The sequence below is a fragment of the Sarcophilus harrisii genome, chromosome 3 (assembly GCF_902635505.1).
Source record: "Sarcophilus harrisii chromosome 3, mSarHar1.11, whole genome shotgun sequence".
In the NCBI taxonomy this organism is placed as follows: Eukaryota; Metazoa; Chordata; class Mammalia; order Dasyuromorphia; family Dasyuridae; genus Sarcophilus; species Sarcophilus harrisii.
Window position 1 is genome coordinate 600,326,451 of NC_045428.1, and position 72,089 is coordinate 600,398,539.

General features: G+C 38.0%; 1 protein-coding gene across 5 annotated transcripts; it reads right to left on the reverse strand.

Annotated features, from left to right (window-relative positions):
* Nucleotides 1-14,480: 14,480 nt before the first annotated feature.
* PLA2G4C (phospholipase A2 group IVC) lies at nucleotides 14,481-51,323 on the reverse strand. Of its 5 annotated transcripts, none has more exons than XM_031963384.1 (18): nucleotides 51,218-51,323; nucleotides 38,219-38,316; nucleotides 34,316-34,482; nucleotides 32,481-32,534; nucleotides 32,197-32,243; nucleotides 31,843-31,954; nucleotides 31,275-31,411; nucleotides 30,842-31,040; nucleotides 30,238-30,355; nucleotides 27,315-27,467; nucleotides 26,854-26,907; nucleotides 26,663-26,728; nucleotides 24,883-24,990; nucleotides 24,304-24,441; nucleotides 23,670-23,765; nucleotides 22,171-22,325; nucleotides 21,735-21,912; nucleotides 14,481-16,083 (listed from the first exon to the last, which is right to left on the reverse strand). In XM_031963384.1, exons 4-18 carry the CDS (start codon nucleotides 32,493-32,495, stop codon nucleotides 15,923-15,925), a joined length of 1,737 nt encoding a protein of 578 aa, XP_031819244.1. In that variant the 5' UTR covers nucleotides 32,496-32,534; nucleotides 34,316-34,482; nucleotides 38,219-38,316; nucleotides 51,218-51,323; the 3' UTR covers nucleotides 14,481-15,922. The 5 variants fall into 5 exon arrangements, with proteins under 5 accessions (XP_031819244.1, XP_031819243.1, XP_031819245.1 ...); XM_031963383.1 differs by lacking the exon at nucleotides 51,218-51,323 and adding an exon at nucleotides 40,162-40,522; XM_031963385.1 differs by lacking the exons at nucleotides 32,197-32,243; nucleotides 51,218-51,323 and adding an exon at nucleotides 40,162-40,519.
* Nucleotides 51,324-72,089: the final 20,766 nt, after the last annotated feature.

Sequence of the window (72,089 nt, forward strand, 5' to 3'; positions counted from 1 at the left end):
ATCAGATCCTTTGTATTTAACATTTCTTATCCATCTTATCCATCTGCTTCTCTCCACTTACAGCCATCACTGCTATTCACCCTCATCACCTCTCTCTTGAGCTACTATGGCAGTCTTCTAATTGGAATAGTTGACTTCTGTCAAATCCAGCCTTCATCCAACCATCAAAGCAGTATTCCTAAAGTACAGCTCTTGACTTCCTATTCACTTGGATTAGCAGCTTCAATGGCTCAATTTCTTCCAGTGGATTAATTCCTTCCAATATGATCTTCTCTGCATTCATAAACTTTCGAAATATGACTCTTTTCTACCTTTCCAGAGTGATTTCTCATTACTATTTCCATGCTCTCTGGGTCTTGATCAATAATTAAATTTAATCAAATCACTCTAGTTATTAGGAGTTTTTTTTTCCACAAATCAAATTTAGATTTGTCTCTATCCAATTCTTCCACCTTTTGCTCCTAGAACCAAAAAACCCAAGTCTCTTCCTTCTTCCATTTCACAGACTTCCAAAGGTTTAAATAATATTTGCTCATCCCTTTAGATTACTTCTTCTTCAGACTTAGAATGCCCAGTTCTTTCAACTAATCCTCCTGTGACATGAACTGAGGCCCTTCCTTCTCTTGGTTGCCCACCTGTAGGCAATCCAGCTTCCCAGTGTCCATTTTAAGCCATGATACCCAAAGTGAACACCATTTTCCCAATGGACGCTGACTTCAGCAAAATAAATATCACCCCCTGATTCCAGAAGTTGTTCGATGCCTTTTTTAGGAATGCCCCAAATTAAATTAAATTTCTTAGGTGAAATACCATGCTGTTGACTTATAGTCACTTTTTGATGGTCTAGAACTGTCCAGTCTTTTGCGGATAAATTGATGTGTAGCTGCCACAACCTCCATTTGTTCTTACAGAGTTAACTTTTTTCACCTTAGGTATAAGACTTTCCATTTGTTCCTTAATCATATTTTAGATTCAGCTTAATACTCTACCCTAACAATAGTCTTTTCAGACATGAGTCTCATTAATTATATTTTCCCTGACATCCCAGGAAAAGAGACTTTGCAGCTTCCTTTGCTGCTCTAAATCATTCATCCTGTGAGGAAATCCTGTGACTCTACCCTCAATCTAATTGATTAGGATTAAGCACAGTATGGAAGAAATAATCATGACCTGGGAATAAGGGGATGGAGCTCCCATTCTTGTTAGTTTTGTGATATTGGCCAATGTCATTCTTTTCTATAGACCTTCAATTCACCCAATGAAACACTGAACTAAATGTTCTCTAAAGTCCCTTCAGTTTCCAGTCCTAACTCTGATATCTCCTACCTGTATGAGTTGAAAAAAGTTATACCCTAGAAGCAGCTAAGTGACACAACAGCTAGAACATTAGACCTGATGTCAAGAAAACCTGAGTCAAACCCAGCCTTACACACTATCTGGGTACCTTCAGACAAGTCACTTTCTTTATACCTCAATCCCTTCTTCTGTAAAATGGGGATATTTCCTATCTTACAGGATCATTGTAAAGATAAAATGAGATAATATTTCTAAAGTGTTTGGCAAACTTTAAGTGCTACGTGAATGTCAGCTATAATCATCAGCAATATTGTTGTGACCACTAATATTTGCTTAACCTCTCAGAGCCTCAATTTCTTCATCTGTAAATGGAAAAAATAAAAATTATGATACCTTCATTCCTACATACTTAATGAGAAAGATACTCACAAGCTTAGAGCATTAATGACAATGGCAACAACAACATGGATAATGATGTGATGGTGATAATGATGATGGCAAGAAAGGTTGCAAACCATAAAGTTATTATTATCAAAAACCACAAATAATTCTATGATTCATGGGCTTTTTGAAAGCATATGTCTGTTATATCCTGAGCTAACCAATTATCCTCAAGGTCCCTATTCACTGAATACAATGGAAAGAACAATGGATTTGGAATCAGAGAACCTGGATCCAAATCTTGACTTTCACTTACTATATGATCTTGGGTGGATCACTTCATTATTTTTCCTTCAGTTTCCTATAAAATAAAGGAGTTGGACTAGATGACTTCAAAGATCCCTTCAAGCTCTGGATCTTAAGACCCTCAAAAGCCCCTTTCCTTTTAGCTATTTTTAAATTATGAATATAAGAGTCATTAATAAGCAATCACTTGAATGTTCACAGAACAAGAAAATGGCCATATATGCCATGAACTTCATCTGTTTAAAAAAGTGAGAGCTCAGCAAAGGGAATTCCCAATGAAAAATTCCTAATGCAGGTTGATATTTGCTTCATAAATTGTATTTTAGATAAAATTGTTTAGGGCATCAAGAAATGATTTTCTTGGGCTCAGATAACCAGGATATGTCAGGATTGAGTTCTTCCTGACATTGAGGCTACTTTTAATCTACTATTTCATGTTTCCTCACTTTAAATTATATTCCAAAATCGTTGGAATACAGGAGAGCTGTTAGAATACACGGAAGTCAGAGAATTGATCTGCCCCTTAACACAAAATCCCCATCTGTAGAGAACTCCCAGGAAGCTAGAGATTTCAATAACTGGAATGTCCCCCTCCTCCTAAGATAAATTAAGGGTGCATTTAAGTTTGAAAGCATGAGAAAACATAAAGTCATAGCAGATTTATTGGGGCATTGTGAACTTCCCACCAGATTGAGTCTCTAGAAAACCACAATATGTTTCAGGAACTAAGACCTGAGGAAAAACAGGGATCAGGGTTGGTCACAGAACAATGCTTCAAATAATAACCTGTGGTTTTAAGGTATATAAATAGCACGAATTCTCTCAATAATTGGCTCTGATGAATTATCAGCAACCCTGTCTCCTTATTTTCAATGCCACTAGCTCGTTTATGCTGTGCTAGTCCCAATACCCATCCTCCTTTCATGTAATCAATTTACAATCAAGGAGATGGGACCCAGTGATCTCAAAAGTCTAATTGCATTCTGGATTCTATGTCTCTGTAGGTGACAGATGAAGTACAGTGTGGAAATATATCTTCCACTGAGCTCGAGGTTATGGGTGTCAGACACAATGATTCAGCCAAGAATTCAGTTCCACGTAGTCCATCCCATTAAAGTAATCAGCCAGGTAGATGTTTTAAGCAGAAAAGAAACATTTAGGAAGGACAGAATTAAGATCACAGGAAACTTTAGACTCTATCTAAAGTTATTATTATCAAAAACCACAAATAATTCTATCATTCATGGGCTTTTTGAAAGCATATGTCTGTTATATCCTGAGCTAACCAATTATCCTCAAGGTCCCTATTCACTGAATACAATGGAAAGAACAATGGATTTGGAATCAGAGAACCCGGATCCAAATCTTGACTTTCTTGCCCATCACACTTTCTTGAAACAAAGACCTAGATGAGATTATGTTTGATCTTGTATCATTTTCTTATTGATTCTATTTACAACTAACTAATTTTGATCCACAATTGCTTAAATCATGGTTCTTTGTCTCTAAATTAAGTTCAGAGTTCAACTGGCCTGTAATGGGTTAGGTTTAAAAATTCAACTCTCCCGCTCAAGAAAGTTAATTGACTTTGGAGAATGTCTTCAAGACAAAGATCTGGAGAATATACCAGACTGAATTCTGATGAAAAAAGCCAAGAAGAAAACACAGTGAGAGAGTCCAAAGAGGCTTAAGTGGATGCCTAGAGAGATCTGCAGACACTGAGAAAAGGATCTTACCAGGAGAGTGTATGCAGTGGTGGTGAGTGACAGGAAATTTTGCAGTACTAAGGGATGGGGAAAAGGATAAATCAAGACATCAAAGTAAAAAGCACCAGGACAAAAAAGAAAAGATCCCAGATGATCTCTGAGCAAGCAAGGGATGCAGGAATGTTTCCCATCTGGCTGCCCTGTTATTCAATATCCAGTCTGAGGTCACAGATATAGGATTGACAAGAACAGTTGAGATCACTGGCTCAAGCTCTGTGCTGAGCAAGTAACAAGTTCTGGGAAGCAAATGGTAGCTGTGTGGCTCTAATTCCAAGAGCAGAGCACAGTGTCCCAGACCAAAAGGGAATCAGGTCAGTTCTTATGAACCTTCAAAGACTTCAAAGTCAAAGCTAATAGTAGCTATATCAAACAATTTACTTAAACCAAGTGTAATTCAGACTAGGAGGACAGTAAACAGAGCTCTTTCTGAATCAAACCATTTGGGGAATACTAAAGCCTTGCAGACCCCTATCCAGAGTTACAAAAGCAACAGCAGAGAGATGTAAGAGGACAGAAGCTCAGGCTTCTCTCGTAGAAGTATGCAGAATGCAGCACTAACAAAGTTGTAGAGGGCTGAAACTCTGTATGATTGATTTAAACAAGGCACTAACTCAGTGGAATTGATAAGACAATGGCTATCTAGCTTAGCATGGTGATTAATAGTTCTCTAGTTCAGTATGATTGATTTAATCTTACAACAAACAATGGTTTCCTAGTGATATAATGATTGGTTTATACTCAGTATGATGAATGGATTTAATTGGAATAGAGTATTTAAGAAGGTCAGAGTCAGACCTAGAGGGGGATCGAATAGGATCAGAACAAACTCGGGGAAGACAGAGGATTAGAGGTTGGAGCACAAGCTCTCGGACTGAGACAGACTTCAAGACAGAGACCGTGGTGGTGGTCCTCCTGCCTCCCCCACAGAAACCAAGACACATTCCGGAGGACCTCCAGAAAGCTATCCCAGGCCCCAGGCAAGGAAAAAGACTGTAAAGGAAAAAATAAAGAATTTGGATTTTATCCCTGGCTATTCTCATGGTGATTACTCTTGCTGAAATGAAGGCTGGTCTAGAGACCTCCAGAAAATCAACCAGAACACTATATGAAGTCAAGAACTAGGATAAAAGAATGAGAAAAAAAAAATCCCATCACAAAGAGATTCTTTGGGAAAAGGAGAGTTCAAAATACAAATCCAAAAAAGAAAAGAAAAAAAAAGGAATTACTTCAAAACATCTACAAAGAAAGCTTCAAAGAACAATATGGCTGGGACACAAATCCAAAATTAGAGTTAAATCTGTAGGCTTTTTTAATCTTTTAAATTATTTTAAAACTTAATTTTGAGTAAAGTGAACAGAACTAAGAGAACATTGTTCACAGTAGCCGCAACATTGTGCAATGGTCAATTTTGATAGAATCAGCTCTTCTCAGCAATACAGTGACCCAAGACAATTCTAATACATTTGTTATGGAAAATGCCATTCACATTCTAAGAAATAACAATGGAGATTGAATGCAGATCAAATCATACTATTTTCACCTTTTTTTTTGCTTTGTTTTTTTTCTTTCTTATATTTTTCCCATTTGTTCTAATTTTTCTTTCACAACATGGTTAATATGAAAATAAATTTAAGATGATTGTACATGTATAATCTATTTAAAAACTAATTCTGGACTTGTAGAAAGAAGATGTGATGATATACTTAGAAAATCCCAAAGATTCAAGTAAAAAGTTATTTGAAACAATTAATTATTTTCACCAAGTAGCAAGCTATAAAGTAAATCTACATAAATCATCAGCATTCTTTTACATCACAAAGAAAGCCCTTCAAGAAAAAATGGCAAAAGATACCCTATTTAAAATAACTCTAGACAGTATAAAATACCTTGAAAGGCACTTGCCAAAATAACCCCAGGAATTATGTAAGCAGATTAATAAATTTTTAAAATATATACAAATAAAATCAGATTTAAATAATCATTGAGGAGACAGTGGTTAAATCTAGTTTAGCACTGATTTAATCCTACAACAAATAATGGTTTCCTAGTAATATAATGATGGGTGTATATTCAGTGTGAAGCATATAAAGAGGAGCTGTCAGGGCCAGAAAGGACAAGTACACTAGAAGCTCTCAGAGGCTGAGACAGATTCATTCCATCATCCACCTTTGTGGTGACTAGAGGCTGAAGCACAAACTTTTGCAGATTCGGAGAGATTCAGAAGGAAGAGAAGGAGGCAGGAGCTCAAGCCCGCGGAACCAAAGAAAGAGAGAGACTATAAGAAAGCTAATTGGGTCCCAGGAAAGGAGACAAGACTTTGAAAGAGATAATAAAGGATTTAGACTTTAACACCTGGCTGTACTTGTGGTGATTACTGAACTGAAAGGAAGGCTGCCTCCAGAGATCCCAAGAAAACCTCAATAGAGAACATTACATTTTAGAGAGAACATTACAATTAGAAAAATGTAAATTAAAACAACTCTGAGGTGCCAACTCATCTATCAGATTGGCTAAAATGACAGGAAAAAAATGATAAATGTTGGAGGGGATGTAAGAAAAATAGGACATTAATGTATTGTTGGTGGAATTGCAAAATGATTCAACCATTCTGGAGAGCAATTTGGAATGATGCCTAAAGGGCTATAAAACTATTCATGCCCTTTGATCCAGAAGTGCTACTATTGGGTCTATATCCAAAAAAGGTCATAAAAGAGGGAAAAGGACCCACATATTAGGATTCTTACAAGGTGCTAAGTAAGTGGAATTGATGAGATAATGATTCTCTAATTTACATGTATTTAGTACTTACTATAATTCCACAAGATTCACAACTTTAAAAGATCATATATAAGGAAGAGCTCTCAGGGCCAAAAAACAGAATCCCACTAGAAACTCTGATCCTCAGCCAGGATTCAGTCGAGGAGATTCACAAGCTAGAGAAGGCAGTTTAAGCTCTCGGAACCAAGGAGAGAGATAGACCTCTAAGAAAGCTAACCTGGCCCCAGGAAAAGAGATAAGACTTGGAAAGAGACAATAAAGGATTTGGACTTTAACTCCTGGCTGCATTTGGGGTGATTACACTGAACTGAAACAAAGGCTGCCTCCAAAAGCCCCCCAAGAAACCTGCTCCCAGAAAAAAATTACATTTTAGAGAAGAATATTACACCCAAATGTGCAAAAAAAAAAAAAAAAAAAAAGTCTGTAGCAGTTCTTTTTATGGTGGCAAAGTATTGGAAAATGAATGGATGCCCATCAGTTGTGCAGTGGTTGATTAAGTTACGGTATTTGAATGTAATGAAATATTGTTCTTTTATAGGAAATAATGACCAGGCTGATTTCAGAAAAGCCTGGAAAGACTTACATGGAATCATGCTGAGTGAAGTGAATAGAACTAGAAGAACATTGTGCACAGCAACAGCAAAATTATGTGATGATCAACTGATAGACTTAACGCTTCTCAGCAATTCAGTGATCCAAAGCAATTTCAATAAACTTGTGATGAAAAATGCCATCCATATCCAGAGAGAAGAGAGAGCTATAGAGACTGTATGAAATAGGAAAGCACAATTTTCTGAATAAAGGCAAGAGAGTTTTCCTTGGAAATTTAACTATACAATGATGACAAGGAGACTAAGACATAAACTCAGAAGAATACAATAATGTAGAAAAACCTCCATGCAAAGCCTCAAGGGAAAATGTTAATTGGGCCTAAGACAATAAGAATTCCTGGAAGAACTAAAGAAAGAGATGAGTGGTAGAGGAAAATTGGAAAAAAGAAATGAGAATGAGGTGATAAAATTATTAAAAGAGAATAGCTTAGTAATAAAGAGACACAAAAAATCTTCTGAAGGGAAGTAGAAAAAAAATCAGAATTGGTCAAATGGAAAAAGACATACAAAAATTCACTGAAGAAAAGAATTCTTTTAAACATTTGAGGTTTTCTCATTGGTTGTGGTAGTGGTGGTGGTAGTGTTATTCAGTTGCTTCAGTAATGTCCAACTCTTCATAACCCCATTTGAAGTTTTCTTGATAAAGATAGTAGAGTAGTTTGTCACTTCTTCTCTAGGTGCTCATTACACAGAGGAGAAAAACCGAGGCAAAATTGAAGGTTGAACAGCTAGTAAATGTCAGCAGCCAGATTTAAACATAGTTCTTCCTGATGTTTTCCCTGGGACTCTATCCACTGCGCACTCAGCCATGAAGTTGCCCTTAAAAAGTAGATTTGGCCAGATGGGAAAGGAGGTACAAAATTTCACTGAAGAAAATAAGTCCCTAAAAATTAGAATTGGGCAAACAAAAGCTAATGACCCATGAAACATCAAGAAAAATAGAAGATTATGTGAAATATCTCATTGGAAAAACAACTTATCTGAAAAATAGATTGAGGAGAATTCTTTTAAGAATGATTAGACTCCCTGGGGTCAGGAGGACCTGAGTATAAATCTGGCCTCAGATATTTGACACTTACTAGCTGTGTGACCCTGGGCAAGTTACTTAACCCCAATTGTATCTCAAAAAAAGAATTATTAGACTACCTGAAAGCCATGATCAAAAAAAGAACCATCATCTTTCAAGAAACTATAAAGGAAAAGTGTCCCTTTATCATAGATCCAGAAGGTAAAATAGAAATTGAAAGAATTCATCAATCCTTTCCTAAAAGAGATTCCAAAATGAAAACTTCCAAGAATAACAAGGTCCAGAGATCCCAAGTCAGGGAGAAAATATTGCAAGATATCAGAGAAAAACTATTCAAATATCATGAAGACATAGTAAGGATAATACAAGATTTAGTGGACAACGAGGAGAGAACCTGGAATATTATATTCCAGACAGCAAAGGAGCTAGTATTATAAGCTAAAAATAATCTACCCAGTAAGATTGAGTATAAATTTTTAGGAGAAAAAAAATGGATAGTTAATAAAATAGAAGAGTTTCAAGTATTTCTGATGAAAAGATCAGAGCCGAAAAAAATTTTTTAAATTGAAATACAAGATTCAAGAGCACAAAAACATAGATATGAACTAATATAGAAATATGTTAACATAATTATGCATGTATCATCTATATAAGATTACTTGCTATCTTGGGGAGGGGGAAAATAAGAAAAGGAGGGAGAAAAAAATTGAAATTCAATACAAAAATGAATGTTGAAAATGATCTTTTTGTGCAATTGAAAAAATAAAATTCTATTAGAAAAAAAAAGGATAGATATGAAAGAATACCATAAGGGTCTCAATAAAGTTAAAGTATTTACATTTCTATATGGAAAGATGATACATGTATACTCCTAAGACCTTTATCATTGTTAGGATACTTAAAAGTTTACATAGTCAGAGAGCACAGTTATGAGTTGACCATGTTGGAACAATCTCCAAAAAATGAATGGGTGAGAAAGAAATGCAATGGGAGAACGGGGACTGGAGAAGGAGAATGGGGACATTTTCTCACATATAGGAGGAATGCAAGGAAAAATTTTACAGTGAAGGGAAGAACAGGGGATGAAGGATGGCAGGCAATGCTTGAACCTTACTCTTAGCAGAACTGATTTGAAAATTCAAAAGAACAAATATACACACTCAATTATATATAGCAATCGATCTTGTCCCAAAGGAAAATAGGAGAAGGAGGGAATAAGAGAAAAGAGAAAGGTAATAAAAGTGATGCCAGATTAAGGGAGGCTATAGTTAAAAGAAAAATAAACTTTTTGAAGAGAGATGGGACAAAAAAAAAAAAAAGGAAGGAAGAAACAAAAGACAGCGAGAAAGAGGAAAATACATAGTAATCATGAATGTGAATGGGATGAGCTCACTCAGAAAACAGAAGCAAATAACAAAATGAATTAGAAAAAAAGAATGCAACATTATCTTGTTACAAGAGACACATTTGAAACAAAGACACACATAGAATTAAAAAAGGGGACTGGAGCAGAATCTAATATGCTTCAGCTAAAGTAAAAAGACTAGGGGTATCAATCATGATCTCAAACAAAGCATAAGAAAAAATATACCTAATTAATTAGGGAAACTACATTTTGCCAAAAGGTACCTTAGATAATAAATAGCAAACATTTATTTATTTAAGTTTCTCTAATAAAGGCCTCATTTTTCAAATACATAGAGAACTGATTCAAATTTATTTTTAAAAAGTCATTCTCCAATTAATAAATTTCCAAAGGATATGAAAAAGTAGTTTTCAGAAGCTAAAGAAGAAGAAATCAAAACTATCAATAATTACATGAAAATGCTCTAAATCACTATTGATTTTGGTTGTTCAATCATTTTAGTCATGTCCAACTCACCAAGAGTCCATTTGGGTTTTCTTGGTAAAGGCCCTGGAGGGATTTAACATTTCCTTATCCAGGATCCTAATTTTACAGATGAGGAAACTGAGGTGGGTTAAATGACTTATTTAGGGTCATATAACTAACAGATTTGAATTCAGGTTTTTCTGACTCCAGACCTGACCCTCTATACATTATGCACCTTTCCACCTCATTATTGATTGCAAATTAAAATAACTCTGGGATACCATCTCACATCTATTAGAAATGCCATATGCTAGAAGGGATGAAAGAAAATAGATACCCTAATGATCTATTGATGGAGTGATGAACTGCTCCAACATTCTGGAGAGCAATTTGGAATTATGCCCAAAAGGCTATTTTTTAAACATGACAAGATCAATATGAAATAATGCAAAGTACAGTGAGAAGAACTGAGAGATTGTTATTCACAGTAATTGCAATATTGTAATGACGATCAACTGTGAAAGCTACTGTGACTACTCTGAGCAACATAATTATACAAGACAAAAACTCATAATGAAAAATTGGTCTCCATTTCCTGAGAGAGAATGTGGAACTCTGAGCACAAATTAGAAGCATCAATATCTCATTTTTTTTTCTTACTTTTATTGGCAATGTGGTTTCTAGGGAAATATGTTTTGCATGATTTCACATAAATATAAATGATATCAAATTGTTTGCCTTTCCAGTGGGTGAATATGTGACCCCAGTGGTAGAAGGAAATGAGAGAATTTGGTCATTAAAATACTAAAAATTTATAAATAAGTTTTTGAAAAATGTAAAAATATGAGGCAGGGTTCTCAGCTGAGAGAATGGAAGGAGGGCAACCTAGGAAGTTTGAGGAGGGATGAAAAAGTTTGAAGGAGCTGTCGTGAAGAGTGGGATAGTCAGTTTATAAAGAAACTACAGTAAGATTGTCTAATAGCGGTGAGGATTTAGTTGAGGTTGTGTAATATAAATTTGTACTGGACCCAGTTAGAACAGTTGCATGATTTTGTCCATTTTCATTCAGTAGTATATGTGTAGGAACAAAGAAGGCAAATAATGGGAATGATCCACGACTGAGGTTTAACTGAGTGTAATCAGAAGTATGGTAAGAAAGCTAGAGATTCAAGAAAACAGAACAGTGTACGGTTGAATTGGGTCATCATGGGGTCAAATGGGGAGAAAACCAAGGTGGTTACTGCAGGGGAGATGGCCTGGGAAACAATTGAAGAGCCAAGAGTTTTATTATGGTAGGGAGAGAGAAAAAGGTGAAATGCCAATAGTTTATGGTCAGATAAGAGGAGTTTAGAATTCTTGAACATGGAGGTTCATTTGAGAGTGATGGCAAGATCAAAAGTTTGACCATCTTTGTATGTGATTGAGGTTTCAAATGTCAATCAGATGTTGGTTTAGCAACCACAACTTGCTAGCAAGTTACTAGAATTCATCAAGTATATCTAAATGCTCTCTTACTATCGCCTTACTTATCAACTAAGTCCCTGTGAGTCATTTTTGTTCAGTCCCTCCTTTGCAGAAGAAACAGAAGCCAAAGTAGAATTAGACACCTTTGCCTTATCTGTTATCACCTGTCATTGCCCCATCTGCCCCAGTCAAAGATCCCATCCCTTCTTTGATGCTTCTTTCAATATACCTTTTGTTTAAAGAGAGAGACAGACCGAGAAAGAGAGAGAGAGAGAGAGAGAAAGAGAGAGAGAGAGAAAGAGAAGGATGGGAGGGTGAGAAAGAGGGAGGGAGAGAAAGTCTTGCTTATTCTGAGCCCTGGCATTCCTGACACTGTTTTACAGAATTATACCACATTTGTATTTATGTTCTGTTACCTGGCCTTGCTTCCATCTACTATATGTGTCTTTTAAAAATCTAAATTGGTTGGTGAATTCTGTGTGCATATTCACTGGTCTCTTCAGATAGATTCCCACTTTTCCTCCTCAACAGAGGTGATTCTCCTTGGGTCTTGAGAACTTCTAGAGCAACTCATATCTCTCCTGGGCTGACCTCCCTTGAGGCACATTATTTCATGGGGGTCATAATTGTCTGTCCCCTGAACTCATTGAAATCAGCTTTCATAAAACTGAGAGTATTTGTCAAACCGTATCCAGGTTTCATCTCCTCTTATCGTAAACACTATAATGAAATGGTCACTTCTACCCTTAAAATCAAATCCTCCCTGGTAGTGGAAAATCAAATCCAGAAGAGAATTTCCCTTTTGCTATCTTCTCAAAGGATGGGATTTCCACTAAGACAAGTCAAGAAGTTCTTCGCTGCTCTGCTTTTAGCAGAAAGAAAGAGAAATCAAGAAGAGGAGACACAGAAACAAAGATAGAGGGAGAAAGAAGGAGAATGAGTATACCAGACAAATATCAAGATAATGGCAGTACTCCATCACTACTATACCAATTCTTCTATGCCAGGCTTGTAGTCTGTTTTCCAAAGTCCCCATCTAGTTCTTTTCATACAGATGATCTGTAGTATAGTTCAATAACAATCACTTCTATCTTTTCTTCCTCTGATTGTCATCCAAATATTCTACATCATGCTTCTCCCTCTAATTCCTAGATTTCCTCACATGAATATGCCTTCCTAACATACAACACTACCCCTTCACATCTATCTTGTTTCTTATTAATATTATGGCCATTCAGAACCATGGTCCAAGAATGTGTCTCTTCCTACAAACTCCATTTTATCTTTAAGGTAAAATTTGCCCTCTTTGAATTAGATCTAAATCTAATCTAGATTAGATTTGTTTTCTGAACCCTGGGGTTCTGGGTAAAGGCACTTAGAGCCACATCTTTGGTGTCTCATGAACTGCACATCTCAGGTACTATTCCTTTTTCTTCTTTGTGGCTAGTCCCTATACTACATAACAGAGAGAATATAAACAAGAAGTCTCCCCTCTCTCCTCTAGTTTAAAGCCTTTTGATTAGATTTACAAGCTATCTGGCCAATACATTATTACCAGCCTTCAAGAGATATTCTCCATTTCTTTTGAGGGAGCTATCGATCCCATATCATAAACTGTGATCCAGAAACCCCAGTCCTGTCACCAGATACCCCATTCTTACCCAGATGTTCACTTCCCAAATGTTAGGATTCTTACAAGGTGCTAAGTCAGTTATCTAATTTAGCATGATACTTAACAGTTCTCTAGTTCACTAATGTACTTAGTAGAGTTCTACAAGATTCACACCTTTAAGAGAGCATATATAAGCTAGGAGCCTCAACCAGGATCGAGTTGGGGACATTCAGGGCCAGAAGGACAAGGCCACTCTCAGAGGAGGAGACAGATTCATTCCATCTTCCACCTTTGTGCTGGCTGGAGACATTCGGAGGGAGCTAGAAGCTGAAACTGGCAAACGAAGGACTAGCAGCAAGAGCTCTCAGAACCAAGGAGAGAGATAGGCCTCTAAGAAAATTAACCAGGCCCAAGGAAGGAAACAATAAAAGAACTGGACTTTAACTCCTGGCTGCATTTGGGGTGATTAAACTGAACTGAAAGTAAGGCTGCCTCCAAAACCCTCTAAGAAACCTGTTCCCAGAGAACATTATGCTTTGAGAAGAACATTACACCCAAATCCACTTCTCTCTTCTGCATCCCTTTTTTTAATAGGTAGCAATGAAGAAAACACAACCCGTGCCCTGAAATATTCAATTTCTTACCAAAGACTTGGTAGTCACTGACAGCATTTCTTAGGTTCCTTCTAGTCCTACCAACTATGCCCATGTGAATCACCAAAAATGGATGTTTTTGGTCCTCCATTCCTTAAAGGTTCATCTTAAAGGACCATGCCCTGTAAGAAGCTTCTCAATCAACTTCCAGATGAGGGTATCTCCCCATACATTTTAACAAGTGGAGGTTCTTCAAATTATCTTATATACATGTCCCAGAAATATAATAGGTCAGATCAACTAACAACTCTCAGCATCCTTTTGGCAAAGAATCACCCACTGCTCTTACTCTTTTATTCTTCCTCTTCTCTTTAGTGGATCTTTACATCTTAGTAGATTTATTGCTATGCTTTTTAATGTCTTGAATACAAAAGGACATGAATCTTGAAAGTTTTTTGTGCCTATATAATCTTGTGATTTTGTTTTTATTAAGATCATCTAATATGCTTATAGTTTCCTAATATTGGACCAATCCCACATTCCTAGATAAATCCAACCTGGTCATTGTCTAATCCTTAAGCTATATACTTATATGCCCTTTGCTAAAATCTTATTCAATAATTTTACAATAATATCTATTAGAGATAGTAGTCATTTCCTTTCTCTACTTTCTCTCTCCATAACTTAAGTATCAAGACCATGTTTGTCTCACAGAAAGAGTTTGGTAAGAGTTCTTCTTTCTCTGTTTCCACAATATATAACATATTGGAATTAATTACTTATTGTTTGATAGAATTCTCTTATAAATTCATCTGTTCCCATAATTATTTTCTTTAGGATTTTTTTTTATTTTCAGCTGAAATTACTTTCTATTATGTTAATACTCAATTATTAAATTCAGATTAAAGTTGTTTTTCATCTTTATTTCCTTGTTCAAGAACCAGCCCCTCTGTAGATCAGCCAGTTTCTGAAGAACATCCTCCTTGATCTTGGACAGGACCCCACCCAACCAGAAGACTTTTTTTTCCCCAGAGTATAAACAGAATCTAATATAGGTGAATTTCAGCCCTAAAATAATAAACCCATGTGCTGGCAGCTACCCTACCCAAAGGGAGTTTAGGGTAAACCAGCTCATGAAGGAGAAAAACAGAACCCTCTGGGGAGATTCCTTTGTCCAGATTGGTGCAGATGACAATTTCATGATCAAGCCACATTCTCAGCAGGAGGGGCTGAGGGCTTACAGCACATATCTCACTTGAAAGTCTATATCTTCATTAATTATTCACCAAACGTGGTTGATTTTCTACCTGTCAGGAGCACCTCCTTTTTTAAAAGTATTTTTAGTCATTCAGTATCTCCATTAAGTGTCTGGTTACTGAGAGAAACCACTGACCAACCATTTATCATCAGGGAGGCTAACTAACACAGGTTTATTTTTAATTACTCAGACATACTTTCTCTCAAGCTTTTCATTCATTTCACAGCTTTATTTCCTCCTACTAATTCCCCTTCTTAATCTCTTTCCTCTCCCTGCTCCATGTTATCTATATTCCTGGAATAAACTCTCCAGTTCAGTCTCTTGAAAGTCTTCCATTCCGTAAAGGTCCATCATAAAGGACCATGCCCTGTAAGAAGCTTCTCAGTCAACTTTCAGATAAGAGTGTATCTCCCCATAAAATTTCCCATAATCCTTTTTAATACCTTTCCTTTTCCTCATTAAATTATTCTACTTCTTGACAAAATAGTTTGTATTATGTCTAAACACTGTATCAGTGCTGAGTCCAGTATCTAGCATACAGTAAATACTTAATAAATGGTTGTTGGTTATGTTACATTCCCAACTTCTCTTAACAAACATGTGAACTAGACATTGCATACATTATCATTTTATAGATAAAGAAATATAAGCTCAGAGGAATCAGGGAAATGACCCAGGGTCACAATTCCAGTGTCTGAGACATGAGTCAAACTCATGTGTCCTGACCCTGGGATCAGCACTCCTGCCAATTCTAAGCTTCTGCAAATAGAACTGAGTAAAGCAAGAGGATGAAACAACAGACTCCTGGGAGCCAAGCCAATATTTTAATTGGATCTGGGAAAGCCTAAGCAGAATGTTCCATGAAGTTCCATGAAGCATGAGGGTTGAGAAAGTGAATAAGTGTCTCTCCCAAAGGAGGGAATGGCAGCAGGAATGGCAGCTGTTCCCAGGTAACAGAAGCCAGTCCCAGTACGAGAGCAGAAGTTGGGAGGCTGCTTCCTAGAAGACTGTCAGTGCCATTTCACAGATCTTTGACAAGATACGATCCTTGTTGTTTCTCACATTTGCCTTTGAGTCCTCCAGGAGTTGACTCACCTCAGCATCAGAATAGTTTGTAAGGTGGAATGTCTCATATGTCTTTCGCCTCTGGTCAATGATTTCTAAGGCAGAGAAAGACAGAGAAAACATGACATTAGCGCAAGTAGCCCTTTCTGGACTGTGCGTGCTTCATCAGAAGAGTAACTCTAGAAGCCTGTCATCAAAGCAATTCTAAGAAGAGGCAGCCACACCAGATTAATTTATTTGTGAATTCTACCAAACATTTAAAGAATAATTAATTTCAATACTAGACAAACTATTTGAAAAAATAGGGTAAGAAGGAGTCCTACCAAATTCCTTTTATGATACAGATATGGTACTGATACCAAAACCAGGTAGGGTTAAAAGAGAGAAAGAAAATTATAGGCTAATTTACCTAATGAATATTGATGCAAAAATTTTAAATAAAATATTAGCAGAGATTACAGTAAATCATCTCCAGAATAATACACTATGACCAAGTAGGATTTACACCCGGAATACACCAGGATTTACACGCCGGTTCAATATCAGGAAAACCATTTTTATAATTGATCATATCAATAAGCAAACTAACAAAAATCATATGATATCTCAGTAGATGCATTTGACAAAATCCAACACCCATTCCTATTAGAAACATTAGAGAGTATAGGAATAATTGGGGTTTTCCTTAAAATGATCAGTAGCATCTATTTAAAACCATCATCAAACATCATATGTAATGGGGACAAACTAGAGACCATTTCCAATAAGATCAGGGGTGCAACAATGTTGCCTATTATCACCATTACTATTCAGTACTGTATTAGAAATGTTAGATTTGGCAATAAGAGAAGAAAAAGAAATTAAAGAAATTAGAATAGGTGATGAGGAAACCAAATTATCACATTTTACAGATGATATGATGGTATACTTAGAGAACCCCAGAGAATCAACTAAAAAAACTATTAAGAGTAATCCACAAACTATGCTCAAAAAGTTATCAAACTGTGCATACCCTTTGATCCAGCAGTGTTACTACTGGGCTTATATCCCAAAGAGATTATAAAGAACGGAAAGGGACCTGTATGTGCACGAATGTTTGTGGCAGCCCTTTTTGTAGTGGCTAGAAACTGGAAACTGAATGGATGCCCATCAGTTGGAGAATGGCTGAATAAATTGTGGTATATGAATATTATGGAATATGATTGTTCTGTAAGAAATGACCAACAGGATGATTTCAGAAAGGCCTGGAGAGACTTACACGAACTGATGCTGAGTGAAATGAGCAGGACTAGGAGATCATTATATACTTCAACAACAATACTATATGATGACCAGTTCTGATGGACCTGGCCATCCTCAGCAACGAGATCAACCAAATCATTTCCAATGGAGCAGTAATGAACTGAACCAGCTATGCCCAGAGAAAGAACTCTGGGTCATGACTAAAAACCATTACATTGAACTCCCAATCCCTATATTTATGCCCACCTGCATTTTTGATTTCCTTCACAAGCTAATTGTACAATATTTCAGAGTCTGATTCTTTTTGTACAGCAAAATAATGTTTTGGTCATGTATACTTATTGTGTATCTAATTTATATTTTAATATATTTAACACCTACTGGTCATCCTGCCATCTGGGGAGGGGATGGGGGGGTAAGAGGTGAAAAATTGGAACAAGAGGTTTGGCAATTGTTAATGCTGTAAAGTTACCCATGCATATAACCTGTAAATAAAAGGCTATTAAATAATAAAAAAAAGAGTAATCTACAACTTTAGCAAAGTTGCAGGATACAAAATAAATCCACAGAAATCATCAGCATTTTTATATATTACCAACAAAGTCCAGCAACAAGAGATACAAAGATAAATTCCATTTAAAATAACTGTAGATAATGTAAAATATTTGGGAATCTACCCAAATCAAATTATATCCCAAAGCAAAATCAGGAACTATATGAACACAATTACAAAAAAAAAAATTATACTTTTCCATACTAATAAGCTCTAATCAATTGGGAAAATATCATGTTTATGGGTAAGTCAAGTGAATAAAATAAAAATGACAATAATACCTAAATTAATCTACTTATTCCACCCCAATCAAACTCTCAAGAAATTATTTTACAGATCTAGAAAAAATAACAAAGTTCATCTGTAAATACAAAAGGTCAAAAATTTCAAGGGAATTGATGAAAAATCAAATGAAGGTGGCCTAATACTGAAAACTATATTATAATGCAGCAGGCATCAAAGCCATTTGGTACTGGCTAAGAAATAGAATAGTCGATCAGTGGAATAGATTAGGATCACAGGACAAAATAATCAATGACTATAATAATCTAGTGTTTGATAAATGCAAAGATCCCAGCTTTTGAGATAAGAACTCAATATTTGACAAAAACTGCTAGGAAAAATGGAAGTTAGTATGCCAAAAACTAGGCATTAACCCACACCCAACACCATATGCCAAGATAAGGTCAAAATGGGTTCATGATTTAGATATAAAGTGATATTATAAGCAAATTAGAAAAACACAGGATAGTTTATCTCTCAGTTCTGTGGAGAAGGAAGGAATCTGTGGCCAAAGAAGAACTGGAGATCAAATAGATAATTTTGATTATATTAAGTTAAAAAGTTTCTGTACAAACAAAACCAGTACAGACAAGATTAGAAGGGAAGCAATAAACTGAGAAAAAAAATTTACACTCAAAGGTTTTGATAAATGTCTCATTTCTAAAATATATAGAGAACTGACTCAAATGTATAAGAATTCAAGCCATTCTTCAATTGATAAGTGATCAAAGGATGTGAACAATTTTCAGATGAAGAAATTGAAACCATTTCTAGTCATATGAAAAGACAACTCTGAGGTACCACTACACTCATCTCAGATTGGCTAAGATGACAGGAAAAGATAATGATGAATGTTAGAGGAGCTGTGGGAAAACTGGGACACTAATATATTGCTGGTGGAATTATGAACTGATCCAACCATTCTGGAGAGCAATCTGGAACTATGCCCAAAGGGCTATCAAAATGTGTATACCCTTTGATCCAACAGTGTCACTATTGGATCTGTATCCCAAAGAGATCATAAAGGAGGGAAAGGGACCTACATGTGCAAAAATGTTTGTGGCAGCCCTTATTGTAGTGGCAAGAAACTGAGTGGATGCCCATAAGTTGGAGAATGGCTGAATAAATTACGGTATTTACCAAATAAAATATGGTATTGTTATGGAATATTATTGTTCTATAAGAAACAATCAGGAGGATGATTTTAGGGAGGCCTGGAGAGACTTACATGAACTGATGCTAAGTGAAATGAGCAGAGAGAGATCATTGTACATGGCAACAGCAAGATTATAGAATGATCAATTCTAATGGGCATGGCTCTTTTCGACAATGAGAAGATTGAGGCCAGTTCCAATGATCTTATGATGAAAAGAGCTATCTACACCCAGAGAGAGGACTGTGAGAACCGAGTGTGGACCACAACATAGTATTTTCACTCTTTGCTTGCATTTTGTTTTCTTTCTCATTTTTTTCCTTTTTGATTTGATTTTTTTGTGCAGCAAGATAACTGTATAAACATGTTTACATATATTGTGTTTAACATATATTTTAACAAGTTTAACATATATAGGATTACTTGCCATCTAGGGGAGGGCATGGAGGGGAGGGAGCAAATTTTGGAACACAATGTTTTGTAAGGATCAATGTTGAAAAAATTATCTAATCCTAAATGTGTGTGCCTCTCGACTAACCCTAAATGCATATGTTTTGAAAATAAAAAAGCTTTAATAAAAAATTAAAATAAAATAAATAAAAAAGAAGAGACAGCGACAGAATCTCAGAAGGGCTCTCCTTTCATAGAATCTGTCCTCTGACAGCTTTAACAAGTAATCATCCAACCTCAAATCAAAGACGCCTAGTGACATAAGAAAATTAATATCTTCATATCTACTCCCCTTCACATATTTGATGACAGTGATGATTCCTCCCATAGTCTTTTTACTTGTAAATACTTAAATCCTTCAATCATCCCTCATAGGATTTAGCCTCCAAGCACCTTCCCATCTTGCCTCTCCTCTGATATAGAATTAAGCTTCTCTCTCTCTCTCTTCCTCTTGCTTTCTTCCTTTCTCCCTCTCTCTTTCTCTTTCCCTTCTTTCTCTCCCTCTCTTTTTCTCCCCCCCCTCTCCTCCTCTCTCTTTTTCTCCCTCTCTCTTCCTCTCTTTCTATCCCTCTCTCCTTCTTCCTCTTTCTCTTTTCTTCTCTCTTTTTTCCTCTGTCCCCTCTCTACTTCTCTCTCCCCTTTCTCTTTCTCTTCCTTCTCTCCCTCTCTCTCTGCCTTGGTCACTGTTTCTGTGACCATCTCCCCATTTCTCATTTCTGTCTCCCTCCCTCCTTCCCTTCTTTCTTCTCTTCCCCCTTCTCCTCCCCCCTCTGTGTCTCTTTCTGTCTGTCTCTCTGTCCCTGTGTCTCTGTCTCTCTGTGTGTTTCTCTCTGTTTCTGTTTCTCTATCTCTCCTCCCTTTATTGCTTAGCTCTTTTCAAAGTTATTAATCATCTCTTAATTGCCTTTTCCCAATAAGAGTCCTCCTTGATCTCTCTGAAGCCTTTGATCCTGTCAATCATCCTCTTCTGATATACTCTTCTTTAGGCTTTTTGATTCTACTTTCTCCTCACTCACCTCCTCCTCATCTGACTGCTTATTCTCATTATCCTTTGCTGGATCTTCAGACAAGTCAGGACTGCTCATTGTCGGGGTCCCATAGGACTCTGTCTTGAGCTTTCTTATTTTCTCCTTCTGGTGATTATCCAAGCACTTCATTGTCCTTACTATGCTGATAATTCTCATACTTATTTATTCAGACCTAATCTCTCTCCTGATCTCCTGTCTTCCAAATTCAATTGCCCATTGAACATCTTTAACTCAACATGTCCAAAACTGAACTTGTTCTTTCCCCTAAATTTTGGCTTCTTCCTAATTTTGCAGTCCCTGTCCATTGTAACCCCCCCTCCCAATCACTCAAGCTCACAACCTAGGAGTCATCTTTGGCTCTTCACTATCTCTTATCCTCTTTGTATCATCTCTCAAATATGGCTCTTTCTCTACCCAAACACTTCCACCACTCTGGGGTAGATCCACATCACATCATAGCAGGACTACTTCAATAGCCCACTCATGGCTCTGCCTGCCTCAAGTCCCTCCCCACTTCAATTCATCCTCCATTCAGCCTCCAAAGTGATTTGCTCAGAAAGCCAATCTTCATGTTCAGTTCTGGAGATCCCAATGTCCTCTTCAGCAGTTGGGATTAGACTGTTTTGGGATTGGGTACAATCCAAGAGCCAAAGCAAACTTCCCCACAGTGGCACTGGTAACATACTTGGTACTTGCCACATATGCAGAAGAGGATGGATACCCCCTGGACCAGGATGAGCTCAACCCAAATCCCATCACCCAAACTACTCAGTCTAGAGAATCTATATGTCTCAAATCCCTCCACCACCAGCACCCAGATGACAGATACTTAAGCCCTCCCAGCATATTGCATTGTCCCATTTCAGGCAATACAAAAGTAGAGGGGACTATGAAGAAGAAGGGATTGGAGCTACCTGAAGGCTCTTTTTCCTCACCAAAACACATGCTTGCAACCCACAGTGAGCATTCTAGGTGACAGGAAACCCTTTGAACCCATACTACAATGCACTTCAGTGACTGTACTGCTCAAACCCATACCTGTGCTGGAACAATTCACTTTATTGAAAAGTGGGAAGTGAAGGACCACAGGTGTCTTCTTCCCTTCAAAGATGTAGAAATCAGAAGGAGCCTTGGCTTCTTGGTTGAGTTTAGCTTCATCCACTGGAGGGAAGGGGATATTACAGGTTTTGCAGTACTTTTTAGTGGCCTTGATGGTCTGAGAAGAGGGAATACAAATTTATTCTAGATATCACCTGAGGACTCCAGAGACTGGAGGATCTCTAGAGATTTTCAAATATTTTTCCAAAATTGCACTTTCTAAGAAGGGAAAGTGATGGTAATCAGAGAGAAAGAAGACTGGATGAGGGTCACACCATGAATTAGGGATTAGAATTCATATCCCAAGCAAGGGCTCATTCTTGCTTGACTGCCCCTAACCAAGCTCTTTGGGAGGAGAAAATGGACTTCCCATTACCTCGAATGGATCCCCTTCACTGAAGTCAAAGGAGAGGATGATATCACTGTTCCGTACTGGGGGTAGGACCAGGGGATAGGCAGAGTTGATAGCCAAGCCAGCATCCATCAAATACATACTTTCATGATCTGTGAGAGGCTTGTCCTTAATCTCTTCTAGAGGAAAAAAGACCAGAGATTCTCTCACAAAAGCAGAGTTGGAGCTGGTTCACCCCATTCCTGAATTGGAATCACATGAACTAATGCCTACAAAAAAAACCAAAACTTCCAAGATGTGTCTGTTCATTCTGATGTCTAGCTGTGGCTTCATCCACCATCTACCAGATTCTATTCACTAATAAGAAATCACTCTAAGGATGCCCCCTGAAATTGCCCTCACATTAAACCTGTGATGGAAAGTGCTGTCCACATCCAGAGAGAAATATGGAGAGTGAATGTGGATCAAAGCATAGTATTTTCACCTTTTTGTTGTTGTTTGTTTGTTTTTTCTTTCTCATGGTTTTTTTCCCCCTTTGATCTGATTTTTTTGTGCAGCATGATGAATATGGAAATTTGTTTGGAAGAAAGGCACATGTTTAACCTCTATTAGATTACTTGCTATTTTGGGGACAGAGGAGAGAGAAAAAAGTTGGAACACAAGATTTTGCAAAGGTAAGTGTTGAAAATAATCTTTGTATGTATTTGAAAAAAATAAAATACCATTAAGAATAAAAAAATTCCCCTCACACTTTCCATTTCTGCTCTCTTTCTCTACTTTCTTACTTAGTTTATGGCTCCCCATGCAATAAGGGCTCCAAGAATAACCTTTGTTGGAATAAGAAAAGTGGAGGTGAGTAGAAGAAAGAGATATGAGAAAGAGTGAGTTAATTTTTCTTCTTGGCCCCAGACAACAAAAATAAGAGCAATGGAGAAGGGGAAATACTATGACAACAAATTCACCCAAATATAAGGAAAGGCTTCCTAATATGTCATACATCTCTTGCCTCTGTGTATTTTTACTGGTGATCCCCCATGTGTATAACACCTTTCCTCCTCATTTTTATATCCTGGCTTCTTTGGTTTCATTCAAGTCTAAGATAAATCTTTTCCAAAAGAAGCTTTTCCTGATCCCTCTTAATATTAGTAACCTCCCTTCCTTGACATTCCCCAATTTGTCCTTTCTGTATCTCATTTGCTTCGTTATTTACATGTTATATTCACCATTAGACTGTAAACTTCTGGAAGGGAAGGACTGGGTTTTATTTTTACCTTTCTTTGTACTTCCACTGCTTAGCACAGGGCCTGTAGTAATATCAATGCTTGTTAATATGAAACAACCTAACAAAGACAGGCAACATAGAGTGGGCCATCTTGGAAAGCTATCTCAATCACTGAAGCTCTTACAGCAGAAAGGGGACAACCACTTCCCAGAGATGATATAGCTGCCCAGATCTATATTGAATAAGGGTGATCACTCCAGTCCTTTCCTACTCGAATACTGTAATCCTAAAAAGTCCTTACCATACTTGTACAGAAAGTTATTTGTTGTTCCCCACGTCCACGATAAGAAACACTTGCAGGTCTTCCATAAAAACTTTAGAAAAGATGGGACACTGCCTAGAGAAAAAGAAATTAGAATCAAAACTAAAGATACCTATGAAGGAGGTCCAGTATTGGGAAAAACAAGGACCAAAAAGGCAGATAAATTCTGTAGAAAAAGCAAAGAAAGTAGCCATAAGATCTGAGTTTGAAGCCTGGTTCTGATGCTTACCAGCTATATGATCTTGCCCAAGCTATTTCTATTCTTCAGACCTTAGCTTCCCTTTCTATAAAATGGGGGAGTTAAACTAAATCAATTCTGAAATCCCTTATAGCATTAAATCTATTATCCTGGAATATTCTAGTCTAAGAAGTGGACCTTGGGCACACACTCACCCTTCTCTGAGCCTCAATTTCATCACTCTGAGCATCAATTTCAGGTAGAAAGAGGCTTTAGAAGAGCCATTTGCAGATGGTCCTTGAGCTATGATATTCTGTAGAATTCCAGAAGAGAGCATCCCACTTCCCACTGTCCTCCCCTGCTTCCAGGGAGCACATTGGCGGTCTAACAATGGTTACCACTGCAGTTTCAAGGAAAATTTCAAATTTCACTCACTCTTTTCCACCATTTCTTGACTCAAGGTCTTTTCCAGTAATTCCTTGATGAGTTGTCTCTGTTGATCTCGACTTCTCTGGTACGAAAATTTGATCATATGGCTAGTCAATGTCTCAGCCTCAAAAAAGTAGGTGTTCCCTGTGGCCAGAAAGAGGATATGTCAACCTCTGTCCCTTCTGAGGGCTCTATATATACTGGCTGAGTAGCTCTGTGTCATGACCCTTTACATTTAGGAATTCAGATAATCTAGACTAGAGGAAGGAAGGACAAAAAAAAGTGGAAAGTAATGAACACATCCTTCTGCACTCCAACTGCTTCCTGATGCTGACCCACCAGGTATGTCAGCACCTTGGCCAGCTCATTCCTGGCTTCACAAAGGATCTGCATTCAGGAAAATTTGTCAGATGTTTTTAGAGGACATTGTACCCGAAGTACTTTGGTTCACCTCTCAGCTCTCTCCCTTACTCCTTGTTGTATCTAAAACAAATCTCTTATGAGTTTTTTCTGCAAATGAGTCTAAGGTCACTCTAGTTTTGATAACTTATGAAATACTGCTCAAGGTGGGGAACTCCTTCTTACCCTCCATTTTAGCCTGTAGATTTCTCAAGATGGGTAGATAGTCTCCATCTGTTTGGAAGGTGTAAACCAGGTTGAATAATTCTTCTATCAGGGTTTTCAAAACAGCTCCTGATGAGAAAAAAATCACAATATAAACAATTTTTTTACTTCCTCACTCCCAGGGATCAAGCAGAGGTGACTAAGAGATAAAGAACCCTTTCTTCAGGTAAGAGATTGGGAATATGAGAAATTCATCTATTTACAAGGAGATTCCTACTAGTCCAAGCTTGAAGGTGGGAGGAGTCAATAATTCTAGCCCTTAAGTCATCCTCTGATACCATACTAACACCAAGATCTTTATAGAAGAAGAATCCATGACCTCCTTTGATCCCCTATATTGACCATCCTAGGAGCACATTCTTCTTTAGAGTCATCCTAAATCTCCCTTGCTGGGTAGCAGAAAATTTAGTGGAAAGAGCATCTTGAACATTTGACATTTCCATATTGTATAATATTAGTCAAGTCACTTCCCTCTTTGACCCACTTCAGTTTCTTCATCTCTAAAATGAGGGTGATGGTATTTGCATGATCCATTGACCCAAATTCTGTTGGGAAGTGATTTGTAGATTTTAAAGCATTATGAATATAGGAGTGATAATACAATCATGAAGATGATGAAAGATTATATCGCAGTCCAATTTTCCTTTCATTTTCTCAAATAGTAAGAACTATTATTACAGTTGTATAAAACATATTTTGTAGTGAATCTCTACCTCTCCAATAGGATAGTGCCCCCTAAACAACTCCAAATTCAATATCTACATGGGGGAACCACTCTGAATATTGAATGTGTAAAGTGCTGTCCCTTTGTTATGTAACCTTTTTGGTAGCTTAAGGGAGTAGGGAAAAAATACTAATGTGAAAGAGAATGACAAAATGAACCGGAAAAGCTCCTGTATGCTAAAAGAACTTGACACTGGCTTCAGTAGCCTAAAAGTAGTCGGGTAGCTTTGCTCAACAGGAGAGCAACTCCCTGAAAAATGATTTTGCCCACCAAATGATGCACAGTACATACTAAAGAGATTTTTTAAAAATTGAAGATTATTCCCACAATCACTTGCTCCTCCAAATTCATGGGTTTCTCTACTGATTTGACTTACTCCTTGACTTCAGTAAGCATGTGTCCACTCTCCCTTCAGGACACTGTTGGAGTGTGACCCAGGCTTATGGGCAGACTGTAACTCCCATAATTTCTGTGTTTGGATACTACTGAGTAAATGTAAAGATTACTTCTGCTTTTGTCTTAAAATTTAGTAAATGCTTCATGTTTAGGAGTCCCTTTTTCTCTCTGATCCCCTATAAACCTAAGGGAGTTGATTGGGTTTCCCTTTCACAAGTTGACCTGCTAAATCTCAAAGTGTTGAAACAATGACCATAGTTACAGAGCATAGCTCCCACTGAATACAAGAGCTGTAAGGTATAATTCAAGAGCTATTGATTCCAGGTCACATAATCCAGCTCATGAAAATTTCAAGTAAGATGAGTATATTTATGTTACCATAATCACCCAATATCAACCCAGTTTTAAAAATGCATCTTTGGGGCAACTAAATGGCACAATGTAGAGAGAGCACTGGTCCTGAAATCAGGAAGACCCGTGTTCAAATTTCACCTCAAATACTTACTAGTTATGTGACTCTGAACAAGTTGCTCAGTCCTGATTACCTCCAAAAAACCAATCTTTGACACCCAGAGTCAAGCCTATCCCAAGACATGAGAAGATCCAAATTCAGGTCCTTACCTTCAGGATCAGAAATGAGCTTTTTTTGCTGGGTGCTTAAACCACAGATAAATTTCAAGAAGAAATCTATAAGGAAAATGGAAATTATTTCACTAGGGATTAAAAGAAAGGCCCATCACGGTCCCAAACCCCACCTTGTCTCCCTTCCTTCCCTTTCTGAGCCCAAATGAACACCTGTTTCTCACACCAACCTTTGATGGCCTTGAGAACAATGTCTTTGTCCGCCAAAACACTACCACATAATGCTGTAGAGAAAAAGAGGGAGAACATATTGCAGAAAAATATTAAAGGGGTTCTCATTTGGGTCTTTGTAGCTTTAAGTATTAGAAGAAAACTGTCCTGTCCATTTGCCCTGACTCTACCCTTTCAGATTAGTAGAGAGTCCAGACACCCAGCTAGGGACATGGAAGGAATCTGGGTACCAAATTATATGAAGAGTTAACAAGGTTCACATCAAAAAGTAACCTCACACAGCTCTGCAGAGGCTTTTCAAGATGTTCTTATTCTCTCATGGTACCCCAATTTTGAAGAACCTCTGGGAACGAGGATTCCAATTAGATGCCAAAGAGTGTGAGAACAACATATAAAGAAGGGATAACCCCATTGCTCCTGTTTGCCCTGCCTCTTGTTGGAGGAGAGATTCAAACTTTACCTCGAAGATAGGAGAAATCCCTTTCTTCTTCTTCTTGGATGAGCTTCCCTCCCTTAAACTTGCTCCCACAATGAGTGGTAGAGACATAAGCACCAGGTTTTGAGTTGGCAAATGAGTAGCCAGCCCAGTCAGGAGTGAATTCAAACCAGGCATCTGGGAAAATAATGAAACCGGGACTTTGGTGAACAGGTTTTACACCAGGAGAGAGGCAAGGATAAGATTCACACTCAGAAAGTTTTACACCGTGGTCTGAGATTTTCACTAGAATAGACTCACACCAATCCGGGACTTTATATCCAGCTACATTCCCACTAAGATAGCCTCACTTCATCTTCCCTATCTCCTACTTTTCCTGAGAGACCTACTCATTGAACAAGTCTCTTTCTAGTGACTCCCTGGCACTAACCAATTGGACCGAATCAAGAAAGGAGACCGGACCAAACTCAGTGGGAGAAAACCAGATTGATCAATTAGGCAATTATGATTAATAAGGTACTAAAAGACAAGTTGAAAACACCAAAAAAAAAGGGTTCTAAAAATGGCTGAGGCTCGCAACAAGCAATGGAGAAGAGGAATGCCCTGCAATGAGTATGTGATGTTTATATTTCTGCCACATTCAAATGACTGTCTTCTTTATTCAAAATGCAAGCTGCTCTCCTTCCCAGGACAGAAGAATGACAACACAACAAAATGTGAGATTTAGAAGGATCTCAGCAACCATATAATCCAGTGCCCACTTACCCTAATTCTGATTCCCTCATGTCTGGTAAATGGCCATCCAGAATCTGCTGGAATAGCTCTAAGAAGAAGGAAGGTCCCACCTCAACAGGGAGGCCACCAAGGATCACACCAGGGCAGCAGGGAGGCAGTTCTACTTTCAAACAGTTCAAATGATGGGGGGATTTTTCTTACATCAAGGATAAATCAACCTCTTTGTGAATTCTTCTTACCCCCTCCTCTACAGGACAATCATCTATATCTGGACAGCTATCATGTACCCTCAAGTCTTCTCTGGAACTAAACATTCCCAGATCTTTCACCTAATCCTCATATGTCATGAACCCAGTTGCTTTCCTTTGGGTATCTTGTCAATGACCCTCTGAAACCATGGTACCCAGAACTAAACATGGTATAGTGACAAAAAAAAAAAGTTCAAATAACTCATCTCCATGCTCCACATTATAAATGGAAATGAAGTTATTCTTTTAAAAACCTTTTAAAGGTGGAAGTGGGGCTTCAATGTGAAAATTAAAAATTTAAGAAAGATGTGAAGAAGCAAAAGGGAAATTTGATTTGTATAAGGAAGATAGAGAATGGAAGAATGTCACAAAGTTAAGGAAAGGAAAGTGTGCCATTGCACATTTGAAATCTAAAAAGCAAAGTTGAGAAAAGGTAAAAATCAATGGAGAGAGAAAAAGAAGAGATTTTGTTATCAGAGTATAGGATAGATCATTTGGACAGAAAGAGAAAATAAATGAGCTCATAGAAGAAATCACAGAGCTAAGACAGTGTAATGATGGGGGATGTTGATATATATAATCCAGCTCACTGCTGGAGTTTTCTCTCTACTAAAAACAGAGGAACTCATAACCTTTTGACTTACATTAGTGTTCATTTCATCCCTTAAAAGGTTCAGGAACCAACAAGGGGAAATTTTGTGTTGGATATGATTCTTGCTAACAGGAAGGAACTTGCTGCTCACAGAGAAATGGTGGGATCCTTGCTGAAAAGTGACCAATACCTCCTAGAGTTTGTGATTTAGGAAAGGAAAAAACTGGCCATATTCAAACTTGCACCATAAATTTCTAAGAAACAGATTTCTAAGAGTTCTGAGGAAAGATAGGTATGGCCCATAGACTAAAATCCTACAAGGGGAAGTCAGCCCAGAAGCCACGAGGAATTCTCAGGAATGAAATTCTGAAGATAAAAGAAAACAATTCTGATGAGGAGGAAAAATAAAAATCATCTGAAGAGACCACAGTGGATACAGAAGGAACTCATCAATGCACCTAGTTTTGTGAAGACACATAATAGAAGCAGACAGATGCAACAGAATATGAATACAAAGCCATGGAACAGTCTTGTAAGAATTACGTCAAGAGTGTCAAAGTTCAGAATGAACAGAGATTGGTAAAAGTGTCTAAAAATGAGGAGGAGGAAAAAGAAGTTGGTAGCTATGTTAAAGGAAAAGAAAAATCAAAATGGTGGGGCTACTGGCTAAAGGTATATGGCATAATGATAATTAACAACAGAGAAAAAGCAGAGATGCTCATTTATTTTCCTTCCATTTTCTCCATCAAAGGAAAAGATTTTTGCATAATTTGCAGGTAACATAAACTTAGGAGAGATTGCCAGTCATCACAACAGATAACCAAGTGGATCCCAGAAAATTTTAACAGGCTACCTACTAATGTATTAGGCTAAATCGAAGAAACTGAAATTCAATAGAGATCCCATGTTCTATAGCTGAGATTCAAAAGGCAACTTCTCGAGTCCAAGAAAAAGTGGAAAGCATGGTTTGTCAGACAGACATTTGTCTAACAAAGATATGAGTGGCTTTGATGGCAGCAAGCTCACTATCAATCACTCATGCATTGCTGGATCATACAGTATTAGAGAGGAGTTAAGCCTGAGAAAACTGGCAAAGTTGGAAGAGGGCCATGTGGTGAAGGGCTTTACATGTCAATGGGGGGGTATAGCCAGTGGTCAGGAATGTGAACTAGGAGTTCTTGTGCTGGTTTGGGTTAGACCAGATGTTCACTGAGAACCATCCAACTCTGAAATTTTTGGAAGATTGTGCAAATTTTTCCTTAACAAGATCCCAGCTCCATGGGCTATGCAGGCCGTCCTAAGGCCTCTGGGACAGATCTCTTCCCACCCCACCCTAAGTCTCCTCCTTGGGAGATACCAGGGCCATGCTCACTCAGAGTGTTCTCCTCTCCACCAGACTTGAGGAAATGGTCGATGGTGGCGAATATGGGATATGGCACAGTCCCCGGGTCAAAATGATGTTTCACACTGGACAGACGGGTATCTAGAAGCTGATAGGGAGAAAGAGATTGCAATGTAGAAAAATAGAGAGATGTGTCCCCACAGAGCTAGGAGGTGCCAAGAGATTACCAATTAACAGGATTTGAAGCTGGAAAGGGCCTTAGACCTCTTCCAACTTGTCATTTCTCAAGTAAGGAAGCTGAGGTCTAGAGAGGGAAAGCTATTTGTCCTAGATCACACAGAAAATCAGTGCAGAGACCAGATCTCCTGATTTGAAATCTAGGGTACTTTTGACTCAAGGGCAGGATGGAAGGGACCTTCTCTGCCTCACAACCAATGAGTTAACATGAGATCACCCAACAGTGCTCCCAAAACTTAGCACAGTATCTGGCACATGCTTCATAAATGCTAATTGACTGACCCGAATCAGGAGGGCTGGGCCGGGGCAGTCACCCAAAAAGGAGGGATAGAATGAGAACACCTTCACCCTGAGGTCTCCCTGCTCCAGATCCCCTAGGTCTCAATGGAGAACTTACTTCCTTGGTTAAGTAGTAGACCACGGAATAGGACCAGAAATCAGTGAGAGAATAGTCATCCCTCTCTGCAGCCTTACAGAGCCCATCCAGGGCAACAGAGAATTTCCAGGAGTCTTCCCGAAGCCGCCTTCGGAGCTCATTTTCTGTCTTCGCCAGGTCCTGCCACATATCACTCTGGGTGTAGAGGGAGGACATGCACCTAAGAAAAAGAAAAACATCTGTCTGCCTGACTGGTAAAAGATCTGGCCTGTTACAAAGCCATTATGCTCCTAGGTAGTGCCATAGTCCACTGGAGTAATATAACCTCAGATTCTTACTAGCCATAGGACCCCATGGAGTACAGAATCTGGGTGATGGGAACCAGCTTCTCTTCCTTGTAGTAGAGCTGTGGATTCCCTTCCCAGAGACAGAATACACACTGAGAGGTCCTTACCAGGTGGAGCCAGAGACTCCTGCAAGGTATGTGATCAGGTCTAGGAGCCCCACATGGCTCAGCTCACTAAGGACACCTTGGCAAGCTATGGCAGCCCTCAGGCCCCCACCAGAGGCCAGGACAGAAACCACAGGGCCCTAGGCACAATAGAGAGAGAGGTGAAAATAGCTTACTTGAGTCCATACCTGGAAAAGGAGGTGAGGGAGGGAGATGTTACACCAGGGAGAAGAATGGTAGGTAGGTTCATATTTGGGCAAGTTACACTCTAAGAGTTAGGAAAAAGAGGAGAAAGTGATGGAATTTCCATTGAAAGGAAGAGGGGAACAGGGTTAATGATTTACTCATGGAAAAGAGGAGAACCTGTAAAGGTACTGAGAGGAAAGATACCAGGATCTAAACCCTGGAAAGACTGGAACAGAGATGAATAAAACAGGAAATGGAAAGAGGGAAAGACTAGAATTAGGTCCAATCATCAGGCAAGTCCCAAGTATCTATTCCAGGAAAACTTCTGCAGAACATCCAGATGCTCCTGGGTTCTGTTCTGACCATGGCCTCCAAGGTCCCATACCTTTTCGACATTAAGGCCCATCTTTTTCAGGGTTCTCAAAACGTGCTCCCCCCGATTTTTCACTGCTGCCTTCTCTTCATCTGAGACTCCAAAATGGATACTGATGTCAGAACTGGCCAGAATATTAAGAGCTTTGTTATAGACGGCTACTTAGACTTAACCTCTTGACTGACCTGAATTCTGCCCTGGAAGTTCTTCCCATCATCAGGCTGAACTCCTTCATCTTCTCAGTTTATAACCCTGGCTCCCATTCTGCCACCTAGGGACCCAACTGCTCCTAACCCTTCTTTGATTTTTACCAAGCCACTCCATACCAAATTGAGAGTATCATATGGGCTTGGGGACTTCCCTCACCTTTCATCACCTTTGCCAGAATGACTCGTGACACTGCAGGCAGCTTGCTGCAAAAGAAAGAGGCCCTTTATACAGGACCATTAGTAAAACTGCCTCCCCTCACCCTCACCCTCTTCAGTGTCTACAGCCGAGAACCCCCTTCTCCTGATAGCTCCTCTTAGCATTTAAGGACATTCCCAACCACTTCTCTACACTCTCACTCCTCCGCCCCAAGGTGACCATTTCAGTCTCACATATGAAGTTACCTAAAAGGTACCAAGTTAACCCAGAAATAAGAACAATACCTGGGGTGTAGTCATGCCTGCTGTCCTTGCAACCTCCTCAGATCACAGAAAAATCTAAAGTGGGAAAAAAAAGAGGGAGGATGGGAAGAAGAAAACAGAAGCTGCCTATAAGGGTCTATCTCTGTCTTTTATGCATTTCTCTCTCCTCCCCCTCCCCAACTACAATTCCTTAGATGGCCATTAGAGGGTCCCCTCACCTTTATCCTGAACTGCTTTCTAGGGGCTGAAAAACATAGAAGTACACTTGGTACCTACCTCCCACAACTTCAATTCTGAGTACCCTAACCTCTTTTTCCAGTACCCTTGGGAAAAGGGCTAATGATCCTTCCTTTGCCTGTTGCTCATTTCCCGGGCAACCTATCCCTGCCTCTCACTTATCATCCCTTCCAATTCTATCTTGATGTTGGAATCCTTACAAAGTGATGTCAGTTGCCTAATTTAGCATGGTACTTAGCAAATCCTCTAGCTCACTAATGTATTTAAGTACTCATTGGAGTTCACAAGTATGGGAGATTCACAAAGTTAACTTTGTAACTTTGTGAATTCACACCTCCCTTAATCCCTCCCTCAGAGGAGTCAACCTTTGGGAGATCATATATATGGAAGCTCTTAGAGTTTCCAGTTAGTGAGTTCGGAACATTACCAAGATTCAGAGAGGAGCACTCTGGGACAGACACAGAGGCATTCTCTCTAAATCCCAGCATAACCATACAATCCCTGTGCTTGTTTCTCCCCTTCTTCTTTGTTCAGATGAAGCCAGACCTAAGTGGAGGTTTCCAAAGCTGTCTGAATTGTCCACCTTTCCTTCTCTTTCCCTCCTCCCCTCCCTCTTTCTTCCTCTTTCCCTCTCCCTGTCCCTCTCTCTTCTTTTCTCCCTTTCCCCATCTTTCCTCTCCTCCTCCCTTTCCCCCTCTTCCTCTCCGTCTTTCCTTCTCTCCCTCTCCCTCTCCCCACCCCTTTTCTTTACTGATAACTTCACCAGTTTTCATGGGCTTAATTGCTATCTCTATGAAATAATTTTGGATATAAGTCTTGCAATGACTTCTCTAATCTTAATTCCATATCGTCAGCTTCCTACTGGACTTTTTTGAACATGACAAACCAACAATATTTTAAATTCAACATATCCAAAAAAGAAGACATAAACGTTCCCCGTTTCCAAACCCATTCTTGTTCCAAAGTTTCTTATTTCTGCCAAAGGGTCCACTATCCTTCCTCAACCAAAAGGTCATCCTGAGCATCCCTATTCCCACTCTCCATATCCAATAATCTGTAAAATCTTGTCATAATTATCTTTGCAGCATCTCTTGAAAATACTCCCCTTCCCCCCCAACACTGTCCCTACTCTGGCTCAGGCTCTCATTCCAGACCATTTCCATAACCTGGTCTCAAGTCTCTCCCTACTCCTCCATTCAGCCTCCAAAGTGACTTTCCTAGCATGTTCTTCTGCTCACATCACTCCTCTATACAATAAATTTCATTGGGTCCCTATTGCCTCTGGGGTTGTGTATAGATTCCTCTGTTTTACATTTAAATACTTTTACAATTGATAGGGGGGCTTCCAGGTCATGTGAGCAACAGGATGGCAGACTAAATATCTTCTCTGACTTCCACAACTTCTCAAATTTTTTAAAGTAGAAATTATGTTCCAAAGATAAAGCAGCTTCAACTGTTTCCATGATCTAAGACACCCAGAATCAAAAAGATTTTTAAAAACCAAAGCAAGTGATACTCACTGATCCTGAACTCAATCAGCACCCTTCCCCCAATTCATACAATTCCAGCAGCAGATCAGCAGATGCACCAACAAAACACAAGCTTACATCAAAACTCACCTCTAAACCCCAAACTCGCCTTCCTCTTTCCAGGACTGTGGAGACCTCTGCTCCAGGTTGGGGAAATTATCTCTGGGCTAAGAAACACCAACTCCAATGAAAGAGAAAGTAGCTTTTGCTGATGGCAAGAAAAGCAGGCTCTGAACTGCTGGAATCAAGCCTGAGAACTAAGGAGAAAGGAAATGGGACAAGTCAGCAAGAAAGATCACCCTGACAGTGAAAAGCTGTGCAGCATTCCATTAAGCCTAGGGGAAAGAGCACAGCATTCCCCTAGGGCCAGTTTTGACCATCCAAAAGTCAGAAGGGACAGAGACCTAAGGTGGGGAACCATAAATTGCCTAGTGTGGGAGGAGACACAAACATTTTGAGATTCAACATCCAAGGAAACCACAATCAGAGGGGAAGGAGTTAGAAGTGAGCAATAAGGAAAATACAAGATGAGGGGGTTGGGGGAGAGAGAGACTAAAAAGACTACCAAAGATTCCAAGGTGAAGAAATCTCTTTCTGTTTTTATGCTTCCTGGTTTATGAATCAGCAACCATATTTATATTGTAAAGGAAATTTAGAAGGACTCCTTATTTGAATATTTTCCAAATAGTCTATATAGTATTTGAATTAAATGTTCTTTAAATGCCTGGTAAAATTCACTTAGGAATCCATCTGGCCCTGAAGATTTTTTTTTCACAAGGAGTTCACTCATTCCTTTTTTTTTAAATGGGATTGTTTTAAGTAGTCTATTTCCTCCTTTGTTAATCTGGGCAATTTATATCTTTTTAAAACATTCGTGCCTTTTGCTTAGGTTGTCAGATTTATTGGTACATGATTGGACAAAAGTACCTAATTATTGCTATAATTTCCTTTTTATTGGTGTCAAATTTACTCCTTTCATTTTTGATACTGGCAATTTGGTCTTCTTTTTAAATCAAATCAACCAATGATTTATCTACTTTATTGGGTTTTTCCCATAAAACCAGGTCCTAGTTTTATATATTAATTCCATACTTTTCTTTCTTTCAGTGTTGACTTTCAGAATTTATTTTTCTAGTTTTTTTTTTTTTTTTTTTAGTTGCATGGCCAAGTCATTGTTCTGCTCTTTCTCCATTTAATTGATGTAAGCATTTAGAGATATAAAATTTTCTCTAACTACTGTTTTGGTTGCATCCCATAGATTTTGGTATGCTATTGAATTTAATTAAATTATTGCTTGTTTCCATGATGTTCTTTGACACATTCTTAAAATTAGATTACTTAATTTCTAACTAATTTTAATCCATTTTTCCATGGCTCTTTATTGAATGTAATTTTATTGCATTATCAACTGAAAAGAATGCAGTTAATATTTCTATTTCTCTGCATCTGCTTGTGAGGATTTTATGCCCTAATACATGATCAATTTTTGTGTAAGAACCATGTGCTTCTGAGAAAAAGGTATATCACTTTTTATTCTTATTCAATTTTCTCCAGAGATCTTTAATAAGTAAATTTTCTAAAATCTTATTCATTTCCTTAGTTTCTTTCTAGTTTATTTTTTTTTGTTAGATTTATCTAGTTCTGAGAGAGAAAAATTGAAGTCTCCCCACTAGTATAGTTTTACTATCTATTTTCTCCTTTAATTAATTAAGAGAAGAAATCTCAAAGACCTTGAATGTAAATAGATAAATCAAGAGGCAAAACACTAAAAAAGAAGGAAGCACAGCCTCCAGATTTTGTCAATGAGTTCATGTATTTATATATAAATACTGTGAAAAAAGATCCAATGGTTGATCAGGTAGAGGACTCTAAAACTTGGAGAAAACACAGAATCACAGCACATTGTTCCTAGTATAAAAGAGAAATGAAAATTATGAATGAATTTTTGTCTTGCCCAGCAAAAATAATGAACAAAATAGAAAAACTTGAATCTGCAATGACAAACTTCACCAAAGAAACAAAAGAGAGAACAATGTATTGGGATGCAAATGCTCAGGAATGAAAAGCACTCCAGAAGAGAAGTCAAAAAGCAAGAATATTAAAATAAAATATGCTTGCTATACAAATAAAACATACAGATTTCAATGACAAAATCAGAAGTCTTTTAGAAGAACATGACAGAACAAAAAACTTTAGTATCATAACGAAGGAAATAATAGAAGAAAACTTCCCAAAATTTCTGAGCATAGAAAATGAAATTCTAATTGAAAGAAGTTGCAGATTGTCTCCAGAAAAAAAAAAAAAAAAACCTCAAGATTTCTTTAAATACTTAGTGGTTAAATTTAACAATTCAATTCATAGACAAGTTGTGCAATCCATCAGGACTTTCATATACTAAGAAAAGGACATTCAAACGATGCAAGACTATTCTGCACCTACTAGAAAAAGGAGGTAGGAATGGGATAATGTGTTCTAAAGAGCACAAGAAGTTCAGGGTATAGCCCAGTGTGATCTAGTCTACAAGTTTGAGTTTAATCATACAGGACAAAAAAAGTGGATATTCAATTTTTTGAAAAGAAAATGAAAATTTTTTTTAAAAAGAAAGTTGGGACTGAAGAGATTATTTCCTTCTTAAATACCACAAACAACAGAATTACAGAAGGAGTGAATAAATACAGGCACCAACAGAGTGACAACAGAGAGAGATTTCTTTCCAAAAGTGGAGAAGAAGACGGGGATGAAGGGGAGAAGACAGAAATCTGATAGAAGTAACAGTGAAGAGCCAGATGAGAGGCATTATAGACAGAACCTGATGACATTCTGATTACTAGCGAATGTTTCTTTTGTAGAACTACATCATAACATGGGAGGGTACATAAAAAGAAAAGAATAGAATAATCAAGAGAGTTTTTAAAAATCCTTTTTTTGTAAAGGGTTACCAAAAAATGACACAAATCTAATAAATAAGTGAAGGAGAGAAGAGAAAGGAGGTATATAGCTGAGAGGAAAAGAGCAGGGGGAGAGGCCTAAGAAATACATAACCAAATAAAATCAAGAGAGAGAAACTAATCAACAAAACCCTAAAAAAAAAAACAAACAAAAAAAAAAAACAGGGTAGCAAATGAGGAAAGGGGATCAGAGATTATAGAGAAAAAAAATCAGTGGAGAAAAGTCACCTTATAAAAAGATAAAAGTAATTGAAGTAACATAATACTGTATTTACAATGAAACATAGGAAAAACAACCTACCTTGGAAACAATTTTAGAGATACTTGGATGATGAGAAGACACCCTCTACTTACCCCTTTGTGGAAGTGGGAGATGAACAAGTGCATACATGAAACATTTTTTAGGACTTTCTCAATATATCAATAGGTTGTGCTGATTTTTTTCCTTCTCAAAAAAAAAAAAAATAACCTATTTGTTATATTAGATGGATCTTGAGGAGAGAAAGACTTATATGCAAAACTATGGTGATATAATAAACAGAAAATGTCAATAAATTTTAATTTAATTACTTCACAACCTGGATCTAAGCTACTTTTACAGTCTTATGCATTACTCCCTTCGTATACCCTACAATCTGACTGTTCACAAGCCCCCATCCATGTTTTAAAATTTAATAATCAGCCAAAGGAGAAAATCAGCTCAAAGCAAAGGCATTTAATGAAATGGCTTAGTGAGAAAACATCTCCCCCATAAAGGTATGCTCCCTTAATACAAAAACGGTCATCAGAGAGAGTGGGCACACAGTCAGACATCCAGAATTTAATCAAATACCTATTTGTTGTGTACTGGGGATACAAAAAAAAGACAAAAGAGTATCCTTGTCCTTAAGGAGCTCACAGACTAATCAAGAAGACAACTTGCAAGCAACTGTATCCAAATAAGATAGACAGGGGAAATTGGAGATAATCAACAGAAAAAAGACACAAACATTGAACATACAAGCAGAAAGACACATAGAAAATATGCATGATTATAGCAACTCACCCTTAGGAGCATACAGGGCTACTGATATCCTTATACTACAATATTCCAAGTCAGTTTGGTTGAGATGCTGTCTTCCCCACTGTCTCCAGCTTAAGAGTCTTTTAAAAAAAAAAAAAAAGAAAGAAAGAAAGAAAGAAAGAAATCACAGCTGTGCTTTGTTCCCTTACAATCCTCCCAACAGATTTACAACCCTAGGGTCTGAGTTCTTTAGAATAATGTGGAATCATTCCATAAGACTAATGTTTTAATGTTTTTCTTTTGGAGAATTTTCCTACTTAGTACCAGATCTCCTCTTTCTTCAGTAAAACAAACAACTTCTACCTAGCTTATGGTGACTGTCTTATATATTCCTAAATTTTCATCTCCTCAGAGTAGTCTACAAACCATATAGTTCTTATTGGTTTAATGATTACCAATTATCTCCAAGGATTAGAGTATCCCGGTTCTTAAACTCCAAGTCTCTCCTGCCTAGCAAGCTTAAATTAGTGGGTGGAGAAAAGTCTAAATAAGTCCAATGGACAAGGTCATTGTCTGTTTATCCAACCTCTCAAAGTTGAAAAAGTTTTATTTCCCTATATGTTATGCAAATACAGATAGTTTCTTGCTCCGTCACATTCCAAGGTTGTTACTTTTGGTTCCATATGAAAATTTTACCCCTCTGATGTGGGAAAACTGGGACATTGATTCATTGTTGGTGGAGTTGTGAACGAATCCAACCATTTTGGAGAGTAGTTTGGAACTATGCTCAAAAAGTTATCAAACTGTGCATACCCTTTGATCCAGCAGTGTTACTACTGGGATTATATCCCAAAGAGATTATAAAGAAGGGAAAGGGACCTGTATGTGCACGAATGTTTGTGGCAGCCCTTTTTGTAGTGGCTAGAAACTGGAAACTGAATGGATGTCCATCAGTTGGAGAATGGCTGAATAAATTGTGGTATATGAAAATTATGGAATATTACTGTTCTGTAAGAAATGACCAACAGGATGATTTCAGAAAGGCCTGGAGAGACTTACACGAACTGATGCTAAGTGAAATGAGCAGGACCAGGAGATCATTATATACTTCAACAACAATACTAGATGATGACCAGTCCTGATGGATCAGGCCATCCTCAGCAACGAGATCAACCAAATCATTTCTAATGGAGCAGTAATGAACTGAACTGGCTATACCCAGAAAAAGAACTCTGGGAGATGACTAAAAACCATTACATTGAATTCCCAGTCCCTATATTTATGTACACCTGCATCTTTGATTTCCTTCACAAGCTAATTGTACAATAATTCAGAGTCTGATTCTTTTTGTACAGCAAAATAATGTTGTGGTCATGTATACTTATTGTGTATCTAAGTTATATTTTAATATATTTAACATCTACTGGTCATCCTGCCATTTAGGGGAGGGGGTGGGGGGTGGGGGGTAAGAGGTGAAAAATTGGAACAAGAGGTTTGGCAATTGTTAATGCTGTAAAGTTACCCATGTATATATATCCTGTAAATTAAAGGCTATTAAATTAAAAAAAAAAAAAAAAAAAAAAAAAAAAAAAGAAAATTTTACCCCTCAAAGACTGAACGAGACAATGTATAAGTGGAACTTTGTTCAATATTCTTACAAATATATGTATGTATTTGTATGTGTGTGTGTACATATTTACATGCACATACATATGTGTGTATGTGTAGAAATAGCATATATATACTTATAAATGTGTATATATATATATATACACATATACATACACACACAAAACTTTCTATATATATGTGTGTATGTATGTATATGTACACACAAAACTTTCTACATATATATATATATATACACACACATATATATTCTACATATATATCTGTGTATATATACACATATATATGTAGAAAGTTTTCTTCACCAAATTTGTAGCCCAGGAGACTTGGAACCAAACATTGCTCCAGATACTCACTGTATGATGCTGGTCAAGTCACTTCACTCCTCTGCATCATTTCCTTCATCATCAGATGAGGGGGTTGGACCCAATGGCCTCTGAGTCTCCTAATTCTAGGTTTTATGATCCTAGCATCCTGAGAGTCTAAGAAAGTAAGCCAATTCACTTTATCATCTGCGGACTTCTTTGAGGGCGGCAACAGTTAAGTCAGAAAATCAGAAATGATGACATGCTTATTCTTTTTATGATCATATGACAACTTATACAGGAGAAATTTCCTCAGAAATCCTCCAAGACCTTGAAGAAGAGCCAGATCTTATCTCAAGAAGAACACACCCTAAATCAGGCATGAAATGAATCAGACTCTTTCCCAACTTCTCTTTCTTCCTACTTTGTCCCATCAACTAATTAGCATGCTCAAAAATCATAAAATGTAGGTTTGAAAAGAGAGGTAACAGATAATACCTTGCTTCCCAGCCTATCCTAGAACCCTTGAAAGTTGATAGAACATACCTAAAAGAAGTCGGTTATGGGACATTTCATATTAAAAAAAGAAAGAAAAGAAAAGCTAGAAAGACATGTTTAGAGGTCCCATTTGTTCCACACCAAACTGGAGGGAGACCTATAGGAACTTATCACTCCTACCTATTGTTTTCAGTCCCACTGAAGTCTAGCACAGTGGATTAGATAAGAAAAAGAACTGGCAAGGACAAAAAACAAAACTAACAAGTATAAGAGTAGGGAAGTAGAACAATGGATCAATCACCCCAACCCACTGATTCCTTATTATTTCAACTAGGTAAGAATACCTCTACTAAATCAGCCTTTGCTCTGGGTCTGCACCAGAAGTATACCTCAGATTGGCTGAAAAGACATTTGGTCACTACCTTTGGGCTTCTATAAAACCTGCAAGGTAGTTTGGAATTCGATTTTGAATTTAGCCAAGCCTCTACTGTTGGTGTTTTTTCTCTTTAAAATATAATAATAAGATGGTTCTCTCTGGGAGAGAGGTTTTCTCGGGGAGGTTTTCTGGAAGCAGCCTTGATTTCAGTTACAAGTAAATAATTACTCCAAAATCGCAGCCAGCTGATAAAAACTCAGATCTTTTATTGTGTCCTTCAATATAGCCCGGTTAGCTCAGGCCTATCTCTCTGCTTGGTTCCAAGAGCTCTTACATGTTTGTCCTTGGCTTCTGCCTCTGCTTTCTTCATCCTCCAGCCAGCACCAAGTTGGAAGATGCAATGAATCTCTCTTGCCTCGAAGATAGGGCTTGTGGGCTTCCTCCCAGAGTGCTCCTCTCCAACCCCAGTCAATGTTCCGGAGAAATTCTCAGCTCTAAGAGCTTCCTGTATATATATGATCTCCCAAAGGTTAACTCCTCCTTCTAGAGACAATGGGATTCTGGGTTATCTCCCAGAGTACTCTCTGGCCCTAAGAACTTCAAGGGAGGTGTGAATACAAGCATTATTTTCTATCAGTTGTACTTAGTACCTTGTTTCAAGTTCTGGCCCAAAACATCTCCTTCCAAGATCAAATCAATCATTGAACCATGCCAAATTAGGTAATTATTGTCTCTATCAACTCTAATGGCTTAACAGTTTGTAAAGATTCCAGCACTCTACAATGGAACTGATCACTTGATCTATGATTAATAGGCTCCCTACACTTACAAACCCAAATAGAATAAAGGACAAAGTTAAGAAGACACCATTTGCCTTTCAACAGATACAATAAAACAAAGAAATTGTTAACTCTGAAAAAAAAAATGAGAAATGCACAAAAGGCAAGAGATGGCTATGGTGATTGCTATTTCTTAGAGAAGTGATATGGAATAGTTGCCACAAAGAGGAGACCAAAATCACCCAGAAATGACCTCAGGAATCCAAGATGTAAATCATTTGTGAAATGCATATAAGTCATTTGAGCCTTTTGGTGCAACTCATCTGCTCACTACTCATATTATACTAATGGGATGATATATTAATGAAATAATATTTGTGAAAATCATGTCTGGCACAGAGTAGGGGCTATAAAAATTTTTATTCCTTCCTCTGAGTCAAACATCATTCAAATCTTTTTTTAAGAAATTTTAAAAGTTTTATTGTCCTCAAATTATACAATACTGGATTGCTTGAAATAAATTGGGGATCAATTATCATTTAGAAACAATATTTGGTATCTGGTTGTTTCCAAAATTAAAATGAGTTCTATTCTTTATGGCTCACTTCTGAGTTATTGAATAATAATTGAATTGAATAATAATTGAATAATTGAAACTATTTCTAGTCATATGAAAAGATGCTCCAAGTCATTACTAATCAGAGAAATGCAAATTAAGACAACTCTAAGATACCACTACACACCTGTCAGATTGGCTAAGATGACAGGAAAAAATAATGATGATTGTTGGAGGGGATGCGGGAAAACTGGGACATTGATGCATTGTTGGTGGAGTTGTGAACGAATCCAACCATTTTGGAGAGTAGTTTGGAACTATGCTCAAAAAGTTATCAAACTGTGCATACCCTTTGATCCAGCAGTGTTACTACTGGGCTTATATCCCAAAGAGATTATAAAGAAGGGAAAGGGACCTGTATGTGCACGAATGTTTGTGGCAGCCCTTTTTGTAGTGGCTAAAAACTGGAAACTGAATGGATGTCCATCAGTTGGAGAATGGCTGAATAAATTGTGGTATATGAATATTATGGAATATTACTGTTCGGTAAGAAATGACCAACAGGATGATTTCAGAAAGGCCTGGAGAGACTTACACGAACTGATGCTGAGTGAAATGAGCAGGACCAAGAGATCATTATATACTTCAACAACAATACTATATGATGACCAGTTCTGATGGACCTGGCCATCCTCAGCAACGAGATCAACCAAATCATTTCCAATGGAGCAGTAATGAACTGAACCAACTATGCCCAGAGAAAGAACTTTGGGAGACAACTAAAAACCATTACATTGAATTCCCAATCCCTATATTTATGCACACCTGCATTTTTGATTTCCTTCACAAGCTAATTGTACAATATTTCAGAGTCTGATTCTTTTTATACAGAAAAATAATGTTTTGGTCATGTATACTTATTGTGTATCTAATTTACATTTTAATGTATTTAACATCTACTGGTCATCCTGCCATCTAGGGGAGGGGGTGGGAGGTAAGAGATGAAAAATTGGAACAAGAGGTTTGGCAATTGTTAACGCTATAAAGTTATCCATGCATATAACCTGTAAATAAAAGGCTATTAAATAAAAAAAGAAAAAAAAAAGAAAAAGAAAGAGTGCCACAACTGTAAGGAAAGATCCCAGATTTTTTTACTCTCCTAAAATTTAAATTAAAATATGTGTAATTAAAAACTTTGCTGCAGGAAACTTATTGCAGAAATGAGCCTCTTGGTTAGTTGAAGGAAAACTGCTTAACAATTAGTTATCTTAAAGTGGAATAGAGTGTTCTGGAAGGTTTTCTTTCTTTGGAAGTCCTCGAGCAAAGATTGACTAACTTTTGGTCAAATATAACAAAGTGGCAATTCTTGGTCCAGTAGGTTGAGAGAGGATTCTTGGGAAATGGCAAAGTTGGTCAAAAAAATTCAAGCTTTCCAGATATCCCCCATAAACAAGACAAAATTTCAGTTCAGAGTGACCATAACACGGTTAAAAATAAATAAGAGTGGAGGCAAAACGGGTCCTCCTGAGGAAAATCAAAGAAGAGTTGAAGACATTAAGATTGAGATTTGGCCATGTTTCTACTGAAACAGCAAGTGGCAAGTCCTGGGTCTAGCTGGGTTGGGAGGTAGTCTCACCCACAGAAACTCTCAGGGAACCTCTGCTGAAAAGAGATACCAGGCACAGCTGTGTTGCTAAGATGTCAGCCCAGGACAAGAAAAACCAAAGGATCCCCAGTGAGTGCAGAAGCAGTGGGGCAGGGATGCTGCTGATTGCAAGCACTTACAGAGGGTGAAGTTTTTGGTTTGGGTTTGAGACTGGAGGGGAGAACTGAAGGAAAACCTGAGACCAGAGACACTATCCCCCATCACTACTTCAAAGCTGGAGGTAATTATACCAACAATCTGCTATAAAATGAGCAGGCAAAGGAGAAAGAACCCAACCATAGAAAGTTACTAATAGGAAAAACCAGGATTCATCTTCAGAGAAGAATTCTGATTTTTTTAAAAAGTCTCTCCTGCTCCAAAGAGTAAAAATCAAATGTTATCTGCCCAAAAAGAATTCAAGGAAGAACTGCAAAAAAGACTTTAAAAATCAAATGAGATTTTTTTAAAAATTAAATCAAAGAAAAACAAGAAAATTATGAAAAGAAAGTCAACCAACTAGAAAAGATCCAAAATCTTAATGCAGAAAGTAACTCCTTGAAAACTAGAATTGGTGATAAATGGTCAAAGGATATGAACAGACAATTTTCAAACAAAGAAATTAAAGCCATCTATCTATGAAAAAAATGCTCGAAATCACTACTAACTAGAGAAATGCAATTAAGAACAATCTGACACCTATCAGATTGGCTAGGATGACAAGAAAAGATAATGATAAATGTTGAAGAGGATGTGGGAAAACTGGGACACTAATACATTGTTGGTGGTATTGTGAAATGATCCAACCATTCTGGAGAGCAATTTGAAATTATGCAAGAGCTCCTAGAACCAAGGAGAGAGAGCAGAGGTGGAAGCAAGGGACAATCTGCAAGAGCTCTTGCAACTTTGTCCTTTGCCTCTGCTTTCTTCAGCCTCCAGATGGAATGAATCTCTCTTGCCTCCAAGAGAGGGCTTGTGGGCTTCCTCCCAGAGTGCTCCTCTCTGACCCCAATCAATGTTCTGAAGTAAGTCCGGAAGCTAAGAGCCTCTTTATATATGATCTCCCAAAGGTTAACTCCTCCTTCTGGAGGCAGGGAAGTATGAATTCAGATATCTCATACTAAACCCTGAAATCTCCCAAACGTGTGAACTCCAGTGAGTACTTAAATACATCTTGCTTATATGAGCTCTCTAAAGGTGTGAACACAAGCATTATTGTCTATCAGTATTAGCAACTTATCACCTTGTAAGGATTTGCTCTAAGGTGTGAACCAATAAGCATTGTATCAATTCCATTGAGTTAACACTAGGATTCTGAAATCTCCCTTGAGTTTTCACCTTGTTTCAAGTTGAGTTGACACTAGGATTCCAACACCCTAAGGTCTATCAAACTGTGCATACTCTTTTATCCAGCAGTGTCACTACTGGGTCTGTACCACAAGAAAATCATAAAGGAGGGAAAAGGATCCCCATATACAAAAATGTTTGTAGCAGCAATTTCTGGTAACAAAGAAATGGAAAATAAATAGATGCTCAACAACTGGGGAATGGCTGAATAAATTATGAAATTTATGAAATACATGAAAGTAATGGATTATTATTGTTCTATAAAAAAATGATGAACAAGCTGATTTAGAAAGGTCTAGGAAAATTTACATGAACCAAGCAGAACCAAGAATACATTGTGCATAATAACAGCAAGAATGTGCCATGATCAACTATGAAAGACTTGGTTCTTCTCAGCGGTTCAGTGATCTAAAACAATGCCAATAAACTTTGGATAGAAAGTACCATCTGCATCCAGAAAGAGAACTATGGAGACTGAATGTAAATCAATACATGCTATGTTCACTCCTTTTTTCAGTTTTTTTCTTTCTCATGGTTTTTCCTTTTTGTTCTGATTTTTCTCTCCCAACATAATTCATAAAATATGTGATTAAAAAGTTGGTATACATATGTAATCAGAAAAAATAAAATAATTAACAAAAAATATTTTAAAAAAGAATTAATGAGCAGGTTGATTTCAGAAAAATGTGAAACTGATGCTGAGTGAACTGAGCAAAACCAGGAGAACATTGTACACAGTAACAGCAAGATTGTATGATGATCAACTATAATAAACTTAGCTCTTCTCAGCAATGCAATGATACAAAACAATTCCAATAGATTCAGAACAGAAAATGTCATCCACATCTGAGAGAGAACAATAGAGACTGAATGTGAATTGAAATATACTATTTTCAACTTTTTTTGTTTGCTTTTTTCTTTTGGTTTTTCTCTTTTATTCTGATTTTTCTTTCACAACATGATTGATATTGAAATCTTTTTTAAATTATTATAATATTTAACATATAGAATACTTGCCATCTATGGGGAGGGCATGGGGGAAGGGAAGGAAAATTAGAACACAAGGTTTTGCAAGGGCTAATGTTAAAGAATTGTCCACATGTATGTTTTGAAAAATAAAAAGCTCTAATAAAAAATTATTGTAAATATATAAACTATATCAGATTGCTTGCTGTCTTGGAGAAGAGAAAAAAATTGGAACTCAAATCTTACAAAAATAAATGTTTAAAACTATCTTTACATGTAATTGGGAAAAATAAAATGCTTTTGAAATAAAAAAAAAGGAAACTAGAATTAGACAAAGGTAATTCAGCAAAGTTATAATAGACTAAGAAAAAATAAAATATAATATAAAGATTGAAAAAGAGCGTGTGAGACATCTCATAAGAAAAACAATAGATATGAAGAAACAATCAGGAAGAGAAAACAAGAGAATAATTGGACTACCTGAAAGGTACAACCAAAAAAAGAATCTTAACATAATAATACAAGAAATAATTAAAGAAAATTGTCCCAAACAATGTGGCAGAACAAGAAAGTAGGAACAGTAGAACCAGAAAAAAAAAAAAATTCTACCCCTCACCCACCTGAAATTCACCCACCACCTGAAAGAGATCCCATAAGGAAATCCTACAGAAATATTATAACTAAATTCTGGAATCCCCAGATCAAGAAGAAAATATAAGAAAAAACAATTCAAATATGACAGAACCACAATCAGAATCACACAAGACCTAGCAGTGGTTATATTAAAAGACCACAGGTCTTGGAACACTATATATATCACCAAAAAAAAAAAAAAAAAGAACTTAAGGTTGTGGCTAAAAACATCATATCCTGAAAAGTTAAGCATAATGCTATGGGAAATAAAGGGGAGAAGGGGAGAAAAAAATGGACACTCAATGAATAGATTTTCAAAATTTTGTTGCAAAAAGATCTGGACTTAATGGAAAATTTGACATCTAAAATCCAAGAGAAATATCAGTTGAACATCAAAGATTAATTTCAAGGGCCTCAATAAGGACAAACCATTTACGTTTTATGTGTGGAAATGTAAACTATATATCTAAGACTATCATTAGTAAATGGATAGTTCAAAAGAAAAACTGAGTATGACCTACGTCATGATATGATTCTTAAAAGAAAACTGTGTAGGAAAAGCTAAAAAAGAATAATTAGGTTATAGAAATGAGGAATGAGAGCAAGAACTGACACAGAGGAAATATATATATATATATATATATATATATATATATATATATATATATTCTAAATTTATTAAGAAAGAAGAGGAGGATAATAAGGGGATGTAGAAGGGTCTGTAGATTAAGGGAATGGGATAAAGTGTGTAGATTAAAAGATAAAGAGGGAAAGAAAGGGTGGGGCTGGTGGCCATACTAACCATAGCCTCAGACAGCCGGCTGGATAGGACTCTTGTCTCAAAACATCCAACAAGGAGCGAGGGATTCCAAAGACTCTTATAGGACTCCAGCTAACAGGAAAATAAAGGCAAGGTGAGGGCAGAGCACTGGGTGGATGGAAGTTCCAGGAAAGGATCATAAATTCAGTTCTGACAGATTGGGGGAAGGAAGGAAGGATTATAAATTCTGATAAGTTGGGAGTAAAGAAACTAGGAGATAGGATGTCTGAGTCAGAAAGATGCCCAAACATTTAAGATAAGCCATCTAGAGTTTTATGACTCTTTGGAATGCCAGAGTGGCCAGAGCTCCACAGACCTAATTATCTGAGTCCTAATGGCCAGGAAGAGAGGATGGTCACCAGGGAAACTGAGGCAGAACAATTCTGGGAAACAGGCATAACAGATGAACAACAACCAAAAATAGAGTGGGTTGAACTAAGTGCCTCTGGAGCCCCTCAACCCCACATAGGTCTCAGATTTGGTGGTTCTTAGATTTAAAAAAAAAAAAAAGATGAAAGGAATTAATTAAAATAACTAGTATGAAGAATCTACTCCAAATTGTTGGAAACCTGCAAAAGAAATAAAAGATTCACTTTTTCTTTGTATCTCCACTTAGCACAGGCCTAACATACAGTAAAAGTTTGGTAAATGTTTTTTAATTGATTAGAAAAGTTGGGTGCAGATGGGACCAGGCTCAAGTGAGTAAATTAATCAAGTCACAGCACACATATAGAAACACACACACTTAAAATGATATTATGCTATTAATTAGGTGAGAACATATCTCCATTGAATCCAATCAGTGATAGGTCCTAAACTAACTGTTAAAAAAAAAAAAAAAAAAAAGTCCTTAATATAGATGTCCTGGAGAACCACTGAATAAACTGAAATGACCTTGTTCAGGAATTGTTTTGAGATTATTAAGGAAACTCGATAAGCACTTTACAATCCAGTAAACTGCTTGGTCACATCCTGTGAGTGATTTATAATTAATTAGCCAGTGTAGAACCCAGTTGTTTGGAGGGTCAAAAAAGCTTTCCAGCTCAAGCTCAAATGAGATAATATTTGTAAAATGTTAACACAATGTCTGGCAAAAAGTAGGTGATTAATAAATGCTTATTCTCTTTTCTTCTCTAGGCTTCTGAGAAGAAATCATCGGGAAGAAAGGAACAGGAAAATACCTTAGTCTTCTCCTTCTCCCACTGCCCTTGACCAGAATAGACCCTTTAGAGGGACAAATAAGTTGAACTTTTTCATCCATTCACATCCTACCAGTATCTCCAGAACAGTGGCATCTGGTTGTGATAAAATGGATAGTGGAGACAGACCAGACATAATGAGTTGGATTCAAGGAGTGCAGCAGAAAAGCTGCATTATAACTAAAGGGAAAAGCTTGAAAATTCCAATAATCGAACTTCTTAGATCAGGAGTTGTGAATTTGCCTACTTGCTACTGTCACTCCTCAAGCCTGAGCCCACTTCCTCCCTGGTCTCTGTAGGTATTGGTGAAAAAAGTATGTTAGAGACTTATGAAAGGTTATTTTTGTACCAATTATTTTATTAAACCACCTTAGTAAATAACTTTCTAAAAGCTAATTAGATTTGACTAATTGATTTTTCACTGATCATCAACAGGGATGCAAACTGATGGGACCCCATCAATAGTATTAGAAAAGACATCTCTCTAGACAACCTTAAGGGTCTTGAGAGTAGAGGTAGCAATTGTGCCTTGGGGACCCATCTTGTTCATTCCAATAGGGATTGGGAGAAAATGCCCTAAAGAATACTATGGTGTCATAGATTGCTTGATTTGACTAAAAGTAAAAAAAAATAAAATAAATGAATGAATGAATAAGTAAATAAATAAAAAAGGAGGGAGGGAGGGGAATCATCCACAATGTAAAGCAGCTGGAAATGCAGGCTCAAAAAATGAACTACTGAATTATGAAAACCCATAGATTCTTGTGACAGATCTGGAAGATGAACTGTACTATAGCAGACTCAGAATTACCAATATCCCAGGGAATTTAGAGGTAGAGCTGGTGATCCAATGGATAGAACGATGGGCCTAAAGTCAGGTAGACGTGAGTCCAAATTCAGCCTCAGACATTTATTAACTATGGCCCTGGTCAAATTACGGGGTCTCTGTCTGCCTTAACTTTTTCAATATAAAATGAGAATAATTATAGCACCTACATTCCATAGTGAATTCACATGAGATAATAATTAGGGTAATCATCATAGGCATTTAATAAATGCTTTATTCCCTTACTCACCATTATATATCCAGAAACAATCACAGAGTATACCCTTTGACCCAGCAGTGCCATTACTGGATCTGTAGCCCAAGGAAATCATAAAGGACAGGAAAGAACCCATGTGTGCAAAAATGTTTATAGCAGCTCGTTTTGTGGTAGCAAAGAATTGGAAAATATGGCCATCGATTAGGGAATGGCTGAATAAATTATGGTGTTTGAAAGTAATGGAACATTATTGTTCTATAAAAAATGATGAACAAGCTGATTAGAGAAAGGCCTGGAAAGATTTACACGAACTGATGCTGAGTGAAACAAGCAGAACCGGGAATACAGTGTAGATAGTTAAAGCAAGACTGTGTGATGATCAACAATGAAAGGGTTGGTATTTCTCAGTGATTCAGTGATCCAAAGCAATCCCAATAGACTTTGGACAGAAAAAGTCATCTGCATCCAGAAAAAGATCTAAGGAGACTGAATGTAAATCAACACATGCTATGTTCACTTCTTTTTTCTGTTTTTTTTCTCTCTCCCACAGTTTTTCCCTTTTGCTCTCCCAACATGATTCATAAAGCAATGTATATTAAAAATAAATAAATTTACAACAATAAAAAAGAAAAGAAAAGAAATACAAAGAAACAGTCACAGAAAATTTGCTAGTGTTGGCCCCCAACATGTGCAAAATGCAAAAAGAAAAAATTCGCAGAATTCCCACAGAGTCAGAATTGAAGATGCTAAAATGAAGGAAAAGTATTACAAATTGCCTAAATAAGTAATGAAACTATTTACCAAAGAAACGCAATGAGGATCACAGATAATATTTGAAGAGATACAAGAGATCACAAAAAAATGGAAATGTAATGTTTATGGAAAAAAGCAACCTTGGACATTAATCTAGAAGAATCTATTCATACAAATCAGGATGTTTTATGCAGCCAGAAGATGAATATTGGAGAAGCAAACAGACTGTGGAAAGTTTACAAAAATATACACCCTATCTCTCCTGTCCCCAGTCAAAAATTTCCAGTGATCCCCCATGGAATACAACCTATTTAATTTGACATTAAAAATGTCCATGATCTGGCACCATTCTAGGGACATTTCATAATACTCCTTTTATTTACTCTCTGTTCTAGTCAAAATGGTCTCTAAACTGTTGCTCATAGGCAACATCTCATATCCTTCCTCATACCTGTGTCCAAATGTCCCCTGAATAAGAAACACATTTCCTCTTACCTTTGCTGCATAAGAAGCTAAATTCCTTCAGAGTGTCACTTCCTATTTACTGACTCTCTTGACTAAGGCCAGGCAGAACATATAAGGCTCAGCGCCCTCCAGGTCCTGAAGCCAGGACTCCTGCCAAAGCCACAGTGGAGGAAAGGGCCAGCTCCCACAGGGTATTAATCACAGAGGAAGACAATGCAATACTTATATATTTTGTGCCAGGGGCCCTCCAGTAGACATGAAACTACAGCAGTCTCTGATATCCAGTTAAGACCTGTCAGGGACACATCCTGGGACATTGCCATTCCTAGTTGGTGATTTGTGCAATCAGAATGAGGCACATTCACAGCTAAAACTACCAGGAGTCTGATGCTGGCAAAGGTCAGGACCTGGTTACAATGACTCCATCTAACCTATCTATGGCAGAATAGGGGTAGCAGCATGTAGATTGAAGAGAGGAGAAATTGAGGCAAGAACTACTCATTCCTGTGAAGAATGTGGGATGGCGTAGAAAAGCCTAAAAATCCCAAACTAGAAACTGAGATTAAAGAGGTGATTAAACCAAAAGAAAGAAAAAAAAAAAAAAGCTGAATACAATGAGAAAAAATACTGTGTGTTAAAAAAAAAAAAAAAAAAAAGATACCAGGAGAAAAAGCAATTAAGTAAAAAAAAAAAAAAAAAAAAATAGAATTTCAGAAAAAGGAATTGCTTGACAATAAGAACTTCAAAAGTGAATAGAAGAAATAAATCAAGAAACTTTTAATGGAATTATTAAAACTCCTAGGGAAAAAATGTAGGAGAATAGGTAGCTTAGAAAATTACCAAATAATGTATTCTTTGGAAAATGGGATGGAAAAATAAAACTCAGCGAGAGAAGAAATATTAGAACAAAGTCAATAGATTGAAAAATGAGAAAACCCATATGGATTATCTACTATAAAAAGCAAATCATTTGGAAAGCAAGTCTAGGAAGCAGCCTAATCATCAATCTATCCAAAAATTATAGAAAAAAAAACTGGCTTCCATATTCTAAGAAATCATAAAGGAAAAATTTTCAGATCTATAAGAACCAGAAGGCAATGTGAAAATAGGACAAATACACCAGTCATCTCTGGAATCACCAAAGTGAAAACACTCAAGATTGTCATAGTCAAAATCCAAGATTTTCAAATACAAGGGGGGGAAAATACTGTAATCAACAAGAAAGAGTTCAAGTACAAAGAAATTCATATAAGACTCAACTACAACTGCTAAAAAGAGGGAAAGTACTGGAATTCAATATTCTAAAAGGCAAAAGCAAAATACTTCAAACCAAAAATAACATAGCTTAAAAAGAAAAGCTGAATATAATACCATTGAAGGAACAAATGGTCAGCCTGTAGACAAAATTAGCTCAAAGTAAAGACACTTGCTGAGACAGCATTATAGGAAAAGTATCAACATCTGATTCCCTTATAAATTGGGAAAACACTCTCCCCCCAAAAATACAAAATCATTGGGAAGAATAGGCTCTCTATATAAAGTACACTAATGGAGAACAGTATAGGTAATTAGCATACATGACTAAAACAACTAGCACCCTCAGCATTATAGATCCCTGATATCCTTTTTTTTTTTTTTTTTTTTTTTTCCCGTGGTGCCATCATACTATTTCAATACTGGATGTGGTATGTCTCCTAACAGAACTAGCTATCATGCCTGTTATCACACCTTAAATATCTTGGCCTGATCTCTATTGGATGCAGTGTCTCTTACTGGAAGATTTATTTCAATGAAATATACAATAGCCAATTGTGGAAGGATGACAGAGAATAACTCTCCCATCCTCTGAAGGGATGAAGAACAATTTCTTCTCAAAGACTGATTTCTTCTTCTTTAACTAATTCTATTCTCAGATCTCAGGGTTAATGCTCCTAGGAAATATCATCTATCTCAACTGACTCCCTAAACAATGAGTTTTCCTTTTTTAAAGGTGTGGCAAATTCTTTGGTCATACACTGGATCACTGCCCTTTAATTGTATTAAGCAAGACTGGAGAAATTACTCATATCTTGTAAGAGGATAAGAAAGTAGACATGCTTCTTTGCACTTTATTTTTAAATCATAACACCCTGTTTGCTCTCTAGCTTCTTTTGTAACTTCATTCATTGAGCTGAGAAGAAACATATGGCTATGGGATCCCTAGTTAACTCCTTCCCTACTGCACTACTAGCCTAGGAGAATTCTCAAAACCTAGTACCTACTAAATCACTCAAGGCTTCAGGATTGTCTTTTTAGAGAAATAGAGAAAATCCAAGGAAAAAAGAGGGGAAAGGGAGTACCAAAAGAAAGTTCTTATCTTTGATAAAAGGGAACTTCAATGATTAACAAAGATACTAACATTAGGTGGTGAAACTTCAATCAGAATGGTTATGTCACATTTGAATTGATAGAAACGATTTAAAAAATAATAAGAAAGTACATACTTTCTTCTAAGAAAATGACCAGAGGGGGAAAAAAACCAATCCTAACAATAATGTCACCAAATGCAAATGGGCTAAATTCCCCTAATAAAGTGGAAGAAAATGATAAATAGATTCGAAAACAGAATCAAAAATAAACCTAAATAATGGAAACAAATTTATCTGGAAAAGCTCTAAATAAAATTAAAATTAAAGAGTAGTTAGTCCAAGACTTCTGGAAAACAATTTAGATAATAGAAAAAGTCACTAAAATATACTTCTCATCCAGAACTTGCCACTATTACTTAGGAATATACCCCATGCAGGTTGTACTAGTCTCATATATTCCAAAATATTCATAGTCCTCTATTTGTTAGCAAAGAACTGGAAGCAAAGTCAGTGTCCATTGATCGGAAAGCAGATAGACAAGTTGCAGTGCATCAATATAGAGAATATTTCTGCTAAATAAGCCATACATATTAAGAATTCAGAGAAGCATAGAAAGATATTTTGAATTGAGGCAAAGCCAATACTTAGAATACAGAAAGCAATATGCAAAGTAAATGGAAGGAATGATATCCCCATCCCATCCCACCCCACTCCCCCAAAAAAGCCTTCGAATTCTATATAATTATAATGATCAAGCTTATTCCCAAAGAAGACATGAGAAAATGAACCTCCCTCTTTAATTGGAGAGGTAAGGAACCCTGAATGTGGAACAATGCATATCCTATCAAACTCAGTTGATGTATTGGTTCGTTATATCAAACTTCCTTTTTTTTCTCTGTTAAAAAATGTGTTACAAAAGATGATTTAATGAGTAGAACCAGGAAAAGATAGATTTGGAAATGAAGCTGATACAAAGACAAAGTGGGGTAAATAAAAATTTAAAAATTGGTGTAATTAGAGATTAGATATTTAAATTGTGGTATATGCTACAATGAAATAGAATAAGATTGCATCATAAAAAGGACAAAAAGAAAAATTCAGAAAAACATGGAAAGATTTTTATGAACTAATTCAGAGTGAAGTAGAACCAAAAGGAATATATACAATTATTACCAAAATGTGAAAGAAAAGAATGCCAAATAACTAAAATCCATACTCATAATGATTGCCCTTGACCCTGGAAAAATAATTTTCACCTTTCATTTGGGAAGTGAGAGACTACTGATTTTTACATACATTGTCACTTCCAGTCCCTGCATGATTTTGCTTAAGACATTTTCTTTATTACAAGGGAGAGTTCATTTATGGGAAGTGGAAATGTGGAACATTTCTAATAACAATAATGTAAAAGAATCTTTTTTTTTAAAGGAAACCTGATGAAAAATGCTATAGGCAAATCCTAGAATTTCAGTCAACAAAGACACCAGCAATCACCTGGCTATAATCCATAACTGAAGAAGAATCCCATTTACAATACAACTGACACACGGTCTTCTCAACATTTTCTCATCTTAGCCTCCCTACAGCCTTTGACATTGTTGATTGCCCTTTCCTCTTTGTTATTCTCTTTACTCTAGATTTGGGGACACCACTCTCTCCTGGTTTCTCTTCCTTCTATCAGGTCTCTTCCAGACCATGAACTTTAACTATAAGTGGCCCTCAAAGTCCTGTTCTGGGCCCCCTTCTCTCCTCCTACTATACTACTGGTGATCTCATCAACTCTAGTGGATTTCATTACCATAACAGATATTCCCAAATCTATCTTTTCTGCCCCAGTCTCTCTGCTGACTTCCAAGCTCATATCACCTACCTTTAAGACATCTTAAACTGAGTGTCAAACTCCAAAGTGGACCTCATTGTCTTCACCTCTAAACTCTCCACTCTCCTATCTTCTTTATTACTGTCAAGGGCAACACCATGATCCCAATCCCACCATGAAGAGTCATCCTCAACTTCTCCCTATCTCACCTTCCATATCCAATCTGCTGCCAAGGCCTGTCATTTTCACCTTTGCAACAAGAGAGAGTTTTACTTGGAGTCAGAGAGAGCTCTTGGAACCTACAAGCCCTATCTTCGAGGCAAGAGAGATTCATTGCATCTTGAACCTTGGTGCTGGCTGGAGGGTGAAGAAAGCAGAGGCAGAAGCCAAGGACAAAGCTTCAAGATCTCTTGGAACCAAGCAGAGAGTTAGGCCTCAACTAACCGAGCTATTTTGGAAGGAGAAATAAATGTTTGCATTTTTACCAGCTGGTTGCATTTTGGAGTAATTATTGATTGTAACTGAAACTAAGGCTGCCTCCAGAAAACCTTCACAACTCCAGTCATCTGGATACAGCTTTTCAAAGTCTAAGTTGGCTCAAGGGTTCCCTGTGCATTCCCATTGCTCTTGGTAGTCAATTTCCCTTTTCTCTCCTCATTGGAATGGTCTGGGTCTTCAGAGTTTCATTTGGAGAGTTTCTCAACTATTGTGCATTAAATACAGGCAAGGGACATTTATAACTTCCTTGGACCCAATCTAAACAATATAACCAGAATCTGAGGGTGGAAACACACTCTATAAATCCTGTAATATTCTTCTCTAAAATGTAATGTTCTCTGGGAGCAGGTTTCTTGGGGGGCTTCTGGAGGCAGCTTTAGTTTCAGTTCAGTGATCACCACAAGTTCATCCAGGGATTAAAGTCCAAATCCTTTATCGTCTCTTTCCAAGTCTTCTCTCCTTTCCTGCAGCCCGGTTAACTTTCTTATAGTTCACATCTTTTATTATCTCCTTCCCGGGGCTGGGCAGCTTTCTGAAAAGCCTTTCAGTTTGGCCTTGGTTCCGAGAGCTTGAGCTCCCGCCTGCCTTCACTAGCTTCTGAATCTCCCCGACTGAATCCTGGCTGAGGCTCCAAGAACTTCTAGTGTGTTTGTCCTTTCTGGCCCTGAGAACTTCTCCTTATAGGTCCCACACTAAGTATACACCAATCATTATATCACTAGGAAACCATTATTTGTTGTAGGATTAAATCAATGCTAAACTAGATTTAACTACTGTCTCTTCAATTCTACTTAGTACCTTGTTTCAAGTTCTGGCCCATGACATCTCTTTTAGCATTAAATCAAGCATGCTAAATTAAATAACTATTGTCTCTATCAATTCCATTGACTTAGCACCTTGTTTCAAATTCTGGCCCATTATATCTCCTGCTTTCTTTTGTTTTAGAACATAGCTGGTCATGACCTTCCTCACTTCTGAAGGAAGTGAGAACCCCAAAAAAGGGAGGTGATCACGCCTTCCCTGACTGCTCAAAAAAGGGGTGAAAACACCATAAAAAGAGGTGATCATGGCCTCCCTGACGTCTCAGGAAGGGAGATGAAAACACCAAAGGAAATGGAAGATCAAATGACATTAGCGGGTTTCTGAAGGGGCTCACGCTTAAAACAGGTATACATAAATCCATCAATATGGGAGGTATTGCACATAATTACATAAATTACATAAGCACATAGTAACATAACACAGGCTCATAACGATGTAACAAATAACATGAATCAAAATGAGGAATTATACATGTCCATAAGTCCTAGAAATAGTCCAAAAGGAATCTATTGTCCATTAGTTCATGTGCCAGGAATCCAATAATTCCTGCAAGTTTTGAAGTCCTGCAATAGTCTCATCTTATGTTAGAGAATCCAATGAAGATTTTAAAATTCTTTAACAGTCTCATTATCAGCCATGCTCTTTCAGTGTCAGATGTTTTTTAGGTCTTGTCTCCTTTGTTTTGAGGTTTTTCCCTTTTTTCTGTCACTCTCTGATGGACAAGGCAAATATGGTTCATTGGCACCCATCTGATTCCTTCTCCATCTGTAGAAATACAAGCAAACCCTTTCTCCCAAACAGTTAACCTATCTAGTCCCTTCTATTTACTACTTTCTAAATCTCTCCTCATCATCTGGTAATTACATTAGAGCTGCTTGCACTGAACATTGCCCTTCTGTTAAGTGAAAAAAAAAAAAAAAAGCCTATATTCTCTCCAATTATAATCCCTTTCTGCCATGTGATTGCTTTTTGGCTGATTGATGACATCAGAATATTGACCTTCTAAAGGTGTAACCTCGGCTGCCATCATGCCCCACCTGTCTTTTGATTGATATCTTGGAGCTGGACCCTGTCTCTCATTTCCCTGGGTCAATCTACATTCTGAGGCCCAGTGGAAGCCCTTGTGGCATTTTGGACATAAGGTTTTAGGTCTTCTCTCACCTGTCTTCTCACTCTATCTCCATACCTACATTGGGCTCTCACATGTCCTATTTTTCCACACTGAAAACAACGATTTTCTCTAGAAGTCCCTTACTAAGAGGGACCCTGTCTTCCCATATTCATCATAGTGTGGGTATAATAAGCATTTGTGCCACTGTGGCACAGCATCTTATGATCTCCTCTAAAAGAGCATCTTTGTGTAGTCCCTGTTAGAATCCTTACAAAGTGTTAACTCATTAGAGTTGATAGAGACAATAATTATCTAATTTAGCATGGTTCAGTATGATTGATCTGATCCTATGAGAAGATGTTATGGGCCAGAACTTGAAACAAGGTACTAAGTGGAATTGAGGAAACAATGTTTAAATCTAGTTTAGAATTGATTTAATCCTATAATAAATAATGGTTTCCCAGTGATATAATGATTAGTGTGTACTCAGTGAACAGCATATAAGCAAGAAGCTCTCAGGGCCAGACACAGAGTACTCTGGGAGGAAGCCCACAAGCCCACTCTCAGACGTGGAGTCAGATTCATTCCATCTTCCACCTTTGTGCTGTCTGGAGGCTGGAGAAAGCAGAGGCAAAGGACAAGCTGCAAGAACTCTTGGCAAAAATAAACGTTTGGATTTTATCGGCTGGCTGTATTTGGAGTGATTATTACTCTGAACTGAAACTAAGGATGCTTCCAGAAAACCTCCCCAAGAAACCTGCTCCCAGAGAGAACCATTATATTTTAAAGAAGAGAACACCACAAGTCCCCATATAATTCTTCTGCAAACCTTACTAGCATTTTCCTTAGTCAGCTGTCTGATCACTATTTCTGTAACTGTATTTTCTCCAATGGTTCTTGCGACAGCTGTTTGCAAACGTTCTACAAAATCTGCACAGGGTTCATTGGAACCTTGCTCTATTTTTGTGAAGGTTTCCCCTCAATCTTTCCCTGGGAGGGTACCTCAAGCTTTTATAGCAGCAGTAGCAATTTGCTCATATGCTCCTATGGGGTAATTAATCTGTGCTGAATTCTCTCCATATTGACCTTCACCTGCTAGTTGGTCAAAGGTGATTTGTACATTAACTCCAGTTTGCTTATTGCATTGGGCTTGAATCCTTCATAATTCATAATACTCTGAAAGCCACAACAAGTTTTGTCCAGGTTCTAAACATGTCCCTGCTGTGAATTTCTAATCACTGGAGGTTAAAATTTCATAAGCCAAATTCTCTTGTAACATCTTAACATAAGATGAAGTAGCCCCATAAAGACTGCAACCCTTTTTAAAATCCTTAATTTTTTCCAGATCAAAAGGAGTATATCTTCTCCTTTGTTTACCTGAAGAGTCAAGCTCTTCAATCACAGGGTATGCATTTATTAAATCAGATACATCCTGTCCTCATTTTTAGCCTTAACCAGTGCCTTTTGTAATCTTGTCATATGCTGCTTCATAGGTGGTGCTGACTGTGTCACTGATCCTTCCCCACCTTCTTCTGCCTCCATCCATGAAGGGTTAATTGAGAAAAGTAGGTCAGGGAATGGGGAATGCTCCTGCTGTGAAGTAGCACACTCAGAATTTTACTTAACTCCATTCTTATCTGATTCTTTATCCTTTTCACCTAGTTTATTTGGATCCTCCCTCTTCTGCTCTAATTTCCTAAAGCCAGTTGTATTAAATTGTATGTATAAAGTGTATCTTTGGAAATTGAGTCAGCTCTATTTTCATTGTAGTATTGACATAGTTGCTCTCCTACTAATTTCCACTCCTCTAGATCCAATTCTTTTTCCTTAGAGAACCAAGGAAATGTATACTGTACAGTTTCTAAAAGTTCAGTGATCTGCTCCCAAATTATAATCAAACCTTTGCTTTTCATAAGTCTGACAATGTTCTCTACACATTTTTCTGGCATTGGAAAAGAAGGCTGTTTTCTAAACATCTTTCCCATTTTAGCTGAACTAATACTTTAGCCCTTTAACAAAGTTTCCTTGTCTATTTTTGTACTCACCTTAATTTCTGGGTAGAGGAGACTTTTCCACTGAAATCAGGATCAGAGACTTTTCCACTGAAATCAAGATCGTGTCTTTCCCACGTTCAGACACCAAAATGTAATTATTCTTCTCTAAAATATAATATTCTCTCTTGAGGTTTCCTTGGGATCTCTGGAGGTAGCCTTAGTTTCAGTTCAGTGTAATCACCCCAAATGCAGTCAGGTGTTAAAGTCCAAATCCTTTATTGTCTCCTTCACTTGGGGCTCAGCTAGTTTTCTGGCGGCCTTCTGGATCTTGGTTTCAGTATTCTCCACAGGACAGCCTGCCACCACTTCTCTGTCTTCCTTAGTTCTGCCTGACTGAATCCTGGTTGAAGCTCCAAGCTTACATATATATTCTCTTAAAGATGTGAATCTTGTGCAACTGTAGTAAGTACTAAGTACATGTCCTGAACTAGAGAACTGTTAAGCACCCTGCTAAATTAGATCAATTCCACTGACTTAGTACCTTGTTTCAAATTCTGGCCCATAACAAAATCCAGAACCAATTATGTAATCTAGAATTTGCCACTAAATGATGGCAGGTACTAAAAGGTGGGTTTCAGTCAAGTAAAGAAGTCACAGTGCTAGCTATCTAACCCCAATTGCCTCAGCAACAACAACAACAAAAAGAATTTACAATGGCCATTCTCTTTGGCAAAAGTAGATTTATTTTAGGGAATGGGTTACAGAACAGACAAAATAAAGGGATACAATAGACACAGGGAAGGGTAAATAATAAATAGAGGAGGAGAGCACATGAAAGACAAGTTTTTCAGTGGAACTCATAATTACCCAGTAGAAAATAATCCCTTTGTTCCCCCATGAGATTGGGGCATGCCCTTAACTGGCAAGCTAAACCCTGAAAAGGATTTAGCGCCCTAAAAGAGTTAGTTAGCCATAAGGAGAAGTGGGGTTGGGAAGCATAGTGGAGTTAGGGGAGATAATAATGTAATAGGACTCTGTCCTCTTGATCTTTGTGGAGGGTAAGCCACCTGGCCTGGAGAAATTCCTAAAAATGATCCCCACCTGAATCTCAACCCTTCCCCACCCTCCTACCTGGTTCCCATGGGAAACTCTCACAATAATCCCCACCTTCAATTCATTTGCAGATCTTGGCCTTGGGCATAATCACCACCCATTATTAACCTGGAAATTAGTCCCTCAATTCATTTGGAGATCTATCCCTAGCCCTGGGCCATAAAAAAAGCTAAATAAAATAAAAATTCTGTATCTAGTCTTTGATAACTGTCTAATCAGGAACTAGCCCACAGAGAGAGCTTCTCAGTGAAAATAGACCTATTTTTGCCAAACTTGCTTGGAGATTGGGACTGCAAATTCTTTTGCAAAACCTGCAACACCAGCCTGGGGACCCCGCCTTGACGATCACACCCCTCAACAATACCACATGGCATGGGGGAAGGGGAAAGGAAAAGCCAGCAGGAGGCAGAGTGATCTGATCCAAAGGAAAGCAGCAGCCATAAGTAGATTTTACAGGGAAAATTTAACCTCAGGACCATGACTGAGATTCCTGACAAGGGATGGCAAGTTGAGACTATTCTAATCTTCTACCGAGGGTGGGTCTCCGATGTCTGACATAACTTGGATTTCAGACTGGACCACCTCCCCAAAGGGTGGGACCATGGAGCTTAACTGATCTCTATCAGAGTCTTCTGCCAGCTTGTCCCAGGGACCAATCCTCTACTAGCCACACCTAACAGTGAAGACCTAATCACCAAGACAAATGTTAACAAAAGTGGAATTTTCCATTTGTCTGCTTTGTGGTTATTAAAGGGCTTGGCAGGTAATAAAGAAGGAATGAGTTACAGCAATGAATGCCCTCTTGTCCAGATTCCTTAGAATATGAAGTGTTGTGGGGCACTTAATGAAGGGGAATGAGGTCAACTCAAGGTAGTTAGAAAAGGAAACAAATAGAAGAAGATCAGGACAGTGCCCTGGCAGGAAGTCACCAAACCCTATCATTTTGTTCAAATTATCCTTGTACTATGGACCTCAAAGAATAACCCAATGAAGAGGACTTGGTTGTTAGGTGTAGCTAGTAGAGGAATTGGTCCCTGAGGCAAGCAGCAGAAGGCTCTAATAGAGATCAATTGACGGTTCCATCCTTTGGGGAGGTGGGCCAGTCTGAAACCCAAGTTATGTCAGACTCCTGAGACCCATCCTCTTGATGAGGTTTGGTTCCCCTTCACCCCCTTGGGATTTGGCCCAAGGGGAGGGAGTTTTGAGGACTCCCTTCTGGAAGCACAGAGGTTCTCTGTAAAGGAATTTACACACCTGAAAACTAGATTGATAAAAGAGGTTTATTATGGGGCTTGGAAGTAAAGTTAAAGTCTGGTTAGAGAAAATAGGGGAGGGTAAAGAGAGGATGGCACTGGAAAGAGTATTCCAGCAGGCAGATCTATGGAAAACGGAGTTTCGTACGGAGAATGTAGTTCTCAGTGGGCAGAAAGTCCTGGTACCTGAGTAAACCACCGAAGTCCATCTGCAAAGACCTTAGTTGATGGAAGCTGATTATATTGGTTGTCTTGGTGGGAGTGGGGAAACCTGAGCAGATCATCAGAATGGGACAACCAGAGCAGATCAGAACCAGTGGGGGCTGGGAGAGCCCAAGTTGGCTCAGACCCAGTAGGGGCTGGGACAAACCCGGATCTCCTATTGGAATTCAGAGGGGTGCTTTTGACCAGGATTTGTGAATCAAAGGCCCTGGCGCCCTGGACTGATAATGCATCAGCCAAGAAGGTCTGGGAATCTAAAAGGAATCACAAATCAATAGGAAATAGTTTCTTAAAGGGACCACAACCTGCTTCACTCTGAAGAAATCCCAGTCATATGCCTGAGCTTAAATTTTCCCAATAAAATCTATTTGTGGGCTATCCCATGGCTGCTGACCTCCTTTGGGTCAGCTTACCACAGCATTCTACATTGTGGGGGCTTTCTCCTTCCCCCATGCCACATTAAATTGATAAGGTCTAAATTTAGGGAACCAAAATGAGATTAGAGTTTCTGGTGGTGGGGATGTTAAATGATAAGGTCTTGTGGCAGGTTCGGGGTTCAAGGAACCAAATGGAGAGATTTGGCTCCCCTGCACCCCTTGGGATTCAGCGGAAGAGTAGAGAGTTTTGGGGAACCCCTTCTGGTGACACAGAGATTCTCTATAAAGGAATTTACAGACCCGAAAACCTAGATTGATAAAAGAGGTTTATTATAGGGAAGATCAGAAATCCTGTAAGAGGGGCATAAAGTCTGGTTAGGGAAATAGATGAGGATAAAGAGAGGGTGATACTGGAAAAGAATATTGCAGTGGACAGAGGCCCTTGGCATAGCATGGTATAGCTGATACGTTTAGAACTTTTGCAAAGAGAGGATTTTAGATTGGCTCTTTTATAAGCCTTGGCTACAAGCTGGGGGTTGCTCTTGATGGGGCTGGGTACAGCTTGAGTTGAATTGAAGAGAAGATCTTCAATTGAATAGGTTGGAATTCTCCAGCTCAGGACTCAACCAGCCCCACTTAGATAAACTACTTTATCTGATTCCCTGGGGCTGTTTCTTACTGAGGCAGGGTTGAAGGAGATTTTCTCTTTCAAGGATTTTTAGAGTTTTGGGATCCCCTCTTCAATATCTCCCCTAATTCTACTATTCTTCTGAACCCCACTTCTCCTTACAACTAACTTTTTTAGGGAGCTAAGTCCCTTTTGGGATTTAGCCTGGCAGATAAAGGTATGCCCCAACTCATGGGTGCTCCCTTTCTACTGGGCAATTGTTTCACTGAGGAACTTATCTTTCATATGTTCTCCCACTTTATTTACCATTCTCTGTGTCTACTGCATCTCTTTATTTTGTCTGTAACCCATTTCCCTAAATAAATCTCTTTTGCCAAGCAGTATGACTATTGTGAATTCTCATATGACCGAACCCCAATTTTTAGTGCCAAACCCCACATCATAGATCACATCACCATCTCCCATTCAAATGAAAAGTTGGAAGCAAATGCGAAAACATGTGCATACTTGAGGCAGCATTCAGACTTCTACGTTGAGATTGAGGGGGAAATGGGAAAGGAGGGGTGGGGGAATAATCATCAGTGATAGATTGAGGCAAAAGAACCTTAACCTAAAGCTCAGAAGAGGCCCCTGGGCCAAAGAGAATGGGAAAGAGACATTCTGGATGGGAACCACATTGTAATGTAATGCCGGAGAAACTGAGAAAGACAGAGATTAGAGAACAATTTAATAGTTTATTAAATGGAGAGATTTTCTGGGACCAAATGATCCATGTTTTGTCCCAGGGCTGAACGAGACTATCGGCCCAAAGAATCTAGCCCTGAGTATCAAACAGCAAGATTTTTTATAGGATAACAAGAACAATGACATAATGGGGGAGGTACCTAGATGGGGATGACCTAATGGGGGGAGGCACCCAGGATGACATAATGGAGGGAGGCACTGGAGAGGTTACTGATATTCTAATGAGGTCTAAAATGGATAGAACTTAATCTTGTCAAACATTAAGAAGGAATGATTATAGCCGAAAGATATAAAACCTTCATCTTGTCAAACATTATGAGGGAAAAGTTATAATCTGAGGCAGAGTAACTAAATAGGACAATTGGAAAACTGGGTGAGGACATTAAAAGGGAACTGTGACCCAATAGTAACACAATTCTTTTCTTGCTCTGTCTCTCCAGAAAATGGGGGAAAGAACAGAAAGGCAAGAGCAAAAGAATCGGCTCATTGTGGTCCAATGTTCTCCCTTTCTTTGGATGATTGAGAAGCATGGCGTATGTATTTTTGTTGGCTTGTTTTTGGTGTGTGCTTGTATGTCATTTAGACCCCTACTGTGGTTGAAGTCGGAAGAAAAACAGAGAAGGAAAAATTTCAGTGAGAAACTTAGCAAAAAAGTCCGATGGGCCTTGAAGTTGGATGGATCTGAACTGAGAGGGAAACTATTCTCTTTACTGAAGCTGTGTTCCCTTTAAGATGCCCTTTATTGTGTCCCCTTTTTGATCTCAGAGATCAAGATCTCCCAGGCTCCAAGGAGTCTAGGGAAGGCCCATCCTCCCAGGATGAGGGAAGTAATTCTATGCAGAGGCAAATCAATTCCCATTCATCTTTTTGAAGTTCTGGATTCTCATTCAATTGAGAAATCCTGGTCTGAACAGCTCCAGCTTTCCCAGCGCCCACCAAGATACCCATATATAACAGGTTCCCTTAAACTCTGCTGCTTACAGAAGGCCTAAAGTAGCTTGTTCATCTGCTAGGACTCTGCCTGCTGACAAAGCATTCTCTCAGAGCCAAATTCCATTTCCCAATAGATCTGCCACTATAGAAGTCATTTCCTTGGCAAACTGGTTTCTATCCAACAATAAACTTTCATTTTGCAATTAATAATTCCGGAATAAGTGAATTCTTTCCCTTTAAACCTGGGCCCGATTAAAAGGGGATTTTTAACAGGTCTCTTATTGTCACTAAGCTCATCACCACCAGGAATTGAGGGGATTCAAATCTCATCAGACCAAGTCATTATTTTTCAAAAAGCCTGGTGGGTCAAGGAAGGAAAAAAGGAGGAAATGATTTCTCAGTCCAAAATGTGTAGCTTTGAAAGATAGTTTAAATTTATAAACCAGGATGTGAGGGATAGAAAATCCTATCCAAAAAATGACTACTCAGAGACCTCTCAGAAATAAAAAACAGAAAAGTTGTTTATTTAATTAATTCTCATGAAAATGAGCAATTCCTCCATCCTGGGTTAATTCTGGAGTTTGCTCCCTAGCCCTGGGCTACAGAAGACTAAATAAAATTGAACTCTGTCTCTCAATGCTGCTATTCCAATCAGGAACCCAACCAGCTGAGAATTCTGTGTCACAATAAACCCCTTTTTTGCCAACCTTAACTTGGAGAGTGAGACTGTGAATTCTTTCGCAAAACCTGCCACGCTGACCAGGGGGGCCCCCAAACACTGTTAAGGTGTCTCATCCCTCAAAAAGACTGTTCATAAAGAAGTAGAAGACACAGGTCCCGCATGTGACACCTGGTGGCTGGCTCCTTTGACCCCAGTTTCCTCACCTGTAACTTGTAATATCTATGTCATAGGTGGAACTATCAATTAAACAGTTAGCTGTATTATTTTAGGCAGATTCCTATGTCTTCCCAGCCTCGGTTCCTCACTTATAGATTATAGTGCCCAACCCAGAGGATAGTTGTAATACTTCAGTTTCCCTGAATTGTAATATCTCCACTTCCTTGCCTCAATTTCCCTGAATTGTAATATCTCTGTTTCCCTGAGTTATTATGCTATACTGTGAATAAAATATTATGAATACACACACCCCTTTCTTTACCCCATTAAGCCCTGGTCATGCTCACATTCAATGAGTCAGAAAACTCCAGATGGCTTATCTCAAATGCCTAGGCATCTCCTGTCTCCTGGTTTCAACCTTCTTACCCCCAACCTGTCAGAACCAGAAAATTATGGTTCTTCCTGAAATTATGACTTAACCAGTGTTCTGCCCACCACCACCCCCTTGCCTTTGTTTCCCTGATAGCTGGAGCCCTATAAAAGTCTCTGGAATTAATTGCTGGCTGCTGGATGCTTTGAGACAAGAGTCTCAATCAGCTAGCTAGGGGTTGGACATGAATCCTGTTCAATCCCTAGCCCAGATTCTCCACTATTAAAATATTAAAAACCTAATCTCTGTCTTGCCTCACTTTCTCTGGCATTACATAGTTATAGAAATTGGATGAGATAATATTTATATCCATTATGACCTGATTGATTTTCTATTTACCCTTCCTATAGGGCTATTTCTGTAATTGTGATTATAACAATGTCTTTAGACCTAAGTCAGGCTCCTACAGAGGGAGTCCATTTAACAATAGCTGGTGGTCAATAGATAATGCTCACACGAGACCAAGCTTAATTTCATAGATTCTGTTGTGTGTTTGGAGAAAGCTGCTGGAATCTCTCTAGTGGGCAAGAGACTCTGGGCCATTAGGAAGCACAAGTGACATCTGTCTCTTAATGCAAATGTAGCTGAAATAGAATCAGGACACATGAGACATCGAGTTTTGCTCTTGTCAATTTGTTCCATTGAAGTCAGGAATGGAAGATGCCATATGGAGAGTAATATGTGAGTTCAGAGATGAGACATGGATGCTCTGAATACATTAAATAAGAATGTGCAGAGCCCAAATTGTGGGCGCTTCTCCACTTGAGTACTACCTTGATGCTTTGGCTCTCAACTAAGCAGGCGTTTGATGGAGCTAGAATGGAAGCAGATGACCATTGAATGGGGAGAAGCCAAACCAATCACAGCCCACAAGTTGAGGAAATTTTAATGCCGTAATAAAAAAAAAAAAAGAACATGTAGAATTCAAGGGAGCATAGAAATACTTGTGAATTGAAGAAAAGTGAAATAGCCATGATAATTATAATAACAGTATGCAAAGTACTTTTCAAAGTTTTATTTGATCTTTACAAGAACCCTGGAAGATAGATGCACTTATTTTCTTGTTCAGTCTTTCTTTTTTTTTCAGATATATCCAACTCTTTGTGCCCACGTTTGGGATTTTCTTAATAAAAAATACTAAAGCAGTTTGCCATTTCCTTCTTCAGCTTATTTTACAGATGAAGAAACTGAGATAAACAAGATTAATTGAATTGTTTAGGGGTCTAAAGATGGATTTCAAATCAGATCTTCCCAAATCTAAGCTGGGTACTCTATCCCACTGCACCACTTACCTGCCATAGATCATTTTTATCCCCCATTTAAACAGTTTAAGAAACTGAGGCAAATAAAGGGTAACAGAGCTAGGAAGTATTTGAGTCACATTTGACCTCAAATTTTCTAAGTCCAAATGCATCTTCTTAATAAAAGGCAATATACAAATTACTACAACAACATAAGTTGAAAGAAAATGAACTCTAAATGTAGTTATAATTCCAAGTTTACTCTCGAATGCTTCTCCTTCCTCTTCTTGGAGAGATGAAGTACTATAAGTGGGGAACAATACAGGGACTGTCACACCCATTTGATGCATTGGTAGAGAAATAGTGGTGAATGGGGCACTTGACTTGTAAATAGGAAGGTCTGGATCATCATGGTGACTCTAGTTATTCCTATTATTAACCAGTGAGTTTATTGTATCTTGGACTAGGTACTGAAATGTCATGAGTCCCCTAAATAGGAGATAGAATTAGTAAAAGAAGGACAATAGTTGATTTCTGATGAATCAGCAACTTTCCAAGCAAGGAGAGGTCTGCAGACTTTTGACAAGAGGGTATTGAGAAGCACATCAGAATATTAAGCCAGTCCCACATGGCAAAGTAGGACCTATGAAAAGCCTGGGGAGACAATCACAATGATGAAATTGGTGAAAAGACCTTCCTGACATAGTCCCCATCTTCTTCCCTCCCTTGAAAAGAGCAAACCCTACCTAATTGACCACAAGCCTAACCATAATATATTTTGACACTTGAGCAAGGTGAAGTTAGCCAATATTGGCTAGTCTCTATATTCCCCAGAATATAGCAATACTGAAAGAAACTAGGTCCAGGACTGCTAGTAAAAGATAGTGTATTTCCTAGTACCCAGAACGGAGAAGACAGAATAAAGACCATAATTAAAGTGTCCCTCTGCCAATTATTATACACTTCAGGGACCACAAGATGTCAGAATAAGTCAGGAAATTGCCTAAACGCTCCCAAATTCACCTCCAAGCAATTATAAAATTTTCTTAATTTAAGAATACCTGTGTGATTTTGGACAAGTATTTATCTCATCAGCCCTTCCTCTCTAAAATCAGGGGGTTGAGCCAGAAGACCTCTAAGTTCCTTTTTGTCTCAAGATCTCAAATATTCTTTTGGTTCTCTTAAGATGTGCAACAGTTGCAAGATGCCACATTAGTGCTGCTCATTAAGAGTCAACATCAGCAAATTCACCATCATCTCAGACCATAAGAATCCTGGAAACCAAGGCCAAGACACCCTTTCCCTTACTGGGGTTGAGTTCACCTGTATAATTGAAGTTCAGGGGATTCGATCTTCCCTTCCTCAGGCCTCCTCAAGCATTTTCTGTTTAACTTTCTCTTAACCCTGCTACCAACAATGGCTTCATTTTCCTTTTCTTCACTGTGAAGCTTTTTTGAAAGAAGTAGTCTGTCTTCGTTGTCTCCATTTCCTCAAACCCATCTCCCTGAAACCCCAATCATTGAGGAATCTTTGATTCTACCTCTCTTCAGAGGCAGAGGAAAGTGTTCTGGACTTGGAGTCAGACCCAGGAGTGATATCTCACTTCAGATCCTCATTAGCTATACAACTCTAGACAAAGAAAGCTCCCATTCTCTCTGGACCTCAGGTTCTTTAAGCTATAATGGAGATAATAATAGCATCTACTCTGCAGAATCGCTTTAAGGATAAAAGGAGATAACATATAAAGTACTTTGCCAACCTTCATGCACTTTATAAGTGCCAGCTATTTTCATCCTGTTTTAAGTGTCAGTTATGTGCCTGCCATTGTTATGAGGACAGTAAGTCTTTGACTTTAAGGAGTTTTCCATCAGGAAAAATTCATATAGGTAAGTATTAAGATGGATAAAGAAATTAAGTAATTAATAATAATAAGATTATATAGTTTATAATTACTTATATGATATTTGTATATTATTAATTAATTAGAAGTGTGATTAATTAATAAATTAATACTAAATATTAAGGAGTATTAATAAATGAATAATTAAATGATGTTAACATAGATAAAATGAAAGATACAGAGTACATAAAAAGCAACTTCTAGATGGACCCTAACAAATGAAGGAATCAAGAGAGCTTTCATGAAAGAGATAGCACCATTAGAACTGAACCTGAAAGGAAGCTCAGCATTCTAAAAAGCTAGAAGGAAGAATATGAGCTTGCCAGGGAAGTAGGATTTCCATTGGAGAGGAGCAGAAGGGCCAAAGGAGTCTGCCAGAATTTATGAAGAGAGAGATAAGCAAAATTAGCCTTCTGCTCTCCATTCCAAGTAGAATGAAAGAAAGGTCAAGAGACAAGAAGTGTCCTGTATCATTAAGCCCAGCCTCCTGGTTCTGAAGAAGTCATTTTGGGAGAGCAGTTCAAGAAGTGAAAAACTCACCAGATATTTATCACAGGACAAAGGATGTCATTTATTATGTGAAATGGCTCAGTGGGTTTCACCAACTAGGAAAGTTGGTGGCTTTTAAAGTCAGAGGAGGGAAAGGAAGGGAAATAAGGACAGGGTCTAGGGAGTAAGGAGAAGAAGAAGGAAGGGATCAGGAAGGACACCTACCAGACCAGGTGCACAGTGAAACTGAGGGAAGTGAAGTATGTTTTTTTAAATATGCTAACAAGATCTTTGCATAAGACAATGGGAACAGAATTGGTAGATTAAAAGTTCTGACTATGGAGGCCCTGAATGGACTGATTACCCTACCATTTTAATTCTAGTCCGGTCATATCTTCCCAATTAAGAGAATACCCTCTCCTCAACTTAGAAAACATGACTTTGGGGGAACCATAATTTTTTTAAAAAGGGAATCATATCCTCTCTGTTCCTCAAAATAAAGCTGCCCCTTCAATCTAGTTGACATGACTGTTGGGGTCACTTGGGGTAAAGTAAGGTTCCCTACTCCTCATGCTGACTAGTTCTTAATTACAAAATTGCTAAGGATGGCTGAGCTGGCAGGTTTCTCACAATAGGAGTGGCCATGTCCATCCCATTAGCCTTCAATTTTGTGCTCTGGACATGGTGTCTTTGTACTGCTACCAAAGGGTCTGGAATAGCACAGATATACAGATATTTCGAAATATATCTAAAGTAACTTTACTTCATAGCCAGATGCCCAGTCAAGCAAGGTGGCATAATGCTATACTATTTAATTTGTTGATCAGATTGAAGAAATGTTATTTATAAAATGACCCATGACTCAAGGCTTCCCAACACACCCCTCAAGAAACTTCTCCCATGCCCCTCACAACCACTCTCATAGGCAAAACATACTGACTATCCTTGGGACCCCTTTGTTGCCTCAACCATCCAGAGCCCACCATTAGACAACAAGGCTAGAGTTCACCAGATAAACACTGGGTCTTTTCCCAACAGCCCTAACCACGTCCCACCAGATTCTCCTCTTCCCAACAGCATATCATAAGGACAGACCCTGATCCTTGTAGAGGCACCTAAAATACAATGGGGCTTCTCCCTTTACCTTGAATCTGGATTTACCTATGTTTTCTCCCTAAATCACAATGGGAATGCCTTAGAAACAAAGACAGTAGTCTTTGCCATCTGGGGGAGGGGGTGGAGGAAGGGAGAGGAAAAATCGGAACAGAAGTGAGTGCAAGGGATAATGTTGTAAAAAATTACCCTGGCATGGGTTCTGTCAATAAAGTTATTAATAAAAAATAAAATAATAATTAAAAAAAAAAAGAAACAAAGACTATCCTGTTTTGGAGGGATATTGACCTATTGCTTGGCCCTAAGTGACAGATGTGATTGATTCACCTGCCCATAGACCAGAAAGTTCCCACATACCCCACAACTGGAACAAACTGGCAACAGTCAGCTAATTTTTAATTTAAGAATGCAAGCTATTAGCTTAGCAAATTTCATCTAATCCAGACGTGAAAAGTTGGCATTTTGGAACATTGCTAACACTGAGTCTTTCTGCTAATTAAAAGGGAAAGGGTCATAGTCCAGACCACCCACTAACTGATTCTTTCTGAGGTTCCCCATTTGTTTATTCCCTGTGAGTCTGAACAGCAGCCACAATCAGACATAAAGATAGAGTTTGGGGCTTTCAATACAAGCACCAACCAAGTCACCTTCATCATTGTGTGCCTGCAGACAATGTATTTTGACTTGCCTATGAGTAATAAACTGCCTGATTCATGACCGTCTGAGGACTTCCATATCTTCTCACCATCCCCGCATCCCCTGGCTGGGGATGCCCTCACACTTTTCCCTCTGTATTCCAAGCATTTGAGACACCCTTCCATACCAGTGGTATTTGTTTAACTTTTTATCCTTTTTCTTGAGCCCATAATCCTGATAATTCCATAGTGTCTATCCTATAATCTCTTTACAAGAAAGTTGCCCAGAGGCTATGTGCATTCACAGCTCCCTAGAACATAAACAGTATTCCTTGATAGGAACAAACCACTTCCCTTCCATTTGAATAACAGATCTATCACTCAGACAGTGCTT

Bases quoted from the DNA above. Each gene is read 5' to 3' on its own strand.
- PLA2G4C (XM_031963384.1), bottom strand. The intron at 31,955-32,196 runs GTGAGGGAAGTC...TATTCTGGCCAG, and splicing joins TCTGGCAAAGGTGATGAAAG to TTCTGACATCAGTATCCATT. The intron at 22,326-23,669 runs GTAAGGACTTTT...TTTTTCCTCTAG, and splicing joins TAACTTTCTGTACAAGTATG to AAGAGATTAAGGACAAGCCT.